Source organism: Carettochelys insculpta, chromosome 22 (genome assembly GCF_033958435.1).
Source record: "Carettochelys insculpta isolate YL-2023 chromosome 22, ASM3395843v1, whole genome shotgun sequence".
Classification (NCBI taxonomy): domain Eukaryota; kingdom Metazoa; phylum Chordata; order Testudines; family Carettochelyidae; genus Carettochelys; species Carettochelys insculpta.
The window spans coordinates 15,830,967-15,887,021 of record NC_134158.1 but is presented as its reverse complement, the minus strand read 5'-3'; the positions used below and the strand labels follow the sequence as shown (position 1 = coordinate 15,887,021).

Here is a 56,055-nt window from a genome sequence, read left to right as displayed (position 1 = left end):
GTCCAAGAGCACCCTCCTCCTGTCCACATGAACGGACTGGGACCATTTGGGAAATTTCAGATCTAGACTCTTTCAGCTCATTGCTGGGTCAACAAGGGACTTTCGCGGAAACACTAAGCTAAGGGGACAAGTTCAACAAGGACAAGTGCAGAGTCCTGCACGTGGGACAGAAGAATCCCAAGCATTGTTACAGGCTGGGGACCCACTGGCTAAGTAGCAGTGCTGCAGAAAATGACCTGGGGATTACAGTGGATGAGAGGATGGATATGAGTCGACATGTAGCCAAGAGGGCTAATGGCATATTGGGGTGCATTTCCCACAGATCTAGAGAAGTTATCATTTCCCTCTATTCGGCAGTGGTCAGGCCAGATTTGGAGTACTGTGTCCCATTCTGGGCCTTCCAGTATAGGAAGGATGTGGATGAATTGGAGAGGGTTCAGCAGAGGCAATGAAAACGATTAGGAAGCTGGAGCACATGACCTATGAGGCGAGGCTGAGGGATTTGGGCTTATTTAGTTTGCAGAAGAGAAGAATGAGGGGTGATTTGATAGCAGCCTTCAGCGTTCCAAGAGGGGGGTGCTGTAAAGAGGATAGAGAGAAGCTGTTCTCAGTAGCAATGGAAGGCAGAATAAGGAGCAATGGTCTCAAGTTACAGAGGGGGAGGTGTAAGTTGGATATTAGAAAAACTGTTTCACTGGGTGGGTGGTGGAGCACTGGAGTGTGTTACCTAGAGAGATGGTGGAATCTGCGTCCCTAGAGGTTTTTTTAATCGCAGCTTGACAAAGTCCCGGCTGGGATGATTTAGTTGGGGTTGGTCCTGCTTTAGGCAGGGGGCTGGACTAGATGACCTCCTGAGGTCTCTTCCAGCTCCAGGATTCTATGAAGCCCTCTATGCCCTTCAGCACTATCCTTTTAAATTAAGAAGTTCAGTTTCTTGACCTGTCTAATGGCTTCCAACTTTTGCAGAGTTTGCTCAACAATTAGATGCCATATCAGCTGCTAGGAATAAGGGGATTTCCACATTGGCAAGGTCCTTTCAAAAAGGACCCCCATGAAGACTAGCTGCGGGCAAGCGAACTGTGGCACTTTCAAAGTGCCACAGCCAGCGGCATGCTAAGAAGGTGCTGAATATTCATTGAAATGGCCATGCTAAAGTTTTTTGTAAGTGTAGACATGGCCAACAAGTTCATATTTTTACCCTGGTTGTAAATGGTGCAAAATTCCCAGCTGGCCTTTTGTCAATCTCTGGAACTCCACAGTGGCTCAGTGAGGCAAGCTTTTGAGCTTACCCAGAGCTCTTCCTTTAATCTTTGAGATTTTTTTTAAATAATGGAGGCTCATTAAAGGTTTCATTGTCTTTCTTCTTAACCACAAGGTGACTCTTGTCTTTGTGTTTAGTGAGAAGTGTTGGTACCTAGGACTTAAATTCCTCTTGAGTATTTTCCAGCACCCCCTGCTCCCAACATGCTATAAAAAACCCCAAGGGGACTGAAGATATTTACCCAGCAGCTCCAGCTGAATTTAGCCCCTTCTTGTGCCACCAGATAACAAATAAATTCCCCACTTGATAGGAACATTTCATATTCACAAGGCTTCCTACCTGGTTTAGTGCCCCACAGCTGTTCTCAAACTTCACTGCATTGCCACCCCCTTTGGGCAACAGTCCCAGAGAGAGGGGGGCAAATCTGAACCTAAAGTCTTTAGCTCTAGGCTGGAGGGCCTGTAGGCTGAGCCTCACCTTCCAGAGCTGAAGCCCTTGAGTTTTGGCTTCAGTTCCAGACCAAACATACCTAACACCAGCCCTCCGCAGCCACATTAAAATAGGGTTGAAACCCACTTTGGGCCCACAACCCTGTTTGGGAATTGCTGGAGTGTCAAATGAAGAGACAGAGAAGCCCACAGAGCAGATGTACAACCCCCCCAAGAGACTAAGAATTAACTCCAGCTGGGGCAAATATCCCTTTCTTTAATGTTTTGGACTATAACTGTTGTACTGAAAAGTACTGCACAGGGTCTTTTCAGTGGAAAAAAGCAAAACACCACATTTATTGATACACGGTATGACACTCAATCCTTACATGCATATATGTACATACTCACACACACATAGAAGCACACTGCCTCTTGCAGCTGTTACCCAAAAGTTGCTCTCCCCCAGCTGCACTGGCCAGGTGAGTTACATGGGGGAGGGGTGGAGCCAGTCTTCTGCCCATAGGGATCGGTTCTCCGGTGCTGGCAAGACAAACCCCAGGGTCCCTGTGCAAGCTGCCTTCCATTTATAGTGTCCTCTCTCTCCTGCAGGTGGTCTCCAGTTAGCCAGCTCATGCATATGCATAATCTGTGAGAGCAATCTTATGAATATGCATATAGACACCTGTGGCACCTTCTCCTGGGTGACATCTCCTTCACCTTCAAAGAGAAAGAGGGGGTGCTTCCAAAACCAGGCACTTGCTGATGATTCCCAAGGCATCCATACCTCCCTTATTTCAATGGGGCCACTTCATAGGTTCCATTGTTCTTATTGGTCCCAGATCCAGCTTTCTTCCCTTCTCCAGCCCTTGCAAGTACCTGGAGGTGCTCGCCTTATCCATTCACACCTCATATCACTCAACAGGGCAATCAGTTAAGCAATCCAAAAATAAAGGGTACAGAGATTTTCTTTACCTTACTTATTCCTAGGAACTATTCTACAAGACACACACACCAGGCTCAATTCAGAGTTTCTATATTCTAACTAGAACAATACAAGATTTCTATATTAAAACAAATTTTCTATGTTCTAAATGAAAAGATAGTAAAATTCTATATATCAGGGATTAATACAATACAGATATCTAATAAAAGGACTTGATACAGTATCAAAAAAAAATAAGGATTAAAATAAAGATGCGTCCACATAACTTTGCTCTGTGCTACCCCACAAGGGGACTTTTATCATGACCTGCCTGGGGTGGAGGCACCTGAGACACATAAGTAATTAGAACAAGGTGGAACACAGAGAAACTAAGGTCCAGCATCTCTCATCATAAGGAGAAACATGGATGGACAGAGCGGATCACAACCTAGTCACTTAATGGGATTCAGAATTTGTGATCTGAAGCTGGCACCAACATATAAACACATCCCATCTTAAGGAACATACAGAGTTCCAAATAGGAAGGGAACAATGTCCAGCCAGCCATGGTCATCTCAATGTTTCAAGAGCAAAGACTTGTTTGTTTCTGGAAGAAGCCGCTCGCCGTAAGAACATCTCCAGCATTTTTAATGGAGGCTTTTTCTTGCAAAGAGGTCAAAATGAAACTAGCCTACAACAGAGTTTGTGACTCCAGGAGCATTCATATGGCTCACTCCCTGTTGCATATTTACATTCGTGTAAAGGCAGGAGTTTTCTTAAACAAAGATTTTTCTTTTGTGCTTGCTTCAGATAAAACCTTGATAGCTTATCACAGGCTGCCATGTTGTGGGTTTTGATAAAGCCAGCTTGTGGGTCATTTCTTTTTTTAACCATTCCAGGTTAGATTACAACCCTTGCAATTTGCAATTGCAACATCATCCGTTAAATAACTATACTGAGCACACAGACTGCAATAACCAATTTTATACGTGTCAAACCCCAGCATAAAGTATAGAAAGTTGGAGCAGGGGAGAAGTTATGAAACTGCACGTAATTCTTAAGAAAGCAGTCCAGTAGCACTTTAAAGACTAACAAAATAACCTATTAGGTGATGAGCTTTCTTGGGACAGACCCATTTCTTCAGACCATAGCCACACCAGAACAGACTCAATATTTAAGGCATAGAGAACCAAACATAGTAATCAAGGTTAACAAATTAGAAAAATATTATCAAGGTGAGCAAATCAGAGAGTGGAGGAGCAGAACGTGGGGGAAGGGAGTCAAGAATTAGATTCAGCCAAATATGCAAAAGAGCCCCTTTAATGACCTAAAAAATTCCTGTCTCCATTCAAACCACTTGTTAATATGTTGAATCTGAATATAAAAGAGAGTTCAGCAGCCTCTTTCCAATCTGTTGTAAAAATTCCTTTTCAGTAAGAGGCAAACCTTCAGGTCATTAACAGAATGGCCCACTCCATTACAATGCTGACAGACTGGTTTCTCTGTTACCATTCTTAGGGAGTTTATCCTCTTTTGACACTAATGGAAAGAAAGCAGATTTCTTAAGAATCACCTTAGCCTGAACATTTCATATAGTTAACTAAACAACTGAAAACCTGTGTTGTTATATCTTCCAACCATAGTTGGTATAAAAATAACTGTAGGTATCTCTTAAAAATTAAAGCTCTGGCAAGTTTGGAATGGCCTAACATGAGAATGAATCATGACAATTGTATGACCAACCATTTCTGCCTCAACAGATCTAATTCCAACGCATCTCTGTTCAGATGTGTCTCTCTTCAAAAAACCATTTATGTCACACACAGAGACGGTGGATTCACCAGCCCTTTAAATCTTAATTTACAAGTGGATGTCTAATCACAAGGCATTGGGGTGTAGGAAGGCCACACTGGGGGAGGTTCTCTAGGCCTGTGTTGTACAGGTCAAGCTGAATGAGACACTTAACTTATTCTAAATATCGGAGGGGTAGTCGTGTTAGTCTGGATCTGTAACAGTAATGAAGGGTCCTGTGGCACCTTATAGACTAACAGAAAAGTTTTGAGCATGAGCTGTGCTCACAAAAGTTCGTGCTCAAAACTTTTCTGTTAGTCTATAAGGTGCCACAGGAACCTTCATTGCTGTTAACTTATTTTAGAGAGCAACAAGCAGTCCTGTGGCAAGGCTAGCCTCACGCCTGAGCTCCAGGCCTCTGTTTAGTCCACTAACCCCACAGCCAGGATACGGTTGATCTTCTTGAAACAGCAGGGGGAAGATGGTGGTCCGGGGGAACCCAGGCCCCACCCACTCATTCTAGGATCTAGCCCAGGGACCCTCTGTGGCTGCTAGTGGTAGGGGAGGCCTCCTCTCATTATGAACACCACAGCTCTTCCCTGGGCCACTTCCCCAGGTAATTCCTCCCCCCCATACCTCCTCCAGGCAGTGACACCAGCAGCAGCGCATTCTCCCTCCTGGATTGGCTCCTCCTGCATGACCAGTCTGCTTGGCCCTACACTGAATCTCAGGGCCTCCTGGGCAGGGGCCTTAGTCCCTTATGGCTGAGCACACCTCTCGGCCGTGTCTACACTAGCCAAAAACTTCAAAATGGCCACGAAAATGAGCAGATGGGAATAAGGGGACTTCGAAGTAGCCAGGGTCCTTTCGAAAAGGAGCTCCGTCTGGATGAGCTGCGCGGCGGCAAGCTGCGTCAATTTCGAAGTGCCGCGGCCACCCACGTGCCAATGAAGCGCTGAATATGCATTTCAGCGCTTCATAAGTAAACTTCCATTTGCGTGGCCATTTCGAAGTTTTTGGCTAGTGTAGACGTAGCCCTCATGTTTCTAGAAAAACCCCTTTTGCTTCTCTCCTCTCCTCTATCACTCTCCTGTCCTACTGGGCAAAGGGTTCTTTTAAAAGCAGGCATAAGTGGGACCAGCCGGCCCCAGTTGACCCAGGGCAGCTTTCTCCACAGCTGCTCGTACTCTGCTCATTTGCCAGCCCTGCTTTTCCCTCTTGTACTCACCCGCTGCCGGCCTTACCATCACACACCTTATAGACTAACAGAAGTTTTGGAGCATAAGCTTTTGTGGGCAAAGACCCATCTGACGAAGCAGGTTTTTGCCCACAAAAGTTGATGCTCCAAAATATCTTGTAGTCTGTAAGGTGCCACAGAACTTGTTGTTCTTGAAGATACAGACTAACACGGCCCCCTCTCTGATACCTACATTATTTTAGCTTGTCTTGACTTTTGCATGGCCTGTTGTAAAACTAGGCAAATCTCTAAATGAATTGATGAACCCTGGACAGGAGGATCAAGGAGGTCCCTTCTGGCCTGGTGAGCTATGAATCTTGGAAAGGATCCCTGCTTGTTGCACACATTGATAGGAAAATCACCTTGGTGTCTGTTGCATAAGGGCCACAAGCCTCCAAACCATAGGCTGTGACACTGTTCATACTGTGCCTCCAGACCCCTCGCTACCTCCCCATTTTCCTGAAGCCAGTGTGCTGCGATGCATGACTCTGGGGTGACCGGGGCGTTGGGCCAGCAGCTGAGCCTATTGCTGGTCCCAGCTTGGCAGTCAAAGGTGACAGTGGCTTGGCCTGGCACTGGCACTGGGACTGGGACTGGGCCAGTGCTTGGCAGCGTCTGCGGCTTGTCTGGGTTGTTCAGGGGCCAGCCCAGCACTTGGAGGGAGACCAGCAGGGGGGTGGGTGGGTGGGCTGGAGCTCCTCGGGCCACAGGTGTTTGAGGGCTCAAGGGCCCCCAGAAAGTGAGGGGGCCCAGGGAAGAAGGGGAGGGGAGAGGGCAGACTGGGGAGATTCACTCATCACCCATGATAAGAGCAGTCGCGCTGGATCAGGCCCAGGGCCCGTCCAGCCCCCTATCCTGTCTCTGACAGTGGTCAGGCCAGGCCTGTCACAGGGAATGAACAGAACAGGGCAGTTCATCAAGTGCTCCATCTCCTCTGGTCCACGCTTTGCCACCAGAGGCCGCCCGAGGCCTGGCATTCCTTACCTTACTCACACCCCTTTCTGCAGGCCTGAGGTTAGGACTCGTAGGACCAGCCTCACTTCTGGCACGTCCAATGAAGTCGAAGGCCCAGGCAGTTAGTGTTAAGTGACTAAGCTTTGCAGCAGTGATGGGCAACCCTGGATAGTGGGTAGGCCACACGTGCGGCCCTCCTGCACTTCTGTGGGCTGCCGCTGCCCGAGGCCCACGGGAGTTCCATCTGTGGCCCCCCAAGTCTGCCCCCACCACGTGCCTTTTGCACATCAGGGCACCGGAGCCCAGCACTTACCTGTTCCTCCTCCTCCCTCCTAGCACTTTCAGAGCCACGAATTGCCTGACTGGCGCTCTGTCCCGTCTCCTCCCCATCCCTGGGAGAGCTGGAATGCCGTGAACAGCTGGTGAGAGATGGGAGGGGAAGCCCCTTTGTGCTCCCTCCCAGCTCTGTCAAGTCTACAGCTATTCCTACCCTCAGACCCAACCCCTCTTCCACCACCTAGGGCCTGTAGCCTCCCACCAGGGCTGTCCCAGGCTAGCCAGGGTGGCTGAAGTGGGCTTGAAGCCTCCATGAGCACAGAGTCAGCCTCGCTGAGCTATGCATCATGGCCCCCATATCGCTCCAAGCCAGGGTGATTCTCCAAGTGTTGGGGATGATGGGGCTGAAATCACTTCACTGCCCCAACCTCCATCCTGCTGAGCGTGATGACCTCTGCCCCAGCCTGCTGAGATCCTAGCTCAGCCTCCCCCTTCTCTTCAGGTCTTACCACTCCCCAGCCCCTCCAGTTCCCCAATCCCAGCCCCCCTCCCTTGGGCTGATGGAGCTGGGGTGATCATCTGGCCATGAGAGGCCAGGCTGGGAAAGACCAGAGTCCCTGTCACGTCACAGGGGCCAGGGACGCAGACCCATAAGACGGGTCCAGCTATCTGAATGAACTATCCGGCTGTTGTTCCATGTCTCTAATTTAAGACAAAGGCCCTTTCCCAGTGGTGAGCAGTGCAAAGAACCATGGGACATGCCCCAAATCCTAGCACCAGCTGGGAGAGTGCAGCATCAGGTAGGAAGCAGTATTTAGGGGCTGGATTGTGTCGTGTGGCTGCCCACACCCAGGCTACGTTTGCGTCTACACTGCATTGTTAATCCAGGTCTAGGAGACCTAGGTTTGAAGATTCGCTGTGTCCAGCCCCATGCTGCAGCATCCACATTGCACTGCAAATGCTGGTCCTGGTCTCACAGCCAAGGTAACATTTACATTTGAGACCTGTGGCTTGATCTGCGTCCACATTGCAAAATGTTGGGGCACAGCCCAGAGTCACAGCAGGACTTGGTCTCTAACCCATCCCTCCAGCAGCGCTCGCAGATGCAGGTCCCGAGTGTTGGCTGAGCTGAGTCACTGGACGTATGTGCATGGATGGAAGAGAGCCTGCGGTTCAAACGCGAGCCAGAGGCCAGGCTTCAGCGGCAGCATCGATACACTCTTGGTGATCCCAAGTGCTAATCATCTGAGTTAACTGTGTGGCGAAGCCCCACTGAAAGCCATCAGAAAAAGGCTCCGTCTTAGTCCATCCCAGATGCTTCAAGGAAGATGCAAGATGCCACAGCGCCACCCTCAGAAAGGCATCTCCACCAACTGGCCTATCCCCCAATAGGCTTTCACATTGCAATAGGGACTATTCTCTCTCCCCAGGAATACATGGGGGTCCCTCCTTCCTTGGGGTGCCTCAAATTACCAGCAGGCTGGCCATGTAGCCACGCGGCACTGCTACCCCTCTCAGTCTGCCCTGCTGGGCTCCAACGGGCTGCAGGAGACTGCCGTGGCTTTGCCTGGGAAATGTCACTGGTGCACAGGCCCCTCGGCCTGGGGCCGGCATGCCGGGTCGGGCAACACCCCAGCACTGAAAAGATGGGAGACCTCCGACTGGAGGCAGAGTCTCCCCAGCGTGCTCACACAGAAGCAGGGAAGACGTGCGGAGCTGCTGGGCGTCAGGGCAGCACACGCTTGTTGATGCTGCTGTATTATTCCTACTAAGAAGACAGCAGAAACAAGGCCGTCTAGGGCTTGGGGCTGCTCTCTGACCACGCACCTGCAAGCACCAGTTCTGTGTAGTTCATGTTCATCTTTCCCCTGGCAAACTGAACCAGAGCTGCCACCACCCCTTTGGCAACTGTGGGAACTCACCTCCTTCTGAGGGAAATCTCCCACCTCCGCCAGCCAACCGGGTGCTGCAGCAGGGGGAGGTCCCCCCACCTCAGTCCTTGGGGTGAGGGCTGGGGCTCGGGGAGAGAGAAGAGAGCTACGAGAGGGGTTGGGCAAAGAGGATTTATTTCAGATGGAGACACGTTGTTAGCACAATTAGAAAAGAGGAACACACCTGAAAAACACGGCACGAGGGAAGTGGGGGTGGGGGGCACAAGAAAGAGAGGGAGCCCCAAGAGGCCACTTCACGTCAGCCCAGCGACACCCAGGCCCCGAGCAAAGTCCCGGGGCCGTTAACGATACAAGCTACCCACGGCAAGGGCAGTAAAACACCAGGCTCTCCGTGGCCCCCCACCCTCAGTTCAACATACAAGGACTCAGCTCGCCCTGGCTCTGAGCGAAGCCCTCAACCAGCTCAACCTTTTGGACCCTCTGTGTCGGGCACGGACAGAGGCAAGAGGGGCCCACTGGCCCTCACTTCCTTCTGCCTCCTCGCCCAACAGGGTGGAGAGTCCTGGGAAGCAGACTGGCCAATGTCTCTGCTGTTGGGAGTTGGTCCTCAGCGGCCAGCCACACCCTGCTGTGCTGGCCTGGTATCCCTCAGGCAGCCTTGATTGGAGGGGAGACCCCAGATGCCCCAAGAGGCACCTACTACCATCCTCCACCAGCCATCATCCCTGTTCCCCTAGGGCTCCTGCAGCAACCCCTGCCCCTGCTCCACAGACAGCACCCCCACTGCAGAGCAGCTCTCCATGGGGCACGCGTCACCCGGAACAGTCCCATGAAATCACAGCCAAGCTGCTCTGGATGCTGGTTCTACCCCCCTGCAGGGCCCTGTGGGTGCACCAGCTGCCTCTGCATGCCGGGGACCGGACACATTTGCACCCCTGAGGGGGCTGGGAGCTGCTGGAAAATGAGGTGCCACCAGCCCTGGGAGGGTCCAGCTCCTGCACCCGGCTGAAACATCCCATTTGTCAAAAAATTACTGTGGGGGGGAGGAGATGGGGACTGCCCTGTTCTGGGCTTGGCTGGGGAAAGCACCAGCTCCAGCCGAGGACGCACCCCAATGCTACTGCATCTCCTGAGGCTGAGGGCTGCCTCACTCCATCGTCTCATCCCTGCCCCAGTCTCCCCGCCTTTTTCCTTTGCAGCGGTCTACATTCCTTCCTGCCCCTCTGCCTCCGCTTCCAGCGCTTCCCTTAGACTCCTACCCCGCAACTCCCATGTCCCTGAGCCCTCCATCCCCTTGTCTCCCCCCACCCATTACCCTTCTGCAACCCCTTCCATACCTACTTATATACCCCACGGACCTGGAAGGGACCTTGAGAGGTCATTGAGTCCTGTCCCCTGCTCTCTTGGCAGGACCAAGCACCATCCTTGACAGATTTTTTTTGTAATCTATTTGCCCCAGACCCTGGGTGGCCTCCTCAAGGATTGAACTCACAACCCCAAGGCCAATGCTCAAACCTCTGAGCTATCCCTTCCCACAACCTCCAACCCCTGTTCCTCCAGTCCCGGCCCTTCAGCCCTCCTGGGCTCTCCACAGTTCCTCATTGTCACTCCCGCCTCCTACCCTCAAAACCTCTTCGCCCTCCCCCAGCCCCATATCCCCTCACGCTCTGCCTCAGGTTTTCCTCCTGACCCCTGCATCCCCCTCCCATAAAACAGCCACATGGGGGTCAGATCAAAGCCCATCTAGCCCACCAGCCTGTCTTCTGACAGCAGCCAAGGCCAGGTGCCTCAGAGGGAAAGAAGAGAAGAGGTAACCATCAAGCGATCCCTCCTGACGTTCATTCCCAGCTTCTGGTGAAAGGAGGTTGGGGGCCCCCTTCCTGCCTGGCCTGGCTCATAGCCACTAAAGGACCTCTCTGCCATGAGCTTATCTAGTTCTTTTGGAACCCTGGTATTGCCTTGGCCTTCACAACCCACTCTGGGCTACGTCTACACTAGCCCCAAACTTCGAAATGGCCATGCAAATGGCCATTTCAAAGTTTACTAATGAAGCGCTGAAATGCATATTCAGTGTCTCATTAGCATGCGGGCGGCCGCGGCGTTTCGAAATTGACGTGCCTCGCCGCCATGCAGCTCATCCCAACGGGGCTCCTTTTCGAAAGGACCCCGCCTACTTCGAAGTCCCCTTATTCCCATCTGCTCACGTTACAGAGTGTTACAGAGTAAATAGCACCCTCTCGTCTACTGTCTCTAGACCAGTCATGATCTTCTAGGCCTCCCCTGCCACCTCAGTATTCTCCTTGGATGTGTCTACACTTACTAAAAACTTCAAAATGGCCCTGCTTATGGACAGGTGGAAGGATACTAATGAGGCGCTGAAATGCATATTCAGCACCTCATTAGTATGCCAGTGGCTGCAGCACTTCAAAAGTGCCGCATTTCACTGTTTCTCGGCTCGTCTACACCGGGGTCCTTTCGAAAGCACCCCACCAGCGTCAAAATCCCCTTATTCCTATGAGCGCCTAGACGAGCCGTGCGGCAGCAGAATGCAGCAATTCCGATGTGCAGTGGCCGGCATGCTAATGAGGCGCTGAATATGCATTTCAGCACCTCAGTAGCATTCTTAGATCTGGCCATTAGCATGGCCATTTTGAAGTTTTGACTAAGTGCAGATGCAGCCCATCTGTCCTGTCCCTCACACTGCCACCACCTCCCGGCACAAAGCCCCTCTGCGGCCCCCGCCTAGGCCTGTGGCACCCCAGCCTTTCACACTTCCCTGCATCTCTCTCCTGTTCCCCCCAACCTCTTCCACGTCTTGGCAGCCTTTTAACCTCCTTACTGCCTCCCCCACCATCCCTTCTCCCGCTCCTCTCACATCCCTCCTCAGCCCCTGCACATCCTACTGTCCCCCACATCACACTGTGCCCTCCTGAGCCCCCACAATCCCCTGTCCCACTTAGCTTCCTGCTGTCCCAGCCCCATGGAGACATCATTGTAGAGAGGGAGCTATGGGCACCCAGGCTGGATTCATTCCTCCTGGGCAAATAAACACTAGTGAGCCGCCCTCGTGACAGAGGGAAAATGGCCAGTTCCCTCAGGGTGTGTCTACACTGCGTGCTAAATCCGGATCCGACTCTGGTTTGAGTCCCAGGCCCTGCAGCCGTCCACACCTGTCAGTCTGATTTGGCTCAGCAAGAGCTCAGCACCCAGGTTTAGAGCCCTGAGAAGGGGCAGAGCAGAGCCCAAGTCTCACTGTGACACAGGTTCAAGCCCCGGCATTTTGCAGTGTGGATGCAGCTCAAGCCACAGCCCTGCCAGGACTGCAGGGTGCAGTGTGGAAGCACCAGTGACTAGCCTGACTGGGAACACGGCACCAGCGTCTGTAAGCCCAGGCTCACAACACAGTGCAGATGCTGCAGAGCAGACCCAGACACACCAAGTGCACAGACCCAGCTCCCCGAGACCTGGTTTCGCTGAGCAGTGTGGACACACCCTCCATGCACAGATGGGGCAGAGGTGAGAAATAGCATCTGTGCTCCCCCAACAACCCCACAGACACACTCTGGGTCCCACAACCAGCACAACCCTTCCTGAGGGGCCAAACTCAAACGACCAGGGCTCTCAGATTCCAGGAGAGCAGCTTAAAAACTCCTGATTGTTGGAGACTAATTCACCTCAGGATTATTTTGCTTGGTTTTTGCCTTCTGATCTCTGACCCTCCAGAGCTGCCAGGTTCCAGGTTTTCTCTGCAATCACAAGAGCCAGAAACTGCCTTAAAACTGAAACAAAAGGGTGAGAATCTCAGCTGTGCTCACAACAATGGGAGGTGGGATTGATAGCAAATCTGATGAGTCGCCAACTAACACAGCAAAAGGTGGCCAGGCTTGAATCCCCCAGGTGCTAGAACAAACCCGCCTCTGTATTTCCGTGTGCGTGTCTCTCTCACACACGCACGCACGCACACGCACGCACACACGGGTGCACCAGGAGGATCTCTCTCACACTCACACACACACACGCTTTGCTCACCTGTACACTACATCCCAATGCCCCTCCCACACTGCACCCTACTCCCTTGGAGTCTCCTCTCTGGAGACCCTCCCTGTCCACCTGCTGAAGAGTGCCAGGGCCTGAGGGAGATTACAAGAAGGGGCCTCTGCGCTCGGGACGGGGATGTGTCCAGTTTAGCACACAGCAGAAGAAAAAACAGGTTTTACAGGGTTGGCAACACTCCAGGACTGTCCTGCCATTTGATTCTCTCTCACTCATACACAAATGCGCATGGGATCTCTCTTTCTCTCTCTCTCTCTCTCACACACACACACACACACAAACAGGAGGTTGTTTCACACACGTGCACAGACACGAACACGAGAGGTTCTCCTCTTTCCCACGCAGGCGCAGGGTCATAAACACGCAGGGGAGGAGGCTTCATGAGCACAGTTTCGTATACACACAGGAAGAAGTTTCACAAGCATGTGAGGAGGCTTTACACTCCTGTGCACACCCACGGAGGCATCACACCCCTGCATCTGCACACAGGGTAGGATGTTTCTCTCACACACACACGGATAGATGTACAAATGGAGGGTCATTGCGCACACACACTCCCCTGAACACAGGGGAGGAAGTTTCACACACACATTTCATACACCCCTAGAGGGATGGACAGACACAGCGGGTATGTCCACATTTGCATTCCTCTTTCGAAAGAGGCAGGCAAATGAGGTAAATCGAAAATGCAACTGAGGTATAAATTTGCATATTCAGCACTTCATTTGCATATTCTAATTTCAAAAGAGCTTCTTTCAAGACAAGAAAAGCCAGTGTTTTGAAAGTAGTGTTTATTTAATGGGCAGAAAATTTTTTTCAAAGATGGGTTCACTTTTGAAAGAGCAGCATCTACAATGGTTTCATCTTTCTAAAGAGGTGCTTGCAAAATTAGAATATGCAAATGAGGTGTTGGATATGCAAATGTATGCCTCATTTGCGTTTTCAGTTTGCCTCATTTGCATGCCTCTTTCGAAAAAGGAATGCAAGTGTAGACACCCCCAGGAGGTTTCACACACAGAAGAAGGTTTCTCACCCACTCACAGGGACATATGGAAGGAAGCTTCACATGCATAACATTTCACACACACCAGGTTTCATACCCACAACACACAAGAACTGTCGGTCAGACACACAAGGAGACTTCTCTCACACCCACCCACACAGACACATGTACACCCACTGCTCTTGTCCTGGCCGGGTGCTCTGCCACTGTGTTGACACAGTGGGAAGCTGCCAGGCCTGGCTGTTCCAGATGAACTGCTCTGCACTGGTTAGTGCTCTCTAATAGACCTCTTCTGGACTCACTCTCTGGACCAGGCCACCCTGCTCCTTCGCAGACCAGCACCCTGGGGCCAGCCAGGCCTACTGGACAGTGGTGACACCAAGCCTTCAAAGGGCCTATGACCAGCCTGGCAGAGCAGAAGGCTTCCGGGCCTATTGCCAGGGCTGGGCAGGGGTGTGACTTTGGGGGCACAGCGATTCTCTCAGGACTGAGTTCTGTTTCCCACACAAAAGTGGGCCCAGCTGGGGTTGCTGTTCCAGTACGTCAGTCCGTCTTCTGTCCAAACAAGGCTTCAGATACAGCTGAATCGCCAGCCTTCTGCAGGGCAGACTGTGCGCTCCCCAGGCAGCCTGCATGGGCATCCTTGGGCATGGATGACAGCTGCCCAACTCTGGGCCAGATCCTCCTGTCCCGCTGATGCAGCTGCCTGGCCGTGGGCACAGAAAACACAGCCCCGCTTGGTTCCCATGCCCAGCTCAGGGGCATAGGAGCACTTCAAGCGTGCGTCAGCGTGGGCACCAGTTCTCCCTCTGCAGGAGCAGCACTCCAGAGGATGGCAGTGTGGGAAACAGAGCCCCTGGGGTTCCCACACCTCGCAAGGAAGGTGAACTCTGGGCAGAGGTGGCTTAGCAGGTGGCACTCCCAAGCCCCACGTCCCCCCTGGGAGAGGAGGGCCCAAGCAGAGGGGGAATGGCAGCTGGCAACCCTTCAGTTCCCCGATGTGGGAGGGATGCCCCAGAGAGTACCAGTGCGGGAACCAGAGCCCCTGGATTCCCACGCCCACTCCTCCCCTGGAGGAGGTGGGCACTGGGGGCGTGGGAACCGCTGCCCCTCAGTTCCCACACTCCGCACCAGGGCGGCTACTCCCGGTGGGTCCTCTGGTGGCGAAGGAGGTGGGAGGTGGCTCCGAAGCCCTTCCCGCAGCTGGCGCACTTGTAGGGGCGCTCGCCAGAGTGAGTGGCCCGGTGCCGAGCCAGGTGGGCATCGCGGGTGAAGGTTTTGCCGCAGACCCCACACTCAAAGGGCTTCTCACCCGTGTGGGTGCCCTGGTGGCGGGCCAGGTGGGCGCTGCGGGTGAAGGCTTTGCCGCAGACGCTGCATTGGAAGGGCTTCTCGCCAGTGTGGACGAGCTGGTGCCGGGTCAGGTGGGCATCGCGGGTGAAGGCTCGGCCGCAGATGCCGCATTGGTAGGGGCGCTCGCCGGTGTGGGTGCCGTGATGCCGGGTCAGGTGGGCGTTGCGCCCGAAGGCTTTGCCGCAGTAGGTGCACTTATAGGGGCGCTCGCCAGAGTGGGTTTCCTGGTGCCGGGCCAGGTGGGCACTGCGCCCAAAGGTTTTCCCGCAGTGGGTGCAGGTGTAGGGACGCTCGCCCGCTGCCGCCGGCTGCAGGGCCAGGGCTGAGCTCTTGCTGCGGTGGCTGCAGGGGTAGGGGCGCTGGTCTCTGCCTGAGTGGGTGCCCAGGTGCCGGGTCAGGTGGGAGGTGCGCCGGAAGCCTTTGCCGCAGTACGGGCACGTATTGGCCTTCTCGCCCATGGGCGCAGCCAGTGGGGGGCTCCAGCAGCCAGGGGTTGTGGGTGTGGCCAATTCTCCAGCAAGCCTGCCTGCAATCCAAGATGGCTCCCTTTGGATCTTCCCAGGCAACTTCGGGGATCCTTCTCCTTCCTTCCTGCTCCCTGTAAGGGTGGAGAATCCAGCTGTGAATTGCTCCTGGCAGGGGGGAAGTTTCTCTCCAAGCCTCCCCCTGCTGCTGCATTTCCGGGGAGAGGCAGCAGCGCCTAATAGACAGAGCACCAAGACTCAGAGGACATGGGTTCTATTCCCAGCTCCAACCTCCTGGGCGACCATCCTGCTCTGTGCCTCAGTTTCTCCACCTGGACAACGGAGAGCTCCTGCATCCAGGACTTTGAGCTCTGTGAGCGGAAAGGGCTGGGCAGTAGTATTAAGAGAGGACCAAAGGCCTAAGGGCCAGCAGCCAATGTTCCCTCTACCCTTTCCTACCCAAGTGTGGCTTTTTCACACCCATGTGTGGAATAATTTTTATGTGCACCAAGTCACATGCGAAGCCGTACCACCAGCAGAAACCAAAAACCTAGCTCTGTGCTAGTCAGCTGGGTGGCACTTGAGTCTCTGATGAGCACAAGCGCCCAGCTTACGGGGAACACTCCCAGCAGCCGAGCCTAGAATCAGCTGTTTGCCAGCCACCTCAGTAGTACACCAAAGCACCAGCAGAACTGCATTGTGGCCGGCCGGCCGGCCTCACTGGTGGAGGGGAGCCAGCAGGCCCTTGCTTTGAAGCTTGACATCATATCGCTGGCTACCGAATGCTTACGCCCACCGATTTGACTGCTCCTGCATGCGCCTAACCACCCAGCTCTCTTCCTATCCTGCTCTGGTCCACTTCTTGCCTGGTTCCAGGCTCTGGCTCCAACCACTAGGCCTGATCACCCACACCCAGGTTTTGACAAGAATTCTCAGGCACGCCCAGGTCTCATAGCTTTGCCACTGGTGAAGCTGACAGCCAAGCCCCCAAAACAGTAATGGGGCTCTGAAGGAAACACTCCCAACCTTCTTCTACTGGAGGGGCCTGAGCCCAGCTGTGGTTTGGCCTCCATGCCTCCAGGGAAAGGCTGGGTGGAGTTAAGGACCAGGAGCAATGGAGGCTGGTACGACAGATCTCTTGAGGGAAGGAGTGCTTAGGTGGTAACAGACCCAGCACCCCTCACTCCCACTGCGACAAATGCAACTCTGTGAATCGGTACCTCTTCATTTTTCAGGCAGTTCTAAAAAACCGGGGCAAAACATGTCATTTTTGGGTCAATCCGACAACGATTTTTGTTTTTAAAAAATGCTGGTAAACCTTAAAAAAGTCACACCAATAATTGTCTGAGGTCCTGAGAAATCTCTCCGCCCAGCTACGGGATTCTGAGCCAACTGCAAGAGCTTTTTTTTTTTTCTTTAATAAAAATAATATACCCCTTTGCCTTTCAAAAGTAAAACAAATCGACAGCCGATCCTGACTGAAAAGTCACTGCAGCCAGCAATTCATACAGGAAACGTCAGGAGTGGCAGAGGATATAGGCAAGGAAAGGTACTGCCTCTCCGCAGGGTAGAGCTGGGTTTGCAGCAGGGCAGCCCAGGCCCTCCTGGTGGCCAGGAAAGGGTTGGGCTGGGGTCGGGAGGGCCTGGCTTCCCCAGAGGTAGGTGGGAGGCAAGGCTGCAGCTTTGGGGCAGGGCTGGGGCTTGCCTTCCTCGACTGGGCCTTCACCCGCTGCCCATGGAAAAGACCATAAGGAAACAATTACACTTTTGTATCAGAGAGGGAGACACGTTAGTCTGTAGCTTGGAGAACAAGAAGTCTTGTGGCACCTTAGAGACTAACAGATATTTTGGAGCATCAGCTCTCGTGGGCAAAGACCCGGGTCTTTGCCCACGAGAGCTGATGCTCCAAAATATCTGTTAGTCTCTAAGGTGCCACAAGACTTCTTGTTCTCCAATTAGACTTTTGGGAACTTTTGTTTATGCCCCCCTCCCCCAACAATCAGACGTGAATCCAGCAAGTGTTTTCATGTTTCCTGCTCTAGAAGACTTCACTGGGACTCCATACCCCACCCCACCCAGGTGTCCCAGCTGGTCTGACTCCTTGCTCACCTGGTTCCTCTCAGGTGTTGTCCTTTCCTCCAGGCCTGTCTGTGGTCACATCCCCAGTAGACCCTGCTGGGGGCAAACATCTGGGTAAGGATGGGGTGTCCACTCTGTTGCCTTCTACCCAGTTCCCAGCCCCTCTCCTAACCAGTTCCACCCCCACTCTCATCCCCACTGTGTCTCCTCAGCTGCAGCTCCTGCCTCTTCTCCACCTCCAGTGCCCATTCCATCCCCTTCCCTTCAGCCTCTCAGCCCCCCGCTCCCCCTGCAGCCGCCAGCCCCACAGACCCCCTCCTGTACAGCTGCACCTCCAGAGCCCCTTCTTCCCCTGCTACAGCCCCCAGCGGCAGCCCCCAGGCCCTTCTTCCTCTGCTGCAGCCCCCAGACCGCCAGCTGCAACCCTCAGGCTCCTTCCTCCCCCGCTACAGCCCCCAGGCTCCTGCTTCCAGCCCCCTCAGCCTCAGCCCCCAGGCCTCCTCCTCCCCTGCTGCAGCCCCCAGACTCAGCCCCCAGGCCGCCTCCTCCCCCGCTGCACCCCCAGCCCCCCAGCTGCAGCCCCCAGCCCTCCTCCTCCCCCACTGCACCCCCAGCCCCCCCGCTGCAGCCCCCAGCCCTCCTCCTCCCCAGCTGCAGCCCCCAGCCCCCCAGCTGCAGCCCCCAGCCCTCCTCCTCCCCAGCTGCAGCCCCCAGCCCCCCCGCTGCAGCCCCCAGCCCTCCTCCTCCCCAGCTGCAGCCCCCAGCCCCCCAGCTGCAGCCCCCAGCCCTCCTCCTCCCCCGCTGCAGCCCCCAGCCCCCCCGCTGCAGCCCCCAGGCCTCCTCCTCCCCCGCTGCAGCCTCCGGCCCAGCCGCTCACCACGGCGGCCCACGCCGGGCTGTCGGGCGCGGGAAGGGGCCCTAGCCCAGCCCGGCCCGGCCCGGCTCGACTCGGCTCCGCTCTGCAGCGCGGCGGCGCCAGCTCGATGGTTGTTAACCCTTCCCCCGCCGCAGCGCAGGCGGCCAGCTCCCTCCGCCGGACGCCTGGGTTCCGCGCACGCTTAGAGTAGGGGTTTCCCAGCCTCCCAGCAAGGGGGAACAGGGCAGCCACCCCATGGAGGAGCTGCCCCACCGAGGCATGGGGTGCCAGGGAACAGGGCATGGAGGTGTTCCCTGGCAGCGGGAGCTGCCTCGCCTAGGCACAGAGCACCAGGGAACAAGGCAGCTGCCCCATGGTGGAGCTCCCCTTCAGCAGGAGCTGCTGCCCCAAGGCACACAACGCCAGGAAACAGGGCCGTGCCCCCGGGAGCTGCTCCCTGGCAGTGGTGGTGCTGCCCCAAGGCACAGGGTGCCAGGGAATTGGGCAGCTGCCCTGCAGCGGGGCTCCCTGGCAACAGAGGCTCCCGCCCTGAGACACGGGGTGCTGGGGAACAGAGCCCTACAAAATACAGGACAATTTGTCCATTTTCTTAAAAAGGTAGGGATGCCTGTGGGCAGGTGAAATAAGGGGCTGCCCCGGGAAAACCAGGACGGATGGTCACCCTTCCCTTTTAACAGCAACCAGAGCGCTGCTCTGGGTGGACATGGCCGGGGACCAGGCCAGCACTGAGGGTGGGGTGGTGCTAAGAGCTGACTCTCTAGGCCCCACCCTTTCTGCCCTTGCCCCCGCCCCTTCTGGAGGCACTGAGCCAGGCCCTATGGTGTCTGTTGGCTTGGCTGACATAGACATTGCCTGGCTGCATATCCTTGTTTGATGTGATTTCAGGTTTGAGGGCTAAAAGGAGCAGTGATGTAACAGACTCAGACAGACTTCTGCAAGGCATATGGCTTGGGATGTGTGGAAGAAAATATCTAGAAGGGTGTAAAATGAACATCCCCCACATTGAATGGGTTAGCAATATGACTGATAGGTATCAAAATGGATCTGTAAACAGGGACTCCTCACCAAGGCCGCGTCTACATGTGCACGCTACTTCGAAGTAGCGGCGCCAACTTCGAAATAGCGCCCGTCACGGCTACACGCGTCGGGCTCTATTTCGAAGTTGAAATCGACGTTAGGCAGTGAGACGTCGAAGTTGCTAACCCCATGAGGGGATGGGAATAGCGCCCTACTTCGAAGTTGAACGTCGAAGTAGGGCACGTGTAGATGATCCGTGTCCCGCAACATCGAAATAGTGGGGTCCGCCATGGTGGCCATCAGCTGAGGGGTTGAGAGACGCTCTCTCTCCAGCCCCTGCGGGGCTCTATGGTCACCGTGGGCAGCAGCCCTTAGCCCAGGGCTTCTGGCTGCTGCTGCGGCAGCTGGGGATCCATGCTGCATGCACAGGGTCTGCAACCAGTTGTCGGCTCTGTGGATCTTGTGTTGTTTAGTGCAACTGTGTCTGGGAGGGGCCCTTTAAGGGAGCGGCTTGCTGTTGAGTCCGCCCTGTGACCCTGTCTGCAGCTGTGCCTGGCACCCTTATTTCGATGTGTGCTACTTTGGCGTGTAGACGTTCCCTCGCAGTGCCTATTTCGATGTGGTGCTGCCCAACGTCGAAGTTGAACGTCGACGTTGCCAGCCCTGGAGGACGTGTAGACGTTATTCATCAAAATAGGCTATTTCGATGTCGCTACATCGAAATAAGCTATTTCGATGTAGTGTGCACGTGTAGACATAGCCCAAGAGGCGCGTTTCCAGTGCCGGATCCGTTCTCAGCCCTGCGCTGTTAAACAGTTTTCCCACAGATGTGGATAAAAACATACAATAAAGTCTGCAGCCAACACAAAAGCGGTTGCTTTTGAGACAAGAAATAAATGAATCTTTTCATCCAGCAGGACATTTGTTAATTTTTTTTTCCAAAAATAAATTTTTTTGAAATAAAATCTTGTCACCTTTTCTCCAAATAAAAATGTAAATAAATCATTTTTGACAGGTGGTCAAAAGAGCATTTTTCAATGGAAAACTGTTTTGATAAAATTATTCCAATCAGCTGCACATGTGGATTAGAAACGCCTTGAGAGCAGGAGCTGTCTCTTTGTACAACTCCTAGCACAGCAGAGTTCTGGACCTGACAGGGGCACCTAGGTACTACTGTAATGCACCTAATAATGTACAGCACTACATTAGCAGAGATAGCAAATAATAATTCTTCACTTATGGTGTCCAAGGAGAACAATCTAGCTGTCCATTGTCTCTCCAAAAAGTTGCAATGGAGGTAGGAACAAAACACAGATGTTCTGGCCCTCCAGTCTGCTCAGAAGAGCCCTCTTCTTCTCTGATGGCTGACGTGTAAACAGTGGTATAACTGATTTATTCTGGGGACCAGAATATGCCCAGTTCTTAGGCTTTTCCTGTCCTTAAGCTTTCTGCCAGAATAGCTGTGTTGCCTAGCAGTATGGAACCATCCAATCCCTAGTTGACACTGGTCAAAACTTTTCAACCAACATTTTTTCCTGTAAGTAGCAAACAGATGTGTCAGATGTAGCAATATAAAACATTTTGCTAATTTGCTAATTTGCATCGAAGTTGCCAAACTCCTCTTTAAAAAAGAAAGAAATTGAAATAGCCTACCTAAAACACGTACCTAAAATAAAATAGTTAAAAATGATACATGAATAACAATAAGAAATAAAAATATATACCACAAAAATAACATGAATTCCCTAAATGCCTAAAACAAATACCTAATCATAATTATAATAAAAATGGTTAAGCATTATAATAAATAATATAATATAAGCATTATAATAAAGATTGAAGGAATACCAATAAAATAGTAACAAATATAACAAATAAATACCTAAAATATAGGGTTTTTTTTAAAAATCAGGAGATACCTAAAACAAATACCTACAATAAAATAAATAGTAATCAGTTAAGAAAATAAGAAATAAAAAGTAAATGCCAAAAACAATTTAAAAAAACTAAATAAAAGTTGCTAATAAAAAGACAAGAAAATAAACACAAGAAATAAAATATAAATATTGAAAGAATAAAATATAAAACATACCTTAAACAAACACTGGGAGAACCAGACTGGTGCAGCTCCTGCCTGGCTTCCCACAGCTGCTGGAAGCCAGGAGCTTCACTACCAGGGCAGCAGCCCTGTTCCCAGCGCCCCAAGCCACTGAGAACCACAGCTGCCCCCCACAGCCACCCCAGGAGAGTGGCAGCCTCCCCACCAGGGCAGCCACCACTTGACTCCCAGGGAGGGTGACCATCGGTCCCATTTTGGCCAGGACAGCATCATTCCTTCATGTCCCATATTTGGCCGGGGGAGATATGGTCACCCGACTGATCTCTGACCTCAGCTGGTAGCTAGTGTAGACTGGATTGTACTGGCAAAACTGTGCCATTACTGGCCCCCGCAGGACCAGACGAGAGAATTGGCCAGACCACAGGAGGCCAATATTGTCTGCGGGGAAAGGAGTGGAGGGTTCTCCCTTCTGCTGCCACCACCAGCCCCTGGTAACCCTCCTCTCTCCTGGTCGTAGGAGGGGTGGGCCCCACTCACCCTATGGATGGGACAGCTGTGATGGTACCACACCGCCCGTCTGAGGCAGGGCTGGGGCTCGAACTGCGCCCACGCTGCGAAATGCCAGGGCTTGCGCCCCATGGCAGCTGGATCTGACTCCTGAGCTTGCCCCACTCGCGGAGGCCCAGGATCCCAGCCCAGTGTGCGTGGACTGGTCTGTGCGCGGATGGGAGGGGGGCTAGGGCTCGAACCCGTGTCAGGCCTGGGTTAAGGGTGCAGTGTAGACACACCCAGCTGGTGTGCTCACACGGGGCCCCCGTCTCAGGATGCTGGTGGTGTTGTGACAGGCCAGGGCAGAGCGTGATACAGGTGCTGGGACAGTGGGAAGTCACAGGGCAGCCGGCATCAGGAAGAACTGCCCTAGACTGCGATGGGGGCAGGGTCAGGAAGGTCCCAGGTGCCGTGGGTCAGCAGCTGAGGGTGCTCTGGGGAGTGGTGAGCATGGGGGGGGCTGGTGGATGTTGGGGACCATGGGGGGAAGTGTGGGAGCAGGAAGGGAAAGAGGGGGTGGGGGCAGTGGGGAGACGGGTTGGGAGTGGGGTAAAGGCAGGGCTGTCAGGGTGTAGATGAGGGGCACTCACGACAAGTGGGGCCAGTGGAGTGGATTGCGCGTGGGGTAGGAGGAGCACTGGGGGTCTGTGTGTGAGGCCTTGGGGGTCTGCATGAAGGGTGGGGTGGCAGAGCTTTGGGAAACCCTGTGTAGGGGTGGGGGACAGTCAGTCTGGGGGGAGTGGAGAGGTGTTGGAGCCCAGGCAGCTGAGACAGAAGGGGCATGGAGCGGGGGGGGGGGGGGGGGCGCTAAGAGCCAGGAAAGGCATTTGGGGTCCATGGGGGGTGCAGGACTCCGGGAGGCGCATTGGGAGCCAGGTGTGGGGCAGGACTGGAGCAGAGCCCTGTGAGTCTGTCTCAGGGGAAAGGGGCTAGATGTGGGGCATGACTGGAGGGGGGCTGGATATGGGGCAGCACTGACGGGGTATGGGGGGGGCACGAACGCTGCTGTGGGGCCAGGTGCAGGGCAGTACTGAAGGACCACTGGGGGGCCGGGTGTGGCAGGAAGGGTGCTGGGGGGCTGTACGTGGGGCAGGACGGGAGGTTGTGCTGGAGGCCGGATGTGGGGCGGGGGGGCTGGATGTGGGGCAGGACCGGAGGTGGTGCTGGAGGCCTGGCCGCGCGAGTGGGGCGCTCAGACTACGGGCGTGGAGCTGCCCGGGTAGCCATGGGGCGGGCGGGCTCTGCCCGGCCTCCGCTCACCCCGGCGGGGGCTGAACTTCCCGGGTCAGCAGCGTGCGCAGCGCGGCTCGGCTCGGCCCGGCCCGGCCCGGCCCCGCTCCCCCGGCGCCGGCTGGGGCTGCCGGGCTCGGCTCCGGGCGCGGCGGCGGCGGGACGCCCGGGCCCCGCTCCCCAGCTCGGCCTCTGGCCCGCGGGCGACCCGAGCACCCCGCTCCGTGCCTCAGTTTCCCCGCGGCGCCAGGGGGCTCAGCCTCCGCCCAGAGCGCCGGGTAAGGGCGCGGCGCTGGGGCTGGGCGCGCTGTCGCCTTTATTGGCGGTATTACGGTAGCGCCGGGGCCACCGGCGTGGCCCAGTGTGCTAGGCGCTGCGCAAATCCCGGCGCGAAGCGAGGGGGCGGGACTGGGGGGAGCGAGGCTGGGGTAAGGGGCTGGATTGCAGGAGAGCAGGGCTGACCCGCGGGGATGTGGAGCTGGAGTGAGAGGGGCAGCGCTGACCTGGGGATATGTGGGGCTGGACAGAGCAGATAGGGCTGAGCAGGGTGCTGGGGGCATGGGGATGGAGCTAAGGGGCAAGGCTGAGTTGGGTGGATATGGGGCTGGGATTGCTAGGGAGTGGAGCTAAGCTGGAGGCTGGTGGGGGTGTGGGGGTCAGACTGAGGGAAGGTGGGGCTGAGGCCACTGGGCCCCCCCGGGCTGGGTGCTGCCTTGCCCTGACCTCCAGCTCTTCTTGTCCCAGGGTGCTGGCACATTGGAGACGGGTCTGATGTATTTTGCTGAGATCCAATGGGCTCTGCTGGACCCTGCACCAAGGCCCGTTTACAGAGACATGGTTCCCGAGAATTATGGAACGCTCCTCTCACGGGGTAAGGTCCCCCGTGGCGGTCAGGGTGGGGCAGGCTCCTATCTTCCTGGCTTGGCTCTAACTCTGCGTTCTCCCCTTAGATTGGGGCTGTCAGCTCCTGCACCCCCTAAACCCAAGCGAGAGAGAAGGAAACATTTTCATTCCCGCCTGGGTGGGGAAACCAGAGTCTGAGAGGCTGTGGCCTGTGCTGAGCTAATAACTGACTTAGAACCACAGAACCCCAGGGCTGGAAGAGATCTCAGGACCTCATTGAGCCCAGCCCCCTGCCCAAAACAGGACCAAGCCTAAACTCCAGACTTGTTTGGTTCCAGGCAGGGCTGGAAAAGTGGGGCAAAAAAAATCCTTTTTTTGCGGTAGTCCTGCGATAGTTTGGAATACGAATTTTAAAAAATAAAATTGTGCTAAATGAACAGTTCATTTGATGCCAGTCAAACATTTGCTTTCATTTTCAAACCTTTTAAACTATTTTTTTTAAATCTATTATAATGAAAGCAAAAGCCCTTTGGATCTAAAAAGTCAGTTTGATCCAAAGGGTGGAGCCTCACGAGTCTGCAGATACCCGCTTTATACCTGCAGTATCTACATCCACGAATGTCAGTGCAGATATCTGTGGCTCATTTTTGGAGATGCGGATGCAATTTTCATACCTAGAACTCTGCAGGTATCTGCATCTGGGGGAGTGCTAGGAGCTCTGTGTGTGTGTGTGAGGGGGGGGGGGGGCACACTTTGATGACGCCCTGCCAACTGGGGGCTCAAGCAGCAAGGCTGTCTGAATCCCAGGTAGCACAGCATGGTCAATTTTCCTCCCACAGCCCCTTTGCAAAGCCCCTGCAAGGGGAAACTGCCAACCCTGTGCTAGCTGGAAATCAGGCAGCTTGAATTCCCAGCTGGCGCTGGGCGGTCAGTTCCCTCCACTCTGCAAAGAGTGGTGGAAGGGGCAATTGCAAACCTCCGTAGTGAGAGTGTAACCATAGTAAACATAAGTCAACATGGTATGTATGTGCAATCGATGTAGCTGGAAACAGTGGATGGGCCCTGGAATTGTTTGTGTTATTGAAGTGCGCCCTGTTACTGCAAAGGTTGGGAAGCACTGGTGTGGATGTACCTTTAGGCAGCTGTGTGCATTTCCAATACCCCTCAGCCACTCTCCTTTCTTCCCCAGCTCAGGTAGCAGATTGGGAGGGTTGGGGGAAGCTAGCCCTCCCCTTCCAAGTTCCATTCATAAAACAAACTCTGCTCTGATCCCTCAGGAATTTTGTTCAGAGAGTTCAGATTGCCCAGAGTAAGGGGCTCAGGCTCCCGTCAGGCTCAGGCAGCATTGGTTCATTGGTTCTGCCCTCAGTTTCCATTTTCCTGGATTTCTCATCAACCACAGCAACTCGAGATGTATTGGAAGCTGAGAGTCTGGGGAACAAGGAGGCCGAGGGGCCAATCAGAGAACAGCCCTGAGAATAATCGCCAGTTTCTCCCTCTATGTTCTCACAGACGGTGGAATGATGAACCCTGCCCTGCAGCTGGGAGGCCCCCAGCCGGCACAGTCCCCTGGAACCTTACCAGGGATGAGGGCTGAAGGGAACATTTACCAGAGCCCAGGCCAGGGCGCCGCCTGCCAGAGCCAGGCCAGGGCAGCGGGGAAGCCGTGGAGTAAAGCAACTGCTGACAGCCAGGGAATGAAGAAGCCCAAAGAGGGTGGGGCTCTTCTGCAGCGGGTCCAGGCGCTGTCTCTCCCCCCGCCAGCGGGGAGCCAGGCCGTGTGCACCCAGTGCGGGGGGAGCGTCAGCCAAAGCGTGCGCCCTGCCCTGCCGCCGCCGCCGCCGCCGCCCCAGCCGCGGGTCCCAGCCGCGGAGAGGTTCTACCCATGTCCCGACTGCGGGAAGAGCTTCTCCGTCAGCTCCCACCTGACCATCCACCGGCGCATCCACACGGGGGAGAAGCCCTACCAGTGCGGGGACTGTGGCAAGAGCTTCAGCCAGAGCTCCACCCTGGTGCTGCACCGGCGCACCCACACCGGGGAGAAGCCCTACCGGTGCACCGAGTGCGGGCGCAGCTTTGCCGTCAGCTCCCACCTGGCCAAGCACCAGCGCGTGCACACCGGGGAGAAGCCCTACCAGTGCCACCACTGCGGGAAGCGCTTCAGCCAGAGCTCCACCCTCAGCCTCCACCAGCGGACCCACACCGGGGAGCGGCCCTACCGCTGTGCCGACTGCGGCCGGGGCTTCTCCGTCAGCTCCCACCTGACCATCCACCGGCGCATCCACACAGGGGAGAAGCCCTACCGGTGCGGCGAGTGTGGGAAGAGCTTCCGACAACGCTCGGGTCTCATCACCCACCAGAGGAGCCATGCGGTGCAGAGACCTTACAAATGAAGAGAGGTGCTGGCCCCTTTAAGAGGAGGCGGGGCCAGCCTGGTTGTCCAGCGCTTGCTTTGGAGGGGCCAGTGAAGCCCTGCCTCTTGCCTCTTAAAGGTGCTGCTCACCCTGTCACAGACCCAGTTTGGCCAAATATCTCGCTGGGAGTTCTCTTTGCAGCAGGCTAACCTTGAGGACAGGGCCCTGGACTGGCATTTGGGAGACCTGCGTTCTCTTTCTGACGCTGTCCTGCTGCAAGTTGCATCGCCTTTCTGTGCCTCAGTTTCCCCAGCTGCAAAGGAGGGGTGAATAACCCTGAAGTGCATTGAGATCTGCTGATGAGAAGCACTCAGGATCATTGTTAGTTAACTGGGGTTCTTTGTTTGGCAAATTGGGGTTCTGCCCCAGTAAATGCATCTGTTCCTCCAGAAAATGTCAGCTTTTTGTCAGAAAAACATCCGTCAAAACCTGAGATTTTTCAATTCTGCAATGCTGCGATACTGCCTCATGAAAGTTGTAGTCCAAATGCTGTATGCTCTCATTTTCCACAGTATACTGAGCTGCTTGTTTGAACTGCATTTCCCATGATGCTCTTCCCTGGTCCTGAACCACTGCAGTGAATTATGGGAGATGCATTTTGGTTGTCTACTGCTGTAGGCCAGGTTAACCCTCCAGATGACTCTCCCACTATGCAATGTGGCCATGTGATCGCTCTGGTGCTTCATGGCAGGTGTTCAGGAGGGGATGTGCAATGCATTATGGGAGATGTAGGCCAACCAAGGCATCTGACCTGTAGAGGTGAATGGGGCCGTGAGGCTTCTGAACTGCCATTCCCATGAGGCACTGCAGTGACCCAAAGAAGGGAGACAGTTTTCTATTATTGCAGATCTAGTCTCACCAATGATGCTGGGTTATAAAGGTGCATGAGATCCCCTGAACTACAACTCCTATGAGGCACCATTGTGGCATTTCAGAAGCTGAAATATTTTTTGATTTTGCCAAAATTACATCATGTTTTGGGAAAAGTGTTTCAGGTTTCAGTAAAGATGATTTGCATTTTTTAACCAAAAGCTTGGAATTTCCCATGGAAAATTTCAGCAAATTTTCCCCCCACATTTTTGTCTAACTTTTGTCAAGCCACCCCCGCCCAGTCCCTCACAGCTCTGCATATAAATGTTCTGCCTGAAGCTGACCAGAATCAGCATCTTTCCTTACCACCAGTCATCTTTCAAATTATGAAATGCAGAAATTACAATATAGGGTTGTGATTTGCCAGTTCACTAGGAGTTAAGTGCCCTATTGAGGCAGGAAATGCAAGTTATGGCTGTCTGGGTAACCTTAACTCTGCTCCTTAGTGTGCAAGAATCACAAGAGTTTCTAAGTGTATTGCCACTATTTTCTCTGATCCACATTGTTTCCTGTGTCCTCTTTCAACCTAGCTTCTTCATCTGATACTTTCTAGTTCTCGTCTAAAACAGAAACCCCAAAAAACAAAGAAAAAAAAACAATAGACAAAGACATCCCTTCATGTGGAACTATTCTCACAACTGTATTTTAATGACTGCTTGCCTCATAGATTTCATTCCATCAAGGATCATGTCATATCCCTGTACGAGTGAAAGAGGCTGCCTGTTTGATAAAGGGTCATTAGGCTGGGATTAGATAGCATCTTTTGTCATATCTTTTCGTGCAGTTTGGCAGGTGGCGTGATGGAGGGAAACGTTTTGTGGTGGAGATGTGTTAAGATTGAAGCTGGTCAAAATTTTTTGCAAGGATTATATTTATTGGTGCAAAATGGCAATTTGGTGGATCCAAGCTATTCAGGAACAGTCTGCTGGTTTCCAAAAAGGTCCAAAAATATACTTTGATTTGACACTTTCAAAGTGAAACATTTTGTTAGTTGTTTTTTTTTTCTTTTGGGGTAATCCAAAGCGACTTTTTGTTTCATCATTTCCTCCTGGTTTAATTTTATAAAAAGCTTAGAGTTGAAATAAAAACATTTAATTTGGGGTGGAAGGAAATGCTCTGTTCAATCCAAAATGACTCTGACTTTGCAGTTCACATTTCAAAAAATGTCCTTTTAGTGTCACCCTGCAATTCATTACGTCTGGGTTGGGTTTTTTTGGTGAGGTTTGCCAGCAAACTGAAAAACATCCTTTCTGTGCCCAGCTGTAATTAAATGTTTTTAGAACCTTGTTTTTTTCCACTGTTAAACTTTTATCATGTTCCAGGGGTTGTGATGCATCTCTCTGGCCTGCTTGTGCCATAGCGACCTATTAGAAAGATGCTTTGAACCCTTCTTACATGCACAAGGAATAACTGCAGAAACAGTAAAACACTGTGCATTAAAAAGCAAAACTCTTGCTCGAGTTATTTACAAGTAATGGCTCTTTGTCATTATTTCTGCTCCCATGAATCTTTTGAGAGCCAGCTTTTGGTTCTGTGTTTGTACAGAGTTTAGCACGGCAGATTTCATGCCTTGGCCTCCTAGAGCTACTGTAATACACATCAGAAATAACGTGCAGTGCTGGCATAATGGAGTCCTGTACGCCTAGCACAAATATAAGGAAATAATGGTGACACCTGGGAGGATAAGACAAGAGACATCCCCTGGAGACAAACATACAGACAGGGAGACAACATTAGGTAGCATAACAGGCAGTGGGCTTAACACACCAGCCACCCCACAAATGCCGAGGTGACTTAGGAGCTTCAACTTATGGGCCAAACTCAGTAAGGCCAGGATGGGCAAGCTAGGCTAGTGAGTGGCTTGCCTTCATTGCAGGCTACAAGACTGTCATAACCAAGACTGTTTCCCCGGGTAGGGTAGTTGTACTATCTACATTTGTATGCCTAGAACTTGCAGGGTGTGCCAAATAAACTGTAGCCACACTTGGGTTGGATGCAGAGGGGGAACGTGGCTCTCGCTGTCGCTGTTGTGTGCAGTAAGCAGACACCGGTGTGTGTCATTTTAGTAATACCGGTAGGAGAAAAGCACACACAGACACACTGTCAACCTAACAAAATAATTTATTAGTGGGTCTGTCCCACGGAAGCTCATCACCTAATAAATTATTTTGTTAGTCTTTAAAGTGCTACTTTACTGCTCTTTTGTTTTGCTTTTCTCAGGGTTATGCATTGCGAGGAATACCTCCCCCTTACCCAGAATATGTCAGGATCCAGTCAGGGCTGCAGGAGCTGAGGTGACTGTATATGCTGCTTTTCGGCTACCTGGCCCAGCTCTGGGGGCAAGGCTTGCTAACAGATCACCCCCCTTTCTCAGCTGTTAGGCCAGACTTCATCTAAACCCCTGGGGCAGGTCTAGAGTGCAACAGCAGCTGGCACAGACCTAGGCAAGCTGGGCTGCTCTTGCTGGCTCGGATGCTTTTAGTAGCAAGGCTGCAACAACTCAGACTGCGGCCAGGGCTGGCCGCCCAAGGGTTGACCTGGGGTCTGAGGCCGGCCAAGGGGTCGGTGCCAGGGGAGTGAAGCTGGCTAGAGCCCCAGGGGTCAGACCATAACCCACCTCTCCCTCGGCAGACGGGCTGCGGAGGGGCAGCGGGGCCGGCTGGAGAACCCCGGGCTCGGGCGCTTGGGGAGCCCCCGCGGGGCGGGAGGGCGCAGCGCTCCGGAGCGGGGCGGGTTAACCCGGCGGCGCCGAGCGCGGCGTGGGGCGGGGAGGCGACGTGAGCCCGAGACTTCCCCGGGGCGGCGCCCGCCCCAGCGCGGCCCCATCCGGCAGCGTGGGCCGGGTGGCGCGGCCGGGGCGCCCAGGTGAGAGCGGAGCCGGCAGCGGGGGGGGGTCCTCTCCTTCCCCCCCTCTCCACCGGGAACCCCGGATCCCCGCTGCCCCCCACTGAGCGGGGCCCCCCTCCCGCACCCCGGGGTGCCCCCCCAGTGCCCCGCCTCCCTACCGGGAACCCCGGATCCCCGCTGCCCCCCATTAGCCCTCTACGACTGGGGCTACCCCATTCCTCTTGTCCCCCCGGGGCTTTGTGCCGGGGTCCCCTCCCGCCCCCCAGTGCTCCCCCGACTGGGGACCCACAACTGCCCTCCAATCCCTCCACGGACCAGGGAACCCCCTTTCTCCCGGCCCCAGGGCTCGGCGCTAGCGATCCAGCTGGCCCTGGGGGTCTGTGTGGGGATCCCCCCATTGCCCCGCAGTGCCCCCGGCCAGCCCCAGGGCACCCATGCGGGGACTCCCTCCCACCCCCCAGGGCCTCCCCTAACTGGGGACCCCATCTCCCAACTGTGCCCCAGTCCCTCCACTGATGGGATCCCCCCCAGCCCTGGGGCGTGTGAGTGGGGATCCCCCTTCCACTCCCCTGGTGCCCCATTGGGGTCCCCCTTCCCCTGTGGTGCCCCCGGCTGGCCCCAGGGCATCTGTGCTGGGACTCGCCTCTCCCCCCCCCAGAAGCCCCCAGCCAGCACCAGGACGTCTGTGCTGCTAGGGGTACCGAGGGCTGGTTGCTGGAACCAGACTCCTGGGTTCCATTCATGGCTCTGCAAAGTAGCTGTGGGCAAGGCTGGCCCTTGCCATGCGGTGCCTCAGTTTCCCTCTCTGTTGAAGGGTTGAGCAGCCCCCCCACACACACACTGTGTGAACACTGGCGGGGAGCATGCAGCAATAATGTGGGTGCAGGGGCGGGTGACCCCATTCTGGTGTGTGTGATGGGTGCAACGCGGTCTCTTTGGGGAGCCTGGGGGGGGCCTGCAAGGTCATGGGCAGGCCAGGATCTCTGATATGCACGTCTCCTCTCTAGCTGAGCGTCGTGGTGAGTCCTGGCTCTGCATCCCCCTCCCCGTCCTTCCTGGGCTGGGGGCAAGAGATATCCCCTATGCTGGGGTCTCCCCATACCCTCCTCCCCCCATCCAACCACGGCAGTCCATGGCAGGCTCCCCCTTCTCTGTCCGCAGCCTTCCCACACCACCCCCAGTTCTGCCTGAAGACAGTGACTTTAACTCAACCGCAGGCTTCAGGGCTTCAGCCAGGTTCCCCCTGGGGTCAGAAAGGGTTCTTTGCTCCCTCCAAAGAGGAGGGGGCCGAGCTCATGCCGCTGGCTTGGTGGTGCTGGTTTGACCTCCAGTCCTGTTTTTGTCCCCTCTGCCCAGGATCCCCAACGCGGGGCCGCTCCAGATGCAGTGTGGGGAAGTGCCCTGCCCCCCACGTCTCCACGACACAATGAAAAGAGCCGTCCTGCGAGGCGGCCGTGCAGGTGAGGGACATGGAAAGTCCGCTGGGACAGCCGCACCGGGGGGTGGGGGTCGAAAGCAGAGCCCATCAGCATGTGGCCTTGACATCCCCTGCACAGATTTGGGGTTTTGAAGAGCAAGTCGCAGCCCAAGTTGGCTCTAGGAAGCCCAAAGCAGCTAAACAAACCCCCTGGACGGGGCTTAGCATTGGGCTCTGGTTTGATGGCCAAGTATGAGCCATGACACTTGGCAGCTGTCTCACACCAGAGCGGCGATTACCGGCCACCTGCAACCCCCCACAGGGGAGTGCTTGGCTTTGCACAGAGCTCAAGACAAGGGCTGCTCAAGCCCCTTGGCTGGGACCCCTTTTGAGAATAATTCAGGCTGGGACCACCTGGGTTCCTGCTAATATTTTTCCATCCGTGTGTGGAACAAATTTTGTTGTGTGCACTGAAGCATGTGTGGATGTGCACCACTGAGAGAAACGCCTGCTGCGGGCGGTCGGTGCTCTGCTAATCAGCTGGGAGGGATTTCAATCTGTCTAAGTGCCCAGCTTACGTGGGACAGTGATTCCGGCCCCTCCCAATACCCAGCCCTATCACATCATGTCACCTGTGCTTCTGCGCTGCTGCTTCTGCTGCTGCTGGCAGCGCTGCCCTCAGAGCTGGGGACCTGGCTAGCAGCTGCTGCTCTCCAGCCACCCAGGTCTGATGGCAGTGGAGCAGCAAAGGTGGTGAAACCACAGGCTCCCTGCGACAGGCTTGTGATCCCCTTCTGGGTCAGGCTCCCCAGCCAGAGAAATGCTGGTCGAGACATTGGTCAGGGATGGTGCTTGGCCCTGCCAAGAAGGCAGGGACTGGACTCTATGACCTCCCAAGGTCCCTCCTGGTCCTAGGCCATGGGTGTAAGCCCTCTGCGTTTACCTAGCAGTCAGCACTGCCTGGCCAGCAGCGGGCGAGCTCTGCTGTGGGCACGAGATGGTGCTATAGCGCCACTGTTTCCGATTCACCTGCTTATCCGGGGCGCATGGCCTCCTCTGGCCCAGTTAGACAAATGAACTGGGCTCTCCTGTGCTGAGGGAGAGCGATCAGATCTCCCCGCTGCGGCCAAGCTCTTTGGGTCTCCTGTCACTGTCCTGCTCCTGCAGATGGGGCCATTCCATCCATCAGGTGCTTTGGGGCAGGGCCCTGCACTAGGGGGGATGCCCAGATCGGCCCAGGGGATTAGCAAGGAGCCTGGTGCCAGGAGGGGTTGGAACGCCCCTCAGCGCTCATTGGCCGCGGTGGGAAGCAGTGACCCAGCCTCAGCCTGCTCTGCTCCCCCAGACCCCAGCTGTGTCGCTTGGGAAAGTGGGAGGGAAACCATTGCAGCACTTGCTGGTGATAGTGGGAAGTTACTGTGAGCCGGGGAGGCACCGGGTCCCTACCCACTGCAGCCTGGACTTAGCCAGGGCTGCCCGTTAGCTGTGTCCAGCAGCGCACAGCTCTGCAGGGGGTCACGTTTGGGGTTGGGTGATGGGGGTGAGGAGGGGAAATGCAGCAAGTGGAGGAAGAGTTGGGGGGTGGAGGGGGAGGGGTCTCAGGAGAGGGGGCGGGGCAGAGGGCAGGGCCTTGCTGGGAATAGGTGGGCTGGGGAGGTGCTGACCCTCCTGCTGCAGCGTCCGGTTGCGAAGCGTTACCCAGTGGGTGACTCGGCATGGGACACGCTGGCTTTGGGGGCGCTGTCCCGCCAGGAGATCCCCGGCCCCTCGCATCTCCCTCCGCCGGGCCACTGACGCAGCCTCTCTTCTCTCCGCAGGCGGCCGGAGCAAGCCTGAGGCAGGGGAGTCTGGGCCTGAGGCCAGGCCACCGCAGAGCCTGTCCTTGGGAGGCTTCCCAGGGAACAATCACCAGCGTCCGGAGCTGGAACCAACCTGGAGGGCCGAGGCTGGGGGGCAGCGGCTGGCCCACGACCTAGCTTGGGGGGCCGAGACTGGGGGGCAGGAGGGAAACCCCACCGTGGAGCAGCTCAGCGAGGCTGGGGAGCAGTCGGAGGGCTCCCCCGGCCGGAAGCCTCCCTACCCCGCCCTCCCAGCCCCCCGCCCCGCCCCGGGGAAGCCCTATAAGTGCACCGAGTGCGGCAAGGGCTTCAGCCAGAGCTCCCACCTGATGCGGCACCTGGGCACCCACACGGGGGAGAAGCCCTACAAGTGCGGGGCCTGCGCCAAGAGCTTCACCCAGAACTCCAACCTGCTGCAGCACCAGCGCATGCACACGGGCGAGAAGCCCTACTGGTGCGCCCAGTGCGGCAAGCGCTTTTCCTGGAGCTCCAACCTCATTCAGCACCAGCGCCTGCACACGGGGCAGAAGCCCTTCCAGTGCGCCCAGTGCGGCAAGCGCTTCTGCGAGAGCTCCCGCCTGCTGGAGCACCAGCGCACCCACACCGGGGAGAAGCCCTACCGCTGCCCCCAGTGCGCCAAGAGCTTCAGCCGCAGCTCCCACCTCATCCGCCACCGCCGCGTCCACACCGGCGAGCGCCCCTACCGCTGCGCCCAGTGCGGCAAGGCCTTCAGCCAGAGCTCGGCGCTGGGGGTGCACCACGCGACCCACGCGGCCGCCCCCCCGTGAGCCGGGGAGGGGCGGGGACAGCCGGGGCCGCCACCTGGGGAGCGAGCGGGGCTGGCAGCGAGGCCGGGCCTGGGGGCTGAGGGGTCCCGGGGTGGGGGCGCCACGGTTAGGACTCCTCGGGGCAGGATGAGCCTGGACGCAGAGAGCTCAGGGGTTCTTAGGGCCCCCAGGGAGACTCCGCAGGGAACCGTGGGCCAGGATACACACTGAGCTCCTGGGAGATCCCTGCAGGATGGTGACCACGGACACAGGTCCTCAGGGGTTGGACTGCCTTGGAGAGGCCGGGGGCGGATTCCTTCTGAGTTCACCACCTCTTGCAGCATCCCCGCCCAGAGCAAACCGGCGCAGGGTGTTGTCGCGCCGTCGGCTGCTGGGGGGAAGTCGCAGGAGAAAAGGGGCTGCAGGGGGAAGGTGGGTGAGCGCGTGGTCACACCTGGCAGAGAGTCCACTAGGGCGAGTGACTCGCTGAGTTAGAGGAAGAACAAACCCAAGACATTAGACTTGGTCCTCCCTCGGGCGCCAGCCCTGCGGGCGGTGCTGGGTCCCTCCAGTCTAGAAGGAGCGAGGAGGGTTGGAGAGGGCGTGGAACGGCTGTGAGGATGAGGAACGGTGGGGGCAGTGGCAGAGGTGCTGAGACTTGAATGGACCCCTGTGACATCTTTGAGGGTTGGAGCTCTCCCTTTCCTTCTTCCCATGGTGGCTGTGGGCTGCCTTCCTCAGCAGTGGCCAGGACTGGGGCCATCCCTTCACCCTCCCCACCACCCACGGCAGGAGCCATCCCTCTCCTGTCTGCCCAGTGGCTGCAGCTGGTCTGGGGTTGCAGCTGTTCACGCCCGTGGGAGGGCTCTGGCTGCCAGGCTCCTCCAGCCCTGACAAGTCATGGATGGGTCGGAGGGTTCCTGAATTTTTCAAGTTTATTAGGTCATGAGCTTCAGGGGGTAGCCCCCCATCCCCTGAAGGAAATGCAGCAGGAAAACAGAAACCAGGGTTTATATAGCAAAGCTGGGAGAGACTATTACCCATCAGCCTTTGGGGCCACAGCCACCATGGGGGCAAGGTGTGGGGGGCAGCTCCCTGCCCCTTCTGGGCGGGGGCCAAGAGCAGAAGGGCTGGGGCTTAAGGCAGGGAGCCCATCCCTGCATGCACAGAGGTGGCTGCTGTGGGGGGTTTAGGAGGCCAGGGCCCTGGGGCAACTGCTCCCTGTGCCCCCCCCCCCTTCCCCCATGAGCAGGGCTGCCTGGCACCGGTAATGAAGCAAATGAAGTTGGAGGTGACTCATTCCTGCACAGATCGAAGGTGGGACTTGCCCCGCTAGGGCATCGGCCCGGGATGAGCTGTTGGGGCCGAGGCTGAGGGCGTTACCCTTGGGACTGAACCTGGGTTCCCACATCTGGATGACAAAACCGGCCCTACTGGGAGAGGCTCCAGGAGCTCAGGCTGGGCAGCTCCACACCGAGGAGGCTAACGGGCATCTTGGCCACAGCCTCTGGGTCCCTGCGTACAGGGGGGCTCTCTGGTCAGTGTGGCAGATCCGAGCGATGCGCGTGGAGGCTGGGAATGGGCCTGGCAGGAGGAACCAGGACCAGCTCACCGAGGGCCTAGGGGATGTGCCAGGGATGGTCCTTTTGGGGGAATTTCTTTTCCCTCCGTAACAGGGCGTGACGCGCTGCCACAGCGCCTCCTGCTGGCTACTCCGGGGACCCGCGTCAGCCGTGGGTGCACCCCCTGCTGGCTGGCGTCTTGCCTGCTTGTACGGTGCTCACCATCAACTTGTATTGGGAGCCGCGTCCTTCCCAGACCACAGCACCCATCGTCCCTCAGGCTGCTGCCCTGCCGCCGTGTCCCGCCCTCTGGGGTCCTCCCCTCTCTGGGAACCCCAACCGCCTATACCCAGTGACATCGCCTAACCCCTGACCTCAGGGCAAACGGCTGTCCGAAACGGCCACTCGGCATTGGCAAGGGGGTGGGACCTGCTGCCTTCTGCCCTGGCTGCCTCCCTGCAGCCCTCGTGTCCTGAGGCCCTGCAGCCTGGGAGCTCCCCCAGCCCTGCTCCAGTCAGGAAGCCCCTGTCACTTCCTGAGCAGCCAGCTCCCTCCTGCTCCTCAGCCGGGAGCAAATCTCTCTCTCCAGGAGCCCCTTTATGCAGCGCCTGCTGGGCCCTCACTGGTACCTAATTCCCTCCCCAGCTCAGTCCTGGCCCGGGGGGTGGCTTTTAACCCTTGCTCCTCCTGGGGCAGGGTAACTACCCTGCTATGCCCCCAGACAGCTCCACTCCAGTTCAGATGGGGTACCCTGGGGCTGTCCTCCGGTTGAGCAGAGGAGCTCAGTGGTTCTCAGGCCTCAGTGGTCCAGGAGGCAGGTCAGTGATCACCATTACCCAACCAAGCGGCAGGAGGGAGATGTCATTGCTTCCTCTGGCTACCGATCTGCCACTCTCGCCAGTCACTCTCAGTTATCATCTCGCAGCTACGCTTGGTTAAGAACACAAGCACATCCTGACTGGTTGTGAGCAGACTGGGTGACGATTCATCCCCAGTGTCTGCCCCACTCCTCCACCGGCAGCGCTTGACCCCTACCAGAGGGGGAGAGGCAAGAGGGGGGTACACGGACAGAGCAAGGACAGGGAGGGAACAGAAGGGAAGCGTAGGCGGGGCAGGAGCATGTGGCTAGTGCCCCACAGAACCCCTGCACCAGTCGCCACTGTTTGGTGCGTAATTGCCACCCTGTTCTCAGATCCACAAGTTTCCTCTGCTAGGGCCACAGAGCGGTGCAGAAAGGGACTTTCCTGCTCTCAAGGGTAGCGGAGCCCTGGGCGCTCATTGTGACTGGTGCTACACACAGCATTAGAATAGTCAGGATTTTTATCAGCCAGTGACTGTTTCACCCAACACCCACAAACTGCAGCTAAAATAATTCCATCAATGACTGAAATTCAGGGCAAGAGAGAGTGAGAAAAACGCACCTGGAGAAGTTCCTGAAGTCTGATTGAAGGTGATGTAGTTTGTATATTGGACATACGCTGGCAACAATTTGCATCTTCACGGTTATAAGGCTTTAACTTTTTGAATCTCACTGCCTGTGGTGGTTACATAATGACCATCTCCCCTCCGCGCTTCCCCCCAGCTAGGGAAACAAATTGGTAAAACTCCAGAGCGAATAATGCTGAAAACTCATGACTTGGCGCACCTGTAAAAATGTAACTGGCTAAAATTGAAAAAGATGCTTAAAAGAAACATCAGTGCTATCAAAATGATTAAAAAATAAAAATCAGATTCTGCCAAGTGGAGCTCTCTGCTGTGTCCCAGTCAGTGTCCTCTCAGAAGCTGAGGCAGATGTGTGCGTGGGAGGTCCTTGCCTCAGGAGCTGGGACGGCTCCGGTCCAGCCAAGGTCTCTCCACTGCTTGAATGAGGCCTTCTTGCTCATGCAGGAACTGAAACAGGTCAGGAACAGAACTGGGACCCTGATACTGCAGAAAGGATGCTAGGTATTGATGGCATATGGTGGTTTTATCACATTATGAATGAGAATGTCAGGCATCAAGCCAGCCAGCCCACATCTTCCCAGGTAACTCAATATTGGCTCAGGTGGCTTGGCCATCTGCTCTGCAGGCCAGAGTCTGCACCAGCCTGCCAGCTTTATGGGTGTGAGCCATCAAAAGTTGGACAGAGAAGACCAACAGACACTCACACACGGGGAGGAGATTGTGCTGTCCAACCTCATCCATCTCTGACTTAATACAGAGCTGGGCGCCTTGGAAATGGGTGAGGCTAAGTGTTTGCCACACGCTTCACAATGAACGAATGGACCCTGGGAAAAGGGAAGTGAGTGACTCTGATGGACAAGGAACAGGGCTTGGTTTGGTTTTTGTTTTTATGACTCCTTGGCAATTTTAAAACCTGGAAAACCATTTTGGGTTGAAAAGAAAAATTTGAGCAAATCCAAAGAAAAACAATTTTGGGTTGAAACATTTTGATCTTCACTATTTCCAAATAGTTTTTAGATTGTAAAATGTCAAATTCAAAGATGCTTCTAAACACAAAGTCATTTTGAAACAAAATTGCACAAAATCAAGGCAAAATATTGAGCTTTTTTTAAAATAAGTGACCTTTTTTAAATGAAAGGCATTTTTGCAACAAGTCATTTTGAACCAAAAAGAGATATGATTTGTGTTAAGCATTTTAAAATTTTTTTATTCTTAAAATCAAAACGCAAGGCAATTTCAAACTGATAAACCAAAGTGATGTTCCCCCCCAAAAAGTGAGAATGAGACATTTTGATTTCTTAAGATAAAAAAATCCATTTTCCTCAAAACAATTTGGCAAAACCAACACAAATTTGTGAAATTTTTTGGAGTTGCCAAAACCTGCATTTTACATTGAAAAAAGTTTGGTTAAAAAGTTGCACCCACTTTTGCTCTCCAATGGAATTGTTCTCCCATGTGATGTATTTTAGACAAAAGGAGGGATTTACCAGCTGCCAGCAACCCTGTCATCGCGCAAGCAGTGCTTTATCAGCATTATTTATTTTACAGGTTGAACCTCTCTAATCTGGAACTCTCATCCAGCAACCTCCATAATCCGGCGTGAGTTTAGTTAGCCGCATGACCACTTATCATGGCTATGGCCAAGTTTCCCATGGGCCCATTAAGTTTGTTTCCAGCCACCAGTCCTGGCTCTCAGTGTTGTGTGCTGTTATTTAGCTCTGATTTACCCCAGATGTTTTCCAAGAGCCCAGTAAGCAGAGGAAGTGTCGGTAATACGCTAGACAATATTGACCTCTTGTGGTTCGGCAAATTCCCTCACCTGACACCAGTCAGGTCACAGGGATGCCGGATTAGAGAGGTTCAACCTGTATATGGAACACAACTGATTCTGCCCTTAAATGTTCTGTGCACCGTTGCTCTTCAGACAGATGGTGCTGACCTTTCCTACACGTCACCGGGGAGCGAGTGGAAAGATCTGAGAAGTGGGGAATTGTCTGGCACTGTGGGACAAACAGGACATTGCTACTCAGACCTCCAGGCAGAGCAGCCGTTAGTGAGGCCAACATTCAAACCGCCATTGTTAGGTTTCAGGGTTGATAACCAGAGGGGTAGCTTGTGCCTCTCCTGGGGCCAGTTTCAGGCTATCCGCAGACTCAGGTAAGCATTGGGAAGTTCCTCTTTGCAGCGATGAGGGTGAGTCTGCAGGAGTCCATGGAGGGCCAGCAAGGGATTCTGTAGCCAGGGAGTTGTGAGAACTGATTCACCTCTGCACTGCTGAAGACTGATGAAGAACTGCTCAAAAAGGAATGAGGTTCTGGGGCTCCAAGGCCACGCACTTCTTTACCGGGCCTCCCCCAGGGAGCCGGGTAGATCTGTGGTCACGGCTAGGGTTTCTCTTGGTTTCTACCCATGGTGGCACAGAGCTCAGAGACGGTCTGAAGGGATGGCTCCCCGAAGGCGGGAGGCTCAGAAGGGAGTAAAGCCCACAGAAGAGAACTCACCTTAGAGATCAGGCAGGTCTTTCCCCAGAGTGCACGTCATACCAGCTAGGGTGGGGGACATCAGGAACGTCAGGGTTACTCCAGGGCTTCTCTTTCCGTGGCAGGTGGGAGGCGGTGGGCTCCTTTCCAGGCTGGCTGGGTCCACTTTGGTCCCATTTTTCCCTGTGCCCACCCCAGCCGGGCCCCCTCTTAGGCCGTGTGGGTGGACATGGCGCCCTCTCCTGCAGGGTCCCCTTTCCACGTGGGCTGGGTGGGGAGAGCCCCCTCTGCAACGGAGTCCCCCTTCCAGGCCGCAATCGGGCCTTCCGCACCTGGGTTCCCCTTCCAGGCAGCCACACTAGCGCCCTCTCCCTGGTCGGGCTTCTCCTTCCAGGGGCCCGCGGCTGCGTCAGGCTCGCCGGCTTTCCAGGCGGTGTGGGTGGCCACGTGGCGCTCCAGCAGGGTGCGGTGGGAGAAGAACTTGTTGCAGATGCAGCACTGGAAGCGCTCGGGGCGGTGCGTGCGCATGTGCACGTTGAGGGAGCTCTTCTGGGTGAAGCGCTTGCAGCAGATGGAGCACTGGAAGGCCCGCACGCCCGTGTGCGTCACCATGTGCTTGAGCAGGTAGTCCCGCAGCGAGAAGGAGCGCCAGCAGATGCTGCACTGGTGGGGCTTCTCGCCTGCAAGACAGCAACACAGGAGGGCACAGGACTGGGAGGGAGCTGCGGGGGCAGTCGGTCGAGAGCTCGTCGTCTGCAGTGGATTGTCTCTCCAGATCCCCCGAGGACCCAGCTTTCTCGTGCTCAGCACAAGACCAGACTTCCCTTGGTCCCATCATAGAATCCTAGGGCTGGAAGGGACCTCAGGACGTCATCACGTCCAGTCCCCGCCTAAAGCAGAACCAACCCCAACTAAGTCATCCCAGCCGGGGCTTTGGCAAGCCAGGACTTAAAAACCTCTAGGGATGGAGAATCCACCACCTCTCCTGGCAACGCGTTCCAGTGCTTCACCTCCCTCCCGGAGAAGTAGTTTTCCTAATATGCAACCTAGACCTCTCCCACTGCAACTTGAGACCATTGCTCCTTATTCTGCCATCCATCGCTGCCGAGAACAGCTTCCCTCCATTCTCTTTAGAGCTCCCCTTCAGGAAGTTGAAGGCTGCTATCAAATTGCCCCTCACTCTGCTCTTCTGCAAACTAAACAAGCCCAAACCCTCAGCTTCTCCTCGGAGGTCATGTGCTCCAGCCACCTAACCAGTTTGGTTGCTTTCTGCTGAGAGGCAACCCCAGCCCTGACCCACCTTCATGTCCTGGCCTGGCCTTGCCTCCCCACTGTTGGTTCCAGCATCCTGGGGCTCACTGCCCTCCACCACTCAAAACCCAGCTTCCTGACAGCTCCTGGGGAAGGAATGGGCCATCCACTGGGAACGAGCCTCTGTATATAGGTGCATTTTCTCCTTGGAACAAGGCAGGGAGTTCCACCCTCTGCAGCTCTGGGGAGAACCCGTGCTCAGGCTGGACTCCCCCATCCCAGACGCCTGCTGTCCTGGAGAAAGGAGGGCAGAGCCCCTTTCTGTGTGTGACCCCAGCTGAGGTGGGCAAGAGGGGTCCAGCCTGCCAAATACACTTAGCCCAGCCATTTCCCTCTCCGGCTAAAGCACTGAGGTGCAGCCTTGTTTGTGCCATGTTCTGCCTTTGGGCTAAATAAACTTAACGCTAAAGGGCCCCGTTCAACACCCAGAATTCTCATTGGATTCACAGAAGGCCCACTAGGGAAACTGAGGCAGAAACGTAACGGTGCTGCTGCACCGCATCAGTGAGAGGTGCTCCTGGGCAAGGGCTCCCATGACAGCACTTCCCTCGCTTGGGCCTGCTGTCCCTGCTTTTGGACTGGAGACATGACATCCCAGGGGTCCGGGACCCCAGTCCCATCCGGGATGGTTCCTGCACACCGGTGTGTGTGTCACAGGTCTCATGGGTCCCCCACCCCGATCCTCCAGCTGCTACACCATCCAGTACAGCAGCCCTGACTGTTCAGCAGCACGATCCCAGGAATATTTATTGGCTCGGCCACCAATCCCACCCCTGCTGAGGCTCTTCCAGCCAATCAGAGGGAGAGAATTCACTCCGCAGCTCTCATTGGCTGGGGAAGGAGCCAAGGGCGTGTGCCCCCACAACCCGCCAGCCTCTCACCTGAGTGGATGAACATGTGCTTGGTGTAGTTCTTGCGGGAGCTGAAGGTCTTCTGGCAGTGGCTGCACTGGTAGGCGGGATCGGCGCAGCGGGAAGGCCCCGGGCGCTGCTGGGCCTGCTCGCCGTGCAGCGAGCCCGTCACCATGGCACTGGGGCTGAGCTGTACCAGGTTGGCGGCTCCGGCTTCCTGCTGGACCCCATAGAAGCTCTGGGGCTGCGGCAGGTGGAACTGGAAGTTGCTGCTGGGGGTGGGGGCGGCGGGGCCGGTGGCGCTTCCCTCAGCCTTCAGGTCTTGCTGGATGCCCAGGGAGGACACGAACGCCAGCCCGCGGGGCTCGGGTGCTGGGAAGCCACCAGGGGCTGGCTTGAAGTCCCCAGCCAGATTCCGCATGTTGGAAGCCTCCAGGCTGCAATCAGAGTGGAACTTCTCGCCCTCCCGGGCCACAGCCTGGCCGCCCTCGTCGCTCTGCCAGGCCGGGATGAAGGACTCGGAGAAGACGTCCTGCCCGCTGAAGAAATCCTGCCCCTCCACGGTGGGGTACTCCAGCTGTGCCCCATCCTTCCGGCCTGCCCCACCACTCCCACCCTCCTTAGCCTCGCTGCAGCTGGGGAAGGCTCCCCCGCCACATTCCCCGAAGCAGCTCAGCTTCCCCCCACGCACCTCCTCTTCCTCCTCCTCCTCTTCATCCTTGATGATGACGGGCAAGGCGTCAGCCAGCTGGAGCCGCACCGGCTGGCGCTGTTTGCGGCTGTGGCAGCTGGGCTGAGTCTCAGCCGGATGCAGCCCACTGTAAGGCCCCTCGCCGTCGCTGCTGACCACTGCCAGCTCCCCCTCAGAGGCCGCCCTCTCCCTGGGCTCCCCCAGCGGCCTCTGCTGGGACAGCAGGTCGCGGAGCTTGTAGCGCACCTCCAAGGCACCCAGCAGCTTGGGGGTCTCCATCTGGACAGGGCCGGGGGTCTCCATCTCGCCAGGCCGCGGGGGTGGGAGACTGACCACACCTGGGCTCTCCTTGGTTGGCTCCTGGGGCTTGTCAGCCAGCGGCCTGGGGACTGCATGGTGTCCAGCAGGGGAAGCAGCGGGCGGCTTGGGGCTGTGGCTCTGGGAAATGATCTGGGTGCACTCGTCGATGACGGTCTTGATCTGGAGAATGGACGCAGCTGTTAGGATCTGCAAGGCCTCAGACTGGGCCACCACCAGCGAGCCGCTGTACATGAACTCCACCAACTGCTGCACCACCTGGCTGGGCACCACGGCGGGCACCTCGATCTCCGAGTAGCCCAGCAGCAGCTTGTCGTGGAAGAAGGGGCTGCCTGCGGCCAGCACGCAGCGGTGGGCTCGCAGCGTGGCCTCGTGGATGTGCACCGTCACATCGCAGAAGTGCCCGCCCAGGCGCTGCCCATTCAGCGTCTCCAGCAGGGACTTGCTGAAGTTCTGCAGGTGGATGTAATGGACTGCCTCAGCCATGGCTGCTTCCTTCGGGGCCGAGCGGACAAGGAGAGGGGACGTGTCTCCCTGCCAAAGACCAGGGAGTGCTTACGGCTCACCAAAGGTCTAGGCACACATCAATGGCATGTGGAGGACCTTGGGCGGGGTGGGGATATCATAAGCTGCTGCTTTGAGCAGGACTGCAGGGAAGTGCTTCATGCAAAACCTGAAAAGAGAGAGAGACAAGGGACAGCAGCTGCGGGGTGGTTGTCAGTGGCCTGTTACACCAGACTCAAGCTGGTGTCACTTCTGGCCTTAAACTCCATGAATCTAACTAGCATATCTGCCCCGAGCCCAGCTACTCCCTTCCTCTGCCTACTACCCTACGCACCTCTCCCCTTTTGGGGGCCATCCCTGCGCACAGGGGACATGGAGCAAGGAAAGGGGTGTGCCTGCAGCCTTTGAAGAGTACAGGTGTTTGTGGAAAGGGGAAAGTGAGGTGTGAAGAGGTGAGGGATTGGAAAGGGAACACCGGGCAGGAGGTGGTTAGTATCCTTGGCTTAGTGACACTGCTACAGGCTCAGGTGGGGGTTTAAGGGGCTAGAGGTTTACTGGGCCAGTTCCTCGTGTAGATGGTCTTCTAAGACCAGCGGAGTTTGGCTGGTGTAAGCTGCACCTATGCTAGGAGCGCTCTGCTGGACAAACACTGAACTCAGGACATTTGGTTTCTACTCCCGGCTCTGCAGGGAGACGCTCCACCCCCATCCTTGTGCCACAGATGCGGGTTATGATACAACTTCCTCTATAAAGTGTTTTCAAAGGGGTTTAAAAGCACTAGACAGAAGGAGGGACGAGCCTTAGCGCACGCACACCCCACTGGCATTTGGGTAGTTTCAGTGGCTTCCCAGCCAGCATGCTTGCTTTTGTGCATTGCTGTCTAAGGCACCATTTTTTGCCCATTCATTGTTTAGCCAGCCTAGTCTCCTGACCCCGACTAAGTGCCTTGCAGTGATTCTATCAGGCATCATAGAGACTGATCCTTTCATGCATTCAGGGCTAAGTGACTTGCTCAGGTTTGCACAGATGAGTGGCAGAGCCGGGAACAGAAGCCAGGTCTGTTTAATCCATGTTCAAGGTTCCACTTACTAGGCCACAAGGCCTCCCTGCCCCAAGCACTGTACGAGGCCAGAGCGACATCGCCCGCAGTTCGGGGGTAGTTGTGGGGTTTCTTAAGCCTCCTACAGTGAGAATCTCCCCATCTTCCCCATCTGACAGGCAAAGGGGAGGGGCGAGTCCCAACAGCGGCCGTGTAAACCTGGGCAGCGAACACTCCCCAAAAGCGGGCAGCAAAGAAACGCACCCAATGTTCATTGCTAGGGTCCTTAAATCTCGTGGCGGTTAGGCCAAACCCAGACTATGCAGGGCAGGACTGGGGGGGTCTGAATGTTCGAGGTCAACAGCACGGACTCACCTCCCACAGCCTGGAACCCAGGAGTCCTGTCCCCTGCCCTGACCCAACCCCGCCCCCAGCGCTGGGGACCCAGGAGTCCTGTCCCCTGCCCCCACCCAACCCCGTCCCCAGCGCTGGGGACCCAGGAGTCCTGTCCCCTGCCCCCACCAAACCCCACCCTCAGCGCTGGGGACCCAGGAGTCCTGTCCCCCGCCCTGACCCAACCCCACCCCCAGCGCTGGGGACCCAGGAGTCCTGTCCGCTGCCCCCACCCAACCCCACCCTCAGCGCTGGGGACCCAGGAGTCCTGGCTCCCGCCCCTCCCCCCACGGTGAGGCATCCAAGAGCGTAGCTCAGGTGAGGGGCGGGGCCTGTTATGGGCGGGACTTATCGGCCCGGTGGGCGGGGCCCCACGGGGAGGAAAGGTGGGCGGGGCTCCGTGAACGGGGGCGGGGCCTCACTCACCTCCTCGGAAGCCCCTGCGGGACCCGCCGGGCCTCTTCTCTACGTGACCCGGAACCGCCCCTCTTCCGCCCGCAGTTACTTCCGGTTCCCGGCGTGGGGAGCGGGTGGAGCCGGACCACCGAGGGAGCGGCCCGTAGCGGGGAGGATGCCCACCTGCCGGAAGTGGTGAGAAAAAAAAACAGAAAGACCGGAAGTGCCGGGGTAAGTAGCCGGCGCGAACCATAGAGAGACCTCCCAGAGAGCGGCACCACGAGGCGGACCTCCAGCGCGTGGCTCCACTTGCCACGAGGGGGCGGGGTTGCACTTTGGCCCCGCCCCCCAGGGATCCTCCTCCAATGGCGGGAGGGGGCGGGGCTCGCCTCCTGGAGAGGGAGGCATGGGGCGGGGTCTGTGCCCTGCTGCCCCCAGGCCACCCACTTTCCCTCTGCCCCCTCCAGGGGGCACTCGCCTCCCCGCCCCCGCTCCCTGGGGGTCCCAGTTCTCCCCCCCCCCCGCGCCCCATCCACACCTTCCTGGCAAGGCCCCACTGGCCCCGGGCGTCCGCCCCCAGCCTCAGCACCCAGCTCTGCCCCCAGCTCTCGGGGTGGGGCGGGCGCTCCGGGGCCTGCCCCATGGCCGGCGGGGCCGACACCCCGAGGGCAGGGCTGGGGCTGGGGCTGGAAGTGGGTCTTTGCCCACGAAAGCTAATGCTCGTGCATTTCTGTTAGTCTACAAGGTGCCACAGGACCCCTCGTTGCTTTTGCAGATCCAGACGGACACGGCTCCCCCTCCGATACTGATCTTCGTCCGAGTTCTGATCCGCTTAGAGTTCCGGGTGTTTTTTAGGAGGAGAAAAGCTGTTCTTGCTTTGCCAGTCGTCGCTCTCACATCACCTCCCTCTTTATCGATGACGCTGCCCAGGCGTGCAAAGACTCAGCTTCGTCCAGCGCCCTGCCACCACGTACGACCAGCTCGGTGCGACTGACGTTGATTTTCAAGGTCTTGGTTTTGTCCTTGTGGATGTTGAAGCCAACTGTATCTGAGATGTCAGCAAGGCGTGTCATTTCTTGCATCTGTCGGTGGCTGTGGGACAGAAGTGCTAGATCTTGGCAAAGTCCAGGTTGTCCAGCTGGGTCCACCGTGCCTACTGGATCCCATTTCTTTTCTCTGCTGGTGTTGTCTTCATGACCCAGTCAGTCCTCCAAATCCACTGGCCGTACACCATCAACAAACAAGACCTGTTGCAGTTCACTCACGACATCCCGCTGCAGAAGACACCAGGAAAAGAAGGTGGCGATGGATAGAACATGCCTGCAGAAAACCAGCCACCAACATCACCAAGCAAGCCTTAAGTTGGAACCCACAAGGAAAAAGGAAAAGAGGGTACCCAGGAAACATCTGGCGTAGAGACCTGAAGGCAGACACTAAAAAGGTGGCATACACCTGGTCAGACCTGGGAAAGATCGCCCAGGACAGGGGACATTGGCGAATGGTCATCAGTGGCCCATACTTCAAGATGTAGGAGTGGAAGAAGTAGTAGTAGTAGTAGTGTACTACTGGGAGATTTACTCAGTGTTGCTCCGGTACATCAGGGCAGGGGGCTGAGGCAGTGGGGGTGCAGGAGTTAGGGCGGGAGCTTGGGGGTGTGTGTGCGGGTGCACTAGGCAGGGATGGGGGGGTGAGCAGGGACTCGGCAGAGGGTGGGGGTGCAGGAGGCAGAGCAGGGGTTGGGAGGTGTGGAGTGGTTCAGGGAGGAGGTGGAAGTGCAGAAGTTAGGGCAGGGGATTGGGAAGCGTGTGGCGCACTTAGGGCAGGAGGAGGGGGCGGCTGGTGGCTCATCTCTGGGGCTGATCTGGGGTGGTGGGACCATGTGGCCCAGCCAGCAGCTGCTTCCCCGGGGTGGTCAGCTCAGTGGGAGCTGGGGCACTTACTGCCCTAGGTAGGTAATTCAGGGTCTGACTGACCCGCGTGCTTGCTGCCCCACTGCAGCCATCCATTTGTGTTCCAGGCACAGCCCATTGTCCTGGCACAACCAAACCCTGGCCTGGCTTTAAGTTAGGATGAGAGGAAGCCGCATGCACAAACTCTCAAATATGTAGTGGGCGTAACTGGCTACTCGAGCTGTCTGTGGTGTGAGATCTACGACACCAGTTAATCTGGGGGGAAGAGGCTGGTCTCTAGGGACCAGGAATTAAAAAGTGGTGTGCTCTTGGGTGTCCCTGACCATTTCCCGGCAAAGTTCGGAATGTCTGGGAGGCGAGATAGGCGAGAGGGGCCGAGGGAACTGTCTGGGAGTCCCTGATTGATGATGGAGGAGTTCATATTTGTCGCTGGCTTGGTGACATCCCATGCTAGAACACCCTGCGAGCTCAGACAGCCTGCCCGGTTTTCTGCCTCTTTGCCCTGCAGGAGGCTCTCACAGCCCTTAGTTGCACCCGGGACACTGGAGCATCCTTGGCAATCAACAAAGTATCTGCTTACAGGCTGTTGGGCCTGTAGTTGGGACGTCTTTACTGGTGTGGTGCTCGGCCGTCCAACCTGCTCCATTCGATGTTGATACCCCGGATGTGTATGTGTTTGCCCTCTCCAAATGCCAATGCTGGCTCTGATCAGTTATTCCACACCGCAGACTGCTGAGGGCTCCCACGAACCACAAATCAAGCGAGGTAAGAAGGAACGGGAACCAGATTTATTGTCGATAGCGCATGGGCTCCAACACCCTCGTGAGTCCCCAGTATGACTCACCAGTTTACGATGGTACATGCACATGCTGTGACAATGGACGCAACTCAGTTGTCAGCAAGGGGGCTCCGTCATCCCCTAGGTCACGCAACACAGCCCCTGTTCAACACGCTTTTATACACAGGTATAAACAATAACAGAGAAGGAGCCGTGTTAGTCTATATAGTATCAAAACAAAAAAGCAGTCAAGTAGCACTTGAAAGACTAACAAAATAATTTATTTTGTTAGTCTTTCAAGTGCAACTTGACTGCTTTTTTGCTGAGGTATAAACAAGTTACACATCCAGGTACAGCCCCCAATTGCAATTAAGAACATCATGTAACATCCAGCAACAAACATGTTTACTTTTAGTAAAGTCAGTTCTTCTATGATTATTGTGCTATCCGTTTTTGTCCAGGAATTTTTCATGTTCCCAACTGTGCACTCTCCGGCTCTCTTCAGATCAGGTGGCGTGGCCTGGTGGCTATGTTCTGCTTCTTTCCTTCCTTCTTTCTGAACACTGTGGATTAGTTTTCATTTTTTCAATTTTTAACTGACTTGTTTCCGTGACTCTTTAGCTGTCGGGGTATTCCTCAATGTACGGAGGCACATCCACTTACAAGGCTGTGAAGGTTTACACCTTTCCAGTATTCTAGGGTATTTACAGCTCAGACATTCCTTTGGGGGTGGGAGGTTCAATTTTATTGCTTTTACACTCTGAGTCGCAAGCCCCATTGAGATCAGAGTCACATCTTAAATTCCTTCATTGCCATAAGCATTTGTTTAATACGCGTATTTGGAAAATTGAAAATGATTTCCAATTATTTTATATAGACAAACAGAGATTTTGGAGCATCAGCTCTTGTGGGCGAAGACCCGCTTTGTCAGATGCACGCGTCTGTCGAAGCGGTTCTTTGCCCACAAAAGCTGATGCTCCAAAATCTCTGGCAGTCTCTAAGGTGCCACAGGACTTCCTGTTGGTTTCGTAGACGCAGACTAACTCGGCTACATCGCTGATCATTGTTTTACAGTTCCCGCTTCAGCTAAGCTTTCTCCTGCGGAAGCGGCACACGTCTCCAGGAGGGTGTGCGCACCGGGCAACGTGAGCACAGTGGGATCGTTCCGCTCGCGAGTTAACGTATTTACTTGAGCAACTTTTGTTACAGCTTTTTCCTGACTTCTTAGATTTACCGCTAATGGTGCAAGCCTGCAGGTGCGCTGCTGCAGCCTCTTGTCCTCTCCTGCTTTAAAATCCCAGGCAGTGCCCACGCGTTCGCTCGACTCACGCTGCCTCTTGCCATTCGTGGTCTCTCCAACCCCGGCTGCAGTCACGGGGAGAGAGTATCCGAATCTCTCTGCTCTCCACTGGGCCAGCTGAGTTTTGACTCGTGCACGGGGGTCCCTCCTGTTGCTTAAAAGTAATTTCCATGTTTTTCAATCCATTCCTTCCAAGGCAGAGATTTACTCTCAGTCTCACCACCACATTCACTCATTCCATCGCTCCGGGGGCACTATCAATTTTCAATAAATTTATCAATACATTTTTGTATCAATGTCTTTCGTATCAATTGTTTTTCTGTATCAATTTCCCCCTTTGTTATCTAAAGGTACGTTTGAATCCTGCCTGCCAGTTTGGCAGGAGGTTCTCTTGGCAGCCTTGCTATTCCTCTAAGAGTAGCGATGGCACCAGCTAATTTAAAATGCTTTTGAGTTCCACCTTTAACCATTTGAGCAGCATTATTATCAAAACTTAAGAGTTCGGCTGCTTAATGTTTCCAATAAAGTCTGTGTAACATTGGTTCTTGGGCAATATTAACTGCTGATCTAAGGAGACCACCTGCCCGAGGTCTGATATTTTACACTGTCCTTCTGAGAGACAAACAGGGAACCACAAACGGGTCCAGGACACCACAAGGTTCTGCCAGCCAGCAATGCTGGGCCCTTTAGCAATGCAGTTGCTTGCAAGGGCTAAGCCGTTAGACCGCACTGACACCCAGGAATGAACAGATAAGGAATTAAGAAATAAGCGCTGCAAATCATGAATATTAATCCTTGATGCTGAGCTCTGGACACCCCAAAGGCCTTGATTGGATGGGGCCAGCGAATGACCTTATTATAATCAGGGTTACAGATCAAATATGGTTAGCAGCTGTGTATTACCATAAGGAAGGGTATAAAACACCATTCCTGCTTCCTCTTTCCTTGGTCGTCGGATTCCGGAGACGGTGTGAACAGAATCAAAACTCCCTTCTGGTTGGCAGCGCTTTCTTCCCCTCCATCTCTGTCCCCAGAGGCCTCCGTAACTTGTAAGTAGGCGTAGCGCAGGACTGGACGGAGGAAGCGGGCAGGAACCCACTTTGCCAGTATTCTGTGTAAGCTGAGTGCTTGGGAGAGACTCAGAACCCACCCAGCTGAGCGGCACAGCCTTGGTGGTGCACGCCTGCACATGCCTTAGTGCACAGAACAAAATTTGTTCTACCCATGGATGGTAAAAAATTAGAGGGAGCCCGGCACATTCTGAGCTTATTCTGGCATCAATCCTGGCCTAGCACATGGCCTGTATTAAATACTACGTCTGGGCATGTTTCACCCACTTCTCCATTAGCTGGGAAGTGGCTGCCTAGGAAAGGAACCTGACCAGGGCAGGTGGGACCCAGTGCGCAGCCAGCTCCGTGTGATTGTTCAGGCTGTCAGCCGCAGGCATTAAGGGAGAGTCCCCCTGGCTGAGGCTGCTTTAAGTTATGCAGTGTTGAAAGCCCCTTGGCTCTGGCTCTGTCCCTGTGCTCTGAACTCCTGGTGTGTGGACTTGTCTCTGTGCAAAAGCTGTTTTCCCCCACAGCCGGTTGGTACCTGTCCCTGGGTTCTCGAGCTGGGGTCTTTGCCCAGCTTGCCTGTGGGCGGGGGGAAGTCCCCTCCCTCTTGCTTGTCAGTTGCCAGCCCCTTGTCTTTCCAGCTTCTTCACCAATCTGGGTGGGTTTGAGCCAGCTCTTCCCTGACCCTTGGTTCCACCCCAGGCAGCGGCCTGAGCTGACACCTCCTGTCTCTCCCCTGGCCCAAGAGCTGCGTATACTCCAACGCAAAGCCCAGAGGGAAACTGAGGCACGCCTGCACATGTTGCCGAAATTCCCTCTCCAACAGAACTCTTGTTCAGCTCCCCACCCTGTTCCCTGTGCCCAGCTCCCCAGGTCCTGGGCTGCACCGAGCCACGCTGGGAGCCCATTGCACCAGGATCGGGTGTGAGCATCTGTCAACGGAGACAGGGACCCTTCACCGCCCACCATGGAGCCCCAGGTGAGCCCCCTCTGCTCCCCAATTATCCCTCTCCCTGCAGCCACCAGGAAGTCCCCACCTGCCCTCACATTGACTCTCCCCACGAAGCCCCAGATGAGCCCCTCCTCCCCCACAACCCCTGCCCCATGGAGCCCTCGGGGAGCTCCAGCCCCCCAGTTACCCTTGCCCCACGGATCCTCAGGTTTACCACCTCTGCCCCACACCTTTCTTCCCCTCCGAAGCCCCACGGGAGTGTTCCTGCCTCCCCGCCCATGGAAACGCTGATGACTGCCCATCCCCTGCTGCCTGCTGCCCCAGGGAGGCACAAAGGTTTCCCCTTCCTCCTCGCCTGTGGGTAGCACAGTAGTGTCCAGGGGATGTTGGCTGGCGGCTCTGGGTTTGTGACCAGGACTCGGGGGTGGGGGCTGACACTGTGGGGTCCTGTGCAGGTGCCAGGATGGAAGCTAAGAGCTGGACTCCTGCTGCTGCCCCTTCTCCTCTGCTTCGGGCCGGAGACCACCGGGAGCATCGACCTCGACACGCTCAGAGTGATTGTGGGTTACGTGAATCGGTGAGTGACCGGCCGGGGGGTTGTCTCTGCCCGCCCTGTCGCCCAGCTGCAAAGAGCAGCAGAGAACAGCCCTGGTTGGCTCCCATCGGCTGGGAGGGATGCCCAGCAAGGTCAGGGGGCCTCACTGTGCCTGGCTCTGCCCAGACTATGGTACTATGCCCCAGTGACACCGAAAGAGGGGCAGAGAGCCCCTAGCCCAGCAGGGAGGCACTGACCCCAATGTCAGGTCATGCACCATCTCGATGCTGGGGGTAACAGGGGGATCCATGGCCGAGGGAGCCCAGCGGAGGAAGGGGGTGAGTGTCAGAACCTAAGAACGGCCATACTGCATCTGACTGTAAGTCCCTCTAGCACAGCGGTGGCCGACCTGCGGCTCTCAAGCTGCACGCGGCTCTTTGAGCCTTTAAAGGCGGCTCCTCCGTGCTGCGTGCTGGGAGTGCCACCTGCCCGCTCCGCGCATTCGTCCCAGCACTGCATGGGAGAAGCGCTCGGCGGCTCCAGCAAGCTGCTGTCTTTCATTTAGAGCAGGGGAAGGGGGAGTCCATGGGCATTGAGCTGCATGTTGTCTATATACAGCCCCATCAAATCGAAATAAATGTAAGTGTGTGTGTGTGATGGAGTGCGGGGTCGGGGGTGAGACTCAGGCTGGATGTGGGTGAGACAGGCAGAGCAGCTCACAGGGGTAAGGATGACCCCCTGGGGCTGTAACCTAGGCCAGCAGGTAACGCCTCTGACTTGAACAAAGAGCAGGGAGGAGCCGAGCTGGTTTTGAATAGGAGGAGCAGTTAGAAGCTGGGGGAAGAGGGAGTTGGGAGGCAGCTAGCCTGGCTGAGGGGGAAGCTACACCCTAGAGGGGCACCCCTTGGCCTCCTCTCCCCAGGATGGGTTGGAATAACAGTCTCTGCTGGCTGTACTGACACCTCTGCACTGAGCTGGGCCTCTGTGGGCTAATAAACTTCCTGTTCTACCGTCTGAGTGAGAGTCACTCCTGCCTGCAGACGGGGTGCAGAGCTTGGGGACCCCGAACCCCGTCACAATATAATACGTGGCTCTTTCTACTCTGGCCACTGCTGTTTTGGCTCCTTGTCTCTTAACCGGCTGGCCGCCCCCGGTCTAGCCCAATGCCCTGCCCTCCAGTGGAGGCCAATGCCAGGTGCTCCCGAGGGTACAAACAGAACAGACGATTATACCCCTGTTGGCCAGTCCCAGCTGGTGAGAAACTGGAGCTAGGGATACCAGCCCAGCCCAGCCCAACCTGGCTAACAGCCTGCGCTGGACCTACTGGCCCTGAATTTATCTAGCTCTTTTTTGAACCTAATTAAAGGCCTGGTTTTCACAACACCCTCTGGCAAGGAGTTCCACAGATGACTGTGTGTTGTGTGAAGAAATACTGCCTTGGGTTTGTTTCACACCTGCTGCCTATTCATTTCATGGGGTGTCTCCTTCTTCTTGTCCTGGGAGGAGTGAGTAAGACAATACAAGGCAGAGGGGAGAAAGAGCCTAGAACAGGGATGGTTTTTTCAGGGCCTGTTCCTCCATCTCTCCCTTTTGCTGGGGATCTGCTGGCTGCATCCTAGGAGCCTGGTGACCCCTCCTGCTTTGTCTCCTGCCTTCTTTCAGTTATGGTGGAGTTGACAGGCAATACGCCTTTGCTACCGCGCTGCCTCACGACATCTGCAGCAGCTCCGGGACAGCTAAAAATATTGATCAGTATGTGCCCAGGACGCAGCTGTCAGACATGAAAGGCGTCCTTAGCCAGTTTGGCGCCCTGTACAACCCATCCAGGCCTCCATGGAACATTGTGGCTGCCCGGCCAAAGGAGGTGCTCACACAGAGGGGGAAATTCACCGAGCACAGCGAGTGGCGTCTGCTCTCTGGCCCTCAGAGTCCTGTGGCCCAGCTCACAGCCAGGACCTTCGGCCAGAACAGCTGTTTGATCTTATTCACCTTCAACTCCCCCTGCTCCACCAAGTGTTTGCGTGAGAGGGGGCTTTACAACATTGTGAATATGACCCGCACGGCCTTCCACCCCATCAACAACAACTTCAAGGCCTTTGTCTTTCAGAGGATCTTTGACTACGACCTGACAAACAACGTGACCCGCGGGGGTCTGCTGAAGGCCTGGCATATGCTGCAGGAAGTGCCCCTGATGCGCTGCGAAAATAACGTCTGCCACGACTGTGCTGCCAAGGAGCCGAGGAACAACCCCTGCCTGGCGGGGAAGAACTAGAGGGTGCCGAGGAGCCAGGAAGTGTGTGGGGCTCGCTCTGCCCCCAGCCTGTCTCGCTGCCCACGCACTTAACAGCTCGCGGGTGGGAAAAGAAAAGTCCCAACCAGGCACCTAGCTCCAGTCTAGAACCCCATTCTGGGGGCTCCAATCCAGAGCCCCTAAGCCACGCAATTGCTCCAGTCTAGAACCCCGTTCTGTATGCCCCGCCCGAGAGCTCCAAGCCACAAGATTGCCCCAGTCTAGTACCTCTTTCCCAAGCAAGCATTGATCAAGGACCTGATCCATGGGTGTGCTCCTGTCTAGAGCCCTGTCCAGGGTATGTTCCAGTCTAGAACCCCACTCCTCATAGTGCTAAAATCTCCAATCTAGAGCCCATTGCTGAGGGTGCTCCAATCCAAAACCCCACCCCCACCTCTGGTTGTTCTCCTGCCGAAACCCAATGGCTTTGCTCCAAAATGGGATCTAGAAGCCACTCCCTCTCCCCAAGCTTGTTCCAGTCCAGAATTAACTCCCCACCCTCACAAACTGCACCTCCATGCTCTGTTCTGAACTTTACTTACCTGCAATCTGTGTCACGCTCCGACCCCCATCCCTTGCGGGGGGGTCTCCCAGCTGCAGCCTAGAACCCACCTCCACCCACCGAGTGCAGAACTCTGATCTAGAACCCGTCACCCACCTGCATGAGGCTGGGGGGAAGGGGCAGCAGCTATGAGCAGGGCACATTGTGCCTAGTGACTGTATCCTGGGGCTGGATCGGGGGCGGGATTCCCTTGCTCAGCTGTGTGTGCGGAGGGGGCATTCCTGGGCATGGACCATAGCCCAGGTGGGCCCGTGGGGATCTTGGAGGGCAGGGCTCCATCGTGGGGGGGCTGCTTTGGGCTTGTTCCTTTCTGGGGGTGGCGCTTTTTGCTGAGTCTGCATTGAGTGATTGCTGCCAATAAAGCTTCTGAGCATCCTGGAGCCTCACGTCTGTGTCCATGCGTCTGGGTCTCCCATCTCTCTCTGTGCAGTGGGGGGGAGGGGTCTCATGCCCTCCCTAGGGGTGCTGGGTCTCCAAGGACAGCCCATCATCTCAGCTGGCCACCTGCAGAGCAACTTGGGTTTTACTGCATCTGGCGCCTCTTGTGTTCCCCTCCCCATCCCTGGAACCACCATCTCCTGCTGCGTGGGTGGGGATCCCCGGAGCAGGTAGCCAGGGTTCCCCAGGAGTGGGGAGCACAGAGCACATGATCGGGGACAGAACTCCCCAGCTCCACTTTCTGCTCCCCTGGCAAACAAGTGCTGCACCTGGGACCCAAACCCCAGTTTTAGAGGCCCCACAAGGCAGCTCCCACTGCAAACTCCTTGGTTCCCAAAAGGGACCCTGGTCGCAGGAAGCGACTGAGACCACGCTTCTGGTGCCAGAGGTCTGAAATCTCCAGGCTTCCTGCCAGGACCTTGGAATCAGCTGTGGTATGTGCAGGCCTCGGGTCAGGTGAGTGACCCCCATTTGAAACCCTTTCACCAGGGGGTTCCCAAGGCACAGTCCCCCCACAAACACCCACTTCTCCTCAGATTGTTCGCTGTGTTATAGGAGCTGGGTGGGTCCATAATGCTGCCCCCACTGGCTGGCGAGCGTGAGAGCCGATCTCCAGACAGACGGTGAGGAAGTAGGTCACAAACTTCAAATCCCCGGAAAGCCTTGTGATTAGCTGTCCCCACCCAAACTCCCCATGTAACCTCCTCAGGCTTGTACCAGCCTTAACGGGGAGCCCCTCACCATCCCCACCAGCCAGCTTTTCTAGTTCTATAGAAGAGAAAGACAAATACTAAACGTGCTCA

At 55.8% G+C, this 56,055-nt stretch overlaps 4 protein-coding genes across 9 annotated transcripts; 2 read left to right on the top strand and 2 right to left on the bottom strand.

Annotated features, from left to right (window-relative positions):
• Positions 1–8,900: 8,900 nt before the first annotated feature.
• Positions 8,901–22,641, bottom strand: LOC142025234 (uncharacterized). Of its 4 annotated transcripts, none has more exons than XM_075017852.1 (4): positions 22,207–22,641; positions 17,747–17,809; positions 15,133–15,771; positions 8,901–14,526 (listed from the first exon to the last, which is right to left on the bottom strand). In XM_075017852.1, exons 3-4 carry the CDS (start codon positions 15,629–15,631, stop codon positions 14,252–14,254), a joined length of 774 nt encoding a protein of 257 aa, XP_074873953.1. In that variant the 5' UTR covers positions 15,632–15,771; positions 17,747–17,809; positions 22,207–22,641; the 3' UTR covers positions 8,901–14,251. The 4 variants fall into 4 exon arrangements, with proteins under 4 accessions (XP_074873953.1, XP_074873950.1, XP_074873952.1 ...); XM_075017849.1 differs by lacking the exon at positions 22,207–22,641 and adding an exon at positions 18,594–19,045 and having other exon boundaries at positions 17,747–17,812; XM_075017851.1 differs by lacking the exon at positions 22,207–22,641 and adding an exon at positions 18,594–19,045.
• An 816-nt stretch (positions 22,642–23,457) lies between these two features.
• Positions 23,458–38,507, top strand: LOC142025244 (uncharacterized). The gene is given in 4 exon segments (XM_075017873.1): positions 23,458–23,726; positions 24,193–24,319; positions 25,804–26,690; positions 33,965–38,507. Coding segments are annotated over 3 exon segments (1,488 nt in total). The 5' UTR covers positions 23,458–23,726; positions 24,193–24,219; the 3' UTR covers positions 34,466–38,507.
• Positions 38,508–38,629: 122 nt separating this feature from the next.
• Positions 38,630–45,596, bottom strand: ZBTB45 (zinc finger and BTB domain containing 45). The gene is made up of 3 exons (XM_075017790.1): positions 45,463–45,596; positions 42,122–43,773; positions 38,630–40,609 (listed from the first exon to the last, which is right to left on the bottom strand). The coding sequence occupies exons 2-3, from the start codon at positions 43,584–43,586 to the stop codon at positions 40,140–40,142; spliced, it is 1,935 nt and encodes a 644-aa protein (XP_074873891.1). The 5' UTR covers positions 43,587–43,773; positions 45,463–45,596; the 3' UTR covers positions 38,630–40,139.
• On the top strand, positions 45,553–55,078 carry LOC142025235 (uncharacterized). 3 transcript variants are annotated; one of them, XM_075017855.1, is made up of 6 exons: positions 45,553–45,663; positions 46,208–46,873; positions 47,925–48,107; positions 51,341–51,454; positions 51,883–52,004; positions 53,625–55,078. In XM_075017855.1, the coding sequence occupies exons 4-6, from the start codon at positions 51,443–51,445 to the stop codon at positions 54,232–54,234; spliced, it is 744 nt and encodes a 247-aa protein (XP_074873956.1). In that variant the 5' UTR covers positions 45,553–45,663; positions 46,208–46,873; positions 47,925–48,107; positions 51,341–51,442; the 3' UTR covers positions 54,235–55,078. The 3 variants fall into 3 exon arrangements, with proteins under 3 accessions (XP_074873956.1, XP_074873955.1, XP_074873957.1); XM_075017854.1 differs by having other exon boundaries at positions 46,208–47,024; XM_075017856.1 differs by lacking the exons at positions 45,553–45,663; positions 46,208–46,873; positions 47,925–48,107 and adding an exon at positions 50,383–50,469.
• Positions 55,079–56,055: the final 977 nt, after the last annotated feature.

Coding starts and splice junctions, on each gene's coding strand:
- LOC142025234 (XM_075017852.1), bottom strand. CDS start 15,631: ATGGGCGAGAAGGCCAATACGTGCCCGTACTGCGGCAAAGGCTTCCGG. Junction 14,527..15,132: donor CCACCAGGGCACCCACACGG/GTGAGAAGCCCT, acceptor GCCCACGGCCAG/GCAGCTGCATCAGCGGGACA.
- LOC142025235 (XM_075017855.1), top strand. Junction 52,005..53,624: donor ATTGTGGGTTACGTGAATCG/GTGAGTGACCGG, acceptor GCCTTCTTTCAG/TTATGGTGGAGTTGACAGGC.
- ZBTB45 (XM_075017790.1), bottom strand. CDS start 43,586: ATGGCTGAGGCAGTCCATTACATCCACCTGCAGAACTTCAGCAAGTCC. Junction 40,610..42,121: donor GCACATGTTCATCCACTCAG/GTGAGAGGCTGG, acceptor GCTGTCTTGCAG/GCGAGAAGCCCCACCAGTGC.